Raw genomic sequence first — 70511 nt, forward strand, 5'->3', positions numbered from 1 at the left:
CCCAAAGCTTAGTGTGTTCTACTCTAGGGGAAGAATTTCGTTCGGATTAATCACCGTCGCCGACATCTAATGGATTCGAGAGAGCAGTAAAGTAGATCAATCGAACAGGCAAGCAAGGGTATCATCGGACGACTATTCCCAAGCTCACGATCTCTGGACGACATCAAGGAAGTAATTTCTTTCATAAATTTCGGACATCAGGGAAGTCAATCGGTACATCTCTACTATCTCTATTTTCATTCGATTTGTTCCTTGTTCCCATAGTTAATATCTGCCCTTATCTGAAATTATTGCTCATCTTCCATCTTGCATGGCTGTCTATATGAGGGAAACCCTAACCCTAAAGACTATAATCTCACTTTTGGTTAGTTAATTAGCTTATTGCATTTCTCTCCATGGATGCTGAATCTCTGATATAGATTCCTAGGTTGTTTGTATTTTGTTCATATAAAATTTAAAAATAAAAAAAAAAAAATAATAAAAAAAATAATAAAAAAAAAAATAAACAATAATAATATATATATATATATATAGGATTATAGTTTTAGGTTGGTTTTGTTCTCTTTGGTTTTTTTTCTCTCTTGATCTCTGTCTTTTGTTTTTCTATAATATTAAATATCAAGTAATATATATATATATATATATATATATATATATATATACACTTATGTAGTTAGTATCTTTCATCTTAGGTGGTTTTTATCTCTTCTGGTTTTCTTATATCTTAGGTTTATTATCTCCTTTAGATTCTCTTATCGATCTAAGAGCTTTATTGTAGCATCAGTATTGTATAGTCATTAGTTTAGCTAGTTACTTATTCACTTTGGTTTTTATTGCCTTTTCAGTAGGCTTTCCTCCTTTAATCTTATAGTGAGGACTTAAGTTGGATCATTTGTCACTAGTTTCTTAGAGGTAGGGGAGGGATTAGTTCGGGGACTGCCTACAAATATATAGCCTTTTTTATTCCTCGGGCCCTAATGCAGAGCCCACCAAATCAGAGCCCCACTATCCTTAGTTGGAATGTTAGAGGGATAGCCCAATTCCTAACCAAAAAGCATCTGTTGAATTTAATTAATAGATATAACCCGGACATAATTTTCCTAGCGGAAACTAAGAATAGAGCCAACTTAATTAATAAGAACATAAAGCTTCAAAAATGCTACAGCAGTCACTTTGTTGATCCCATCAATAAAGCGGGAGGACTTGTAATGTACTGGAAACACCATTTAAACACTACCATTTTATACTCTGATAATAATGTGATACATGCTAATATCGTCAACTCGAACAATAGTTTCAACACCTTCATTACGGGGTTTTACGGCTGCCCTTATCACAAGAATAAACTGAAACCTTGGAAAACTCTTACCAACCTTAAAGTAGACAAGAATATGCCTTGGACGGTCATAGGAGACTTTAATAGTGTCTTAGATAAAGAGGAGAAAAAAGGTGGCTCCTCAGCCACAAATTCTCACTTAGCTAGGATCCTTTCTATCATCAGTCAGCTGGAACTAACAGATATGGGATTCCAGGGGAGTCCGTACACATGGAGTAACAAGCAATTTGGTGAGAAATTGATCCAAGAAAGACTAGATAGAGCTCTCTCTAACTTTCATTGGCTTCAGACTTACCAATTAGCTAGTATTACTCATCTCGATTCTGTGGGATCGGATCACCTTCCCATCCTTCTGGCTGATAATAATAATATACATAGTAAGACTAAACCCTTTAAATTCATCCGTACTTGGATGAATCATCCAGATTGCCATGATTTTATTGCGGAGAAATGGAGTGTCAATCAGGATATTCAAGGGAAGCTGAAGAAGTTAAGTAAGCACTTAACAGTTTGGAATAAAAAGGTTTTCGGTAATATAGATAGTAATATTAAGAGTCTGACCGAAAGAATCAACAATTGTAGCAATAGAGAGGAGCTAACTAGGTTGAATGAGCAGCTGGAACAATTGTTCCTAAACCAAGAAAATATCTGGAAAGAAAAATCCAGAAATAACTTTATTACGGTGGGTGACAAGAATACCAAATTCTTTCATTCACAGGCCATTCAGCGAAATCGCCATAATAAGATTAGGGCTATTAAAGATAGCAATGGAGACTGGCAGGAGAATATGGATCATATTCAAGATATTTTTACCACACATCTTTTAGATATTAATACTTCTGATCACACTACTACCGCACCTAACATTCTCAATCTTTTTCACCCGACTATCTCCACACAACAAAATAACAAACTTAATGCCATACCTGATGAATATGAGATTAATAATGCTATTAAGGGTCTTAAGAGAGAAGCGGCTCCGGGACCCGATGGTTACCCTCCTTTTTTCTTTCAAACCAATTGGGATACTGTCAGCCCTGATATCCATCAACTGATTCACAATTTTTTCCTCTCCGCCTCTCTTCCTGGTGAAGCCAATCACACACACATCTGTCTTATCCCGAAAACGGCTACACCACAGATCCCGGCGGACTACAGGCCCATTAGTCTTCTGAATACTACTTATAAGATCATCACAAAAATTCTAGCTGATAGGTTCAAAGATACTCTTAACGACATTATTACTCCGGTTCAGGCGGCTTATCTACCGGGTAGACAAATTGCAGATAATATTATCATTGGACAGGAAATTATACATTCCATGAAAAAGATGAAAGGAGCGACAGGATACTTTGGTTTGAAACTAGATATGTCCAAAGCTTTCGATAGAATTGAGTGGAGTTTTCTAACAGACATTATGAGGAAGCTAGGATATTCGGAGCATTGGATTAGGATGATTAATACGTGCCTCACCACCTCCTCTATGGCAGTGCTGATAAATGGTCACCCCGGGGGCACCTTTTATCCGACCAGAGGTATTAGACAAGGTGACCCCCTTTCCCCTTTCCTCTTTATTTTAGCTATGGAAGGTCTGAGTAGACTGTTAGCAGCTAATCAGGACCTAGATACTTTTAAGGGGTTCCCTACTAATAATACTGACCTTACCATTTCACATCTTCTGTTCGCTGATGATTGCATTATCTTCGGTCGAAACTCCTTGGATAACATTCACATACTTAAAAGCATTCTTAAGACCTTCTGTGACTCTTCAGGTCAGATGATTAATTATAAGAAGTCCAATATTTTCTACTCTAAAAACTCTCATCCGAAGTTTAAGCGTATTATTATGCGCGCTCTTAAAGTTAAAAACGCGTCTCCCTCAGATAAATATTTAGGGGCGCAACTTTTTATCGGAGCTAACAAAAATAATGCTTTTAAGGATATCCTAAAGCAGATTAAGAATAAACTAGAGAAATGGAATTTTTCATTCCTTTCTCAAGCTGGGCGCACTATTGTTATATCGACAATAGCAGCCGCCGTACCCCGATACCAAATGCAATGCTTTGCCATTCCTAGAGGCATCAGCAAAAGCATTACGACTATTCAAAAGTCGTTCTGGTGGGGTAAGTCTAAGGGCATCTGTACGAAATCGTGGTTGTCCATTTGCCTTCCTAAAGCCTTGGGAGGATTGGGTATACATCGTACTGAGCTAGACAACTCAGCAATGCTCAGTAAATTAGCCTGGAGGCTTAAGGCGGAACCTAATGCTATGTGGGTTCGGTTTCTGAAAGCTAAGTATTTTCCTTGTACAGTGTCCCCAGGTCCTGTAAAACCCCATCACTCTTGGCTTTGGAAGACAATCAGTAAACAGCTATATCTGATAGAAGATTTAACAACTTGGGAGGTCCATAATGGTAATCAGATTAATATTTGGTCAGATAATTGGATCCCAGATAATATACCTACGCAAAACACAAATAGCGAAAGTCATATAACGAAGGTGGCACAGTTAATTAATAACAATAGATGGGATGACGAGACCCTCAATAATATCTTTGATCACCAGACACAAAACCTTATCAAATCAATCCCTATTTGTACGGTAGGAGAAGACCAGCGGATGTGGAAGCTAACAAAATCGGGTAAATTCACAGTTAAATCCATGTATAATTACCTTTGCACTAGTATGAATTCCCCCACAATTTTTAATCCTAATTGGAAATTTATTTGGAATCTCCCTAATGTTCCTAGAATTCAAGTCTTTATATGGAAGATATGTACTAAAGCCCTCCCAGTTAGGAAGAGAATTGGGAAATTTATTAATAATAATCTACTTTGCCCAAATTGTAATGAGATTAAATCTATAGAGCACGCACTCTTACATTGTCCTCTAGCAAAGAATATTTGGTTCTATTTTAATATTATCTCAGAAAATATTGTGAATTTGACAGAATGGATCTTTTCTTGGGAACACACCCCTCAATTTTGCGACGCAGCTTATCAAAACCTTCTATCCACTATTCTGTGGATAATATGGAAAACTAGATGTGATCATTGTTTTCAATACGGAATTAATGACCTCTCCCATATTATCAGAATGATTTATAACTTTCCAAAAAAGGTGTTATTAAATAATAACAAGAACAAACCCATACAAACTAAATGGAATCCTCCAGAATATTCATGGTTGAAAATTAATGTAGATGCATCTTTCATTAATGTGAATGAAATAACAGGTACTAGTTTAATTATTCATGACGCTGGAGCAAATTTCATAGAAGCGCATACGTCTATATCCAGGAACAGGAATAGTGAAGAAGGCGAGGCTGTCGCTATTCTAAATGGCCTTCTCTGGGCGGCGGAACATAACTATAAAGATATCATCATAGAAAGTGATAACATTAATATCATCAGACATATCCAGAATTCCAAGCATGAGGTTCAATGGCAATCACGAGTTCACATCAAGAAAATCCATGAAATCAAAAACCAGATAAATAGAGTGAAATTTAATTACATTAACAGGAAATTTAATATGCCAGCGGACAAGCTCGCGAAGCGAGCGAGGAAGAAGAATAAATCTGAATCTTGGAATAGAATTCCTTTCTTTTTAGTTCCTTTGTACTGTAATAACACTTTAATTTCTTAATATGATTTGAACCTCTTAACAAAAAAAAAAAAAAAAAAAGATGAATTGTCGGTTTAAGTCCGCCCAATAATTTTAGTGGACATAAAGTTTTTTTTGTTGAACACTGGACATAAAGTTTCATAGCCCATTCAGCGTAGTCCATACACCCGGCCTATCCTGATTTTTTTTTTGATGAGATGCCTATCCTGATTCCCTAGTCCCTGCTTCAAAGTGTGTGTATAACATTTTTTTTAGTGCATAACTTTTTTTTTTTTTTTGTTGAAATGCATAATTTTTTTCTTGAATCTTATCATTTTTTAACCCAAAATTCTTCTGAATCTTTATCGTTGTCAAGTTTTGGGTGGAAACGTGTTTGTATAACAACTGATTGAGATAGATAGATAAAGAGAGAGAGAGAGAGAGTCCGACGTTTAGCAACTCCGGAACATATTAAAGAAGAAGAAAACCAGCAAAGATGTGTTGTGATGGTGACTGCAGACCATTAGGATTCCTTCTAGGTCTTCCTTTTGCCTTTTTATCTCTTCTAATCTCCATTGTTGGTATTGTCATCTGGATTGTTGGGTAATTTACTAATTCCTCATCTTCCTCTCTCTAAATTAACTAATCCTATTCAGTTTTTCTGTTCCTTGGTAATTCTTGATCTGGGTTTTCTTTATCATCTACCAATTTGATTTTTTGCAGATTGTTGTTAACTTGCATATGCCCTTGTTGTTTATGTGTAACAATCATAGTTGAACTTGCACTTGAACTGATTAAAGCTCCAATTCATGTGATGGAATGGTTCACTTCTCAGATCCCATGTTGAAATTTCTATAATTGCAGTCATCTTAGTCACCTATTTTCTACTATTTTATTGTATAGATTCAAGTTTAGGTTTGTGGGTGTTCTTGTATTTTGTGTGAAAATGTAGATTTTGATCTAAGGTTACAAGTTGTGATTTTTGTTTGACATAATTTACAATTTCTAAGTGCATTTTCCTTTTAAAGTTCAATATCTATGGTTCTTTCTTTAGATTAGGGTATAAATTATAATGTTTATGTTCAAGAAATTTGCCTCTTGTCACTGCCCCAATCCGTGAGAAGGTGAAGATTTGTGATGATCCTAGGGTTTGATATGTAATCAGTCCCCGATCACAAGAATGTCGATTATCGAATTGAATTCTCAAAAACCACCCGTGCATGTTCGATAGAATGCCGCAACGAAATACTTACTTTTAAGTAACACTTCTTATATTCAAATTTATCCGATGTAAACAAACTTGCTTAAGACCGACTTCCCCAACGAAAAAAGAAAAGAAAAACAACAACAAGATGAAGAAGAAACTATAAGCATGAAACTCCATAGATCATCTCTCTAGTGCTGCTGCTGCTGCTGCTGAATATTCTCTTCCTGACCAACAACTACAACCCTTTCATGGCCAACAACTATATCTTTGGCATTCTGTGCTATTTCAACTAGAGTTTCTCCAACTGCTTCCAATATCCCTACACCTTTATTTTCTTCCTCCTCTTTCACTTCAACCTCATATTTCTTCTCTCCTTTCCCTTCTTCACTTTCTTCATATGTTTGCTCTGTTTCTTTCTGCATTAACACATATTTCATTCCATTTCAGGGTTAGATATAAAATCTCAAAATTCAAACCAGTGATGCATATGATACTCGAAATCCCCTCCACAATAAAGGTAATGCGAATTCGTGCCAGACCAACAAGATTTGGATTTTAAGGGTGAACTTGACTTCATTTAGGCCATGTTTGGTGCTTACTTGGTGTTGGTAGTTGGTACACAAGAATGTATCAGGGGAATCACATTGTCAAGATTCCGAAATCCTGAATCCGCGTGGGTCGGTGGGTGGGTTAGGTTTCTGATCCCCTTTCTCATTCCATCTTTATATATTTAGGAATCCCAAACCCAAGAGAATGGGTAGCCTGGGATACCCTTTCCTCTCTAATCTATAACCAAATAATCTAAGGACAAAATCCATCTATCTAACAGATTCCTGGCATTATAGTGCCTTATTAAGTTCAATTCTATTCTACAATGGGTTCAACTTGCTTGAACTTATTATCAAAGTAGTACAAAGAAATGAAATTGAAATGTAGTAATCAAAGTCTCACCCTGATACCAGATGATTTATTGGTTTCTTGTACTTTCTTGCTTGTATCTTTCATGGCAGATTTAGTTGCACCTACTTCTCCTTCTTTAACTTCAGATGGAGCCTGACCTGCAAAACCAAAACCCTTCTTACTTGCTTCAACAGTAGCATCTTTAGCTGCAACAACCTTCTCACCAGCATAATTTACAGCACTTTTTCCAACATTAATGGCTGAATCTTTAACACCTACAGCTTTCTCTCCTACATAATGAACTGCACTACCACCACTAGTCACTACTATATCCTTAGCTTCCACTGCTTTCTTACCAGTATAATCTAAAGCAGTTTTTCCAACATCTAAAGTGGTATCTTTTGTCACACTTAATCCTTGTTGAGCTTTTTCAATGGCAGTTTTTCCAACACCCAAAGTGGTATCCTTGGTCACACTTAACCCTTGTTGAGCCTTTTCCATGGCAGTTTTCCCAACACCCAGACTAGTATCTTTAGTCACAGATAATCCTTGTTGAGCTTTTTCAATGGCAGTTTTTCCAACACCCAAAGTGGTATCTTTGGTTACATTTAACCTTTGTTGAGCTTTTTCCATGGCAGTTTTTCCAACACCCAAAGTGGTATCTTTGGTCACACTTAACCCTTGTTGAGCTTTTTCCATGGCAGTTTTTCCAACACCCAAAGTTGTGTCTTTAGTCACAGATAACCCTTGTTGAGCTTTCTCTGCTGTGTAACCTAAAGCTTGACTACCCTTTTCAATGGTGGTATCTTTTGCTTTAGCACTTTTATCAGCAACATAAGTAGAAGCAGCACTTAACCCATGAACAACACATTCTTTTACATCATGTAAAGCTGCAGAACCAGCTTCTTTTGCCTTCTGATACCTCTCTTCTGCAGCTTTAATGGCTTCCATTGAGTTCTCTTGTGCTTGTTGTCTATGTTCTCCAATTTCCTCCAATGAAGGTGAGTTTTTCACATCATTTTGACCTCCTTTGGCCTTTTGATATCTCTCTTCTGCTGCATTAATGGCTTCCATGGAGTTCTGTTGTGCTTGTTGTCTAAATTTTCCAATTTCTTCCAATGAATTTGAACTTTCAACATCTTGATGATCCTGATTACCGCCTTGGGTAGTACTTTTTTGATGTTGACTGATATTTGAGTCCTTGAATTGATCTTGAGATTGAATATGCTTTTCATGAGTACTAACTTTCCTGTGAGTTCCTCTTTCTTTACCAGTATGGGGTTCTTTCATTTTCTCAGTATGGGTTTCTTTTTCTTCATCACTGACTTGAAGTCCTGAGTTTTTTGCTTTCTCAGCTAGAGATTCAAAATGGGTAGCTAGTTTTGACACTCTTGGCTGATCTTCATGAACTTCCTTTGCTTCTGTTTCAGATCTTGTTGTAGCTTTATCAGATGCCATTGTTTGAGAGAGAGAGAGAGAGAGAGTGTTAGTATTGGGTTGTTTCTGATATCTTTGAATATGGAATTGAGATGATGATGAAGAAGATAAGGGATGAGAAGATCTATAAACAGAGAAGTGGGAGTGAGAATGGCGGTTTTGAATAGTCAGCTTTGTAAAAGAGAAAATGGGACATGTGTTGAATGTTAGATTGCTACGTGTTCTAAGTTTATAAACTAGGTTGATGACTCACAATGTTAGAATTGGGAGTGAGTTTTTCGTTGTGTTTTAGAGCATCTCCAAGCAACACTCAATCTTAGAAACTCCGAGTGCCACCTAAGATTTTTTGAGTTTTTTATTAAAAATCCTCTCCAATGCAACACTAGATTTGACTCTCTAAGATGACGTGTCGAGGGTGGAATAAAGATATCTCAAGAGACTCTAAAAAGAGTGTCCTCTTTAGATATCTCGAATTGTCCAACTCATCAATATTTAATTTTCAATCAATAGAAATCGAGTCTTCTTTATTTTCTAAGGGAAATTTTATAGGCAATGGACAAACTTGTTAAAGGCAATGTATTTTTCACTAATGACTTGGTCAAAACAAATGGACCAAGTATTGTTAAAGGCAATGCCTAAACGTGAAGGTATTTATTACCCACCTCTATTTTTTTCTTTCTCCGGCAAAAAGTCACCGGCACGCGATCTCAGGCCGATGACCTTAAATCTTTTCTTCTCTCCTTCCTTTTCCTATTCTCTTCTTTCTCTCTCTACATTTTTCATATTTTTCATTCAAGTTGGATCAAATGATTAGAAAAAACCCTTAATTGTCACAATCATCCGCCACCAAAGAAGGAGGAGAAGCTCCACTTCCTCCTGATCATGTGCCATGGCCGGTAGTCGGAAACCTAATCGAGTTATGTGTAGCTTCTGAAGTTATTAACCCTTCCAGACTAAAATGTTTACTTGGGAAGAGAAATGAAGAAGCTAATGACCTTGTTTTCTATATGAATAACCTGTGCAAGAAAGGGTTTGAGCAAGATCATAAAACTCCATTAATGGAGATGTGGGTTGTGGTGCAGAGATTGATCTAAGACTTGTAGTGAGGCAATACAGTGGAAATGTCATTAGAAAGATTATGTTCAATAAGAGATTAAGAGGTATTTTGGGGAGGGAAGTAAAGATGGATGACCTAGTTTTCAAGAAGAAGAACATGTTGATGCACTTTTTAGGGTTTTATCTCATTTATATGCATTTTGTATATCAGATTATCTGCCTTGGTTAAGATGGTTTGATTTAGATGGTCACGAGAAGATCATGAAAGCTGCAACTAAAAGTTTTAATTAGTATCATGAACCTATTATTGAGGAAACAATTTGACAATGGAGATCTAAAGATGGGTTTAGTAGAGAGAGAGAGAGAGAGAGAGAGAGAGAGAGAGAGAGAGAGAGAGAGAGAGAGAGAGAGAGAGAGAGCAGAAAGAAGAAGAAGAAGAAGAAGGAAGACGAAGATTTATTTTTATTTTTTTACTATTATGGTCGACACGACCTAACGATCTAGGTCAAACATTAGTTACGGCATTGCCTCCTGTACGCGCATTGCCTTTAACCATTTCAGAGATTGCCTTTAGAAATGCTTGCCATTAACAAGTTTGGGCATTGCCTTTAAAATCTCCCATTTTCTAAAATAACTAATTATTTATTTACAAAAATAACTATGCCACATAGTAAATAAGATAATTTTAGAATTTTGTATTGGAGACATAAAAAAATTAAGAATCTCGATTAACGCCTCCTAGGAGTGAGAATGTCAATTGGAACTTAACACATAGGATGAATAGAGATTTTTTTGAGTTTTGCATTAGAGATGCTCTTAGGGGGTGGTAGTGGTTCAAGACATTGGTATCCCTGTTATTAGTTGGAGACATTTTAAATGTCTCTAAATATCTATGTTGGGGGTATTTTAAATGTCTCCAAATGTCTGTGATATTCTTTTGGAACAAATCAAATGTCTCTATATGTTTCTAAATGTCCGTGATATTGGTTGGAGACATTTCAAATGTCTCCAAATGTATGTGTTTTCGTTTGAGACATTTCAACTGTCTCGAAATGTCTTTGTTATTCGTTTGAGACACGAAATATGGACATTTCAAGACAAATTGGTTTTATGGACATTTGAAATCATTGTTGTTTAATCATATGAAATAATATATTTGTACTAATATTTCAAAAATATATTTTTCAATGTTTGTAGATATTCTTGGATATCTGTAGACATTAATAGACAATTGGTGGACATTTATTATTTTAATATTATCATTATTGTTTAATCATATGAAATAATATATTTGTACTAACATTTCAGATATATGTTTGTCGTACTTTCGTAGACAACCGTGAATATCCATTACTCATTTTGTCTATGGATTCAATATCTTAAAATGTCCCCAGAACATTTTGTCTTTGGACCAGACGTCTTGAAATGTCTATAAGACATTTTGTTTATGAACTAAATGTCTTGAAATGTCTCCAAGATATTTTGTCTATAAACTTAATGTCTTGCAATGTCTATAAAGACATTTTGTCTATGGATCGATAAACGTACCAACATGTCTTGAAATGTCTACGGAACATTTTGTCCATAAGTGTCTCCCATATCCTGAACCACTACCTTTACCTTAGAGTAGTAAATCTTTTTTTTTTTTGTTCAAAGTTTAGAGTTGTAAATCTAATAATTATAAACGAAATCAATGGTAAGCCATCTTATATTTTAACTAAAATTGATTAATATGAGATATACCATTACTGTTGCATATTATGATTTTTCGCTCGGTGACTGAAAGGAAGTGCTACCGTTACTCAACCGTTTACTCACCTCTTAACCAGTCGAGTCACCCATGTGAATTGAAAGTTTGAAAAATTGACTTAAATTTGGACGTTCAATATTGAACGGTCAAGATTTTAAAAACTAAAAACCCCTAAAAACTACTCAACAACCTTCTCTCTCCTGTAACTCACTCACTCTCTCTCTCCCTCTCTCTCTCTCCCTCTCTCTCTCTTTCTCGCTCTCGTATCTCCCTCTCTCTGTAAATCGACCACTTGTGTTGGAAAAAAAATTCAATCTTTCTCCCTTTATTTGTTTAGGCTTCTTTTTAGCCGAGCATATTCGTCCTGATCGATTTTAAAGAAGAACTCATTTTCTTTGTTCAACCATTTTCAAGAAATTTTTTTTTAATGATTTTGCATAGCCTTACTAAATTGTTTCCTTCTTTTTTCTTCTAAGAAACTCTAAACATCCTTTTTTGTAAAAGGACATTATCGTACCCACTAACGGGTCAATGGAAATTTTTGTTCACTGTGATACCTGCTTTATCACATAACTCGAGTTGTCTTTTCACAGTCTTACTAATAGTTCTGTTACATTTGAAGTACCGAGATGTTGTAGGACTAATGTCGTGGTTATGGCTTCAATGACTTGTTAGTCTTACAAATTTTATTGCCTTATCTAGAACACAAAAATGCTATATAACGTCATTCCCATCTAAATCTTTCACTCTTGATATCTTCCTAATATAAAATCCTTTTTTCTTAGCACATTTCTTGAAAACTAAATTACCCATCATCACTACTAAATCTCATTCCTATTTCGAGTGGAACCAATGGATCTTTGTTTGTGGCTTGTTGTTCAACATTTTGATCAGTGGGGACATATATATATATATATATATATATATATATATTATATATAGCGCAATGGCTTTTTGTAGATGGACCGTACGATTTATCTATGAGATATTCGTGTCCGTCAGATTTTTATAACAAATTTCGTAATTAGATATATGCTAAAGGCTATTTATGTCTTAAATAATAACAAAAAAACTGCCCACATCTTCTTCTCCCTAAAATCTCTTTTCCAATTCGATTCTAACTACCCAATCTCTCTACCAATTCGATTACCCACAATCAATAATCCCTTAACTTTCTCCCTAAAATCTCTCTCTATCAAATTCGGTTGAAACTACCTCAGCCAAAACTACTGCCCACAACCAGAACAATCTCCCATAACTACCTATTGTATATGAATATATATTTAAACCTATCTCTCTCTATCATATTTCCATTTTAAACATCTTTATCATTTTTACTATATATTTATTACTCTTCTATAATATAATTATTAGAAAATCCGTGCACAGGGCACGGGCTATACCCTAGTGTGTATATATATATATATATATAGCAAAAGTAAGGGATCAATAAGAAAAAGAAGGATGTTTTTCGAATTCAAAGGGATGTTTTGAGTTTCACCACCAAAATCCAAAAAATCTCTTTCAGATTCACCAGACCCATTTCAAAACATTTCACCGCCAATATTCGAGAAATAACTTGAGTTTCACCTCCAAATATTGAAAATTTACTTTGATTTTCAAGTTTAAATTCAAAAGTTGTCATCCAGAGTTTCTCTTTTTGAGTTAGATTTAAGGAATAAGAGAGTCAAATTTGTAGAGGAAAAGTAATAAAATTATAGGCATTGATCACAAAAAAATTTCTAACACCAGTAGGCATCAATAGATTTACGGAGAGAGATGGCACTTGGGTTATTGGACTGGTTAACGAGTAAAGAAACGGTTAAGTAACTATAGCATTTTCGGTGACTGAAAGCAATAAAATCATCAAATTAAGTAGATTCACCAAAGTTTTAAAAGTTTGGCAATCTTTCTTTACAAGTTATTTTAAGGACTTGGGTGATTAAATTTGATAGTATCATGTGTAATGTCCAACCATTTTTAGTATTAATAGTTGAGGCGATAACAAATTAGATAAATATTGGTAAGTGCAAAAAAAAAAGATGACCACAATTTCTAAATATCGGAAAAATACGTAAGAGATAAAATTATCAAAAGGGCTATGATAAATTAAAAAAGGCCGCGGCTTTGGGGAATAAAGAAAATTCTCCGGGGAATAAATTCTCGAGTGAATCCAGATTTTTTTGAAAATTCTCCGGAAAATAAATTTTTATAGGGAATACAGAATACATTTTTTTGAAAGTTCTCCTCCATCTCATCTGTTCTCTCTGCCACTTCATCTTCTCGACACCTCGTCATCTTCTCCGACGAAAGTCGCCGGCCGGTCAATTTTACGGCCGGCGACCTTCAAACATAATTTTTTTTTTTTTATAATCTTATTTGACTAGTTTTAAGAAAAGTCTTTATTCTCCGGAGAATTTTCTTTATTCCCCAAAGCCGCGGCCTTAAAAAAAGAACGCCTATTTCTTACTCTCGATTTTCCTCCTGAATTTTCTGATGTGTTTATTCCTTGGTTGTTTTTCAATGTTCTTCTCCAAACGTTTTTTTACCCTTATTTTTTTCCTAAACATCTTTTCATTTTTTACCATTATTTTGTTTTTGTATTTATGAAATATTTTGTTTAGGTTTTTCATGCTTCGTTTTTTTTTTGTTTTAGCTATTTTTAACAAATGTAAAAATTTTGTATTTTTTAGGTGTGCATTTTCATTTGTTAGCGTTGTTTTTGTTGTTGAAATGTTTTTCAAGGTTTTTTTTGTTGTTTCTTTCAGGGTTGTTCAAGGTTTTTTAGGTGTGCTGATTATTTTTTCAAACAAGCACCAGCTTGTATCGAACAAATGCACAATGTTTTGTATATGTTGGGTTTTTTAACGTAACCTAATGCTATCAACGGGATTTTAGATGTTTAACATCTAAAGTCTAACCTTAGGTTTTTAACAAAAAAAAGAAAACAAAGTCTAACCTTAGGTACTTAGGATCACAGGCACAAACTCATTGTGAATTAGCTTAGGTAAGAAAAGTATACCTTACTTTTGCTTCCATCAAACAAACTATAGGACTAAGCTCTTTCTTGTCGGAATATGACTTCTTACCCGGGACAGGTGGAGTTCCACCATGGAAGAAATTCGTTAGATTGATTTTCAGTGGGAGTTAGAGTTCTTTAAACGCATATGGAGGAATAAGTCATTAAATTCGGAGTATTTGTGATTTATTTTGCTTTCACTTTGAATTGTTATTTCTTTAGGGCCGGTCTTTTTACCTTGCTCACAATTTCAAAACTGAATATTCATATGGCTCCGACAAGGACTAGAACAATTTCCCCATTCTAAAACAAATTAAATTGCGGAACCCTTTAGAATAACTTTCAACAATAGGTACTTCCATAGATAAGAATTGGTACTCGCTTAAGTAGCATCACTTTGTTTTTAAAAAAGAGTCGTGATTCAATGAGCTCAAGCTCATATGGGAATTATGAGCTTGAGCTCATTGACCGTTGATCTTCTTAGATCAAGGGGGCAAAGAAAAAACCCAACTGTACTCTTTATTAACATTTAATTATAAGTCCGATTTTATATATTAATTACAGAACTGCTACCATCTTTTTCGTTCCATCTACCGGATCCCACACTCCATCTGTAAGAGGCATTTGAGGCAGTTTCCAAAAGAAGGCAGTATAGGATATTGGTATTGGCGGTTTAGTTTTGCAAAAGCCAATAGGCGGTTTCATGGCATCAATTGCATTGAGGTCGGTTTTCTTTGGTTTCTAAATTTTGGCTACAAGGCTACCAATTCCTATTATGGTCGGTGGATAAAAAGCTATATATATAGGGGTTTGTGTATTGGTAATAGACATCAACAAACACATCAACAACAACTCTTCTTTAGAGAGCTAAAGAGAGAGAGAGCAAGAGTGAGAGAAATTTTTCATAGTTTTTGAGCGGTGTTAAATTTCTCGGTCGTCGAAGATTTAGTATAGAAGGTTAATTTCTATACGGTACCATCTTGGGACGAACTTGCGGGTTGTGTGAGTCGTCTTCATCTATCCTTCAATAAAGATTTCTTGTTCGCCCGAGGACGTAGGCTTTAAAGCCGAACCTCGTTAAATTCTGTTCGCATATTTGATTTTGACATAGCTTTTCGATTAATCTTCATAATCGGATCAATTTCTAAGATAGGTTCGATAGCTTCCGCGACTTTTAGTTTTAACAATTGGTACCAGAGCCTTGTTTGAGATTGAACGAAGAAGAAGATGAGATCGAGAAATGGTACGGTCAAAGCAGGGAAATATGAGATAGAGAAGTTCAATGGGAAAAACGATTTTTCTTATTGGCGAATGCAGATGAAGAATCTGCTAATCTCGCAGAAATTACACAAGACGTTGACGGAAAAGAAACCAGGAGATATGTCAGATGAGGATTGGGAAGAGTTAGATCTCGAAGCACGGGCAACCATTATGTTGTGTCTTGAGAGGGACGTGGCGTTCCTAGTAGACGAAGAAACAACGGCGGCGAGTGTGTGGTTAAAGCTAGAAAACAATTTCATGACGAAAACTTTAACAAATCGGGTCTACTTAAAATCCAAATTATTCACATGTAGAATGGAAGAGGTCAGGAATATGTGAATAGGTTTGACAGGATTATCTCAGATTTGAAGGATATTGATGTTAAGGTTGAGGATGAGGACCAAGCCCTCATATTGTTACTTTCATTGCCTAAATCCTATGAGAACCTTGTTCAAACTTTGATGCTTGTTGGTGATAGTCTAAGCATGGAAGAGACGAGAAATTCGCTATTAGCGGATGACCTTCGTAAGGTTGCTACTAGCAGTATGGCATCGGGTGGAGTAGACAAGGAACAAGCACAAGGGTTGTTTGTAACGAGGGGGAGGAGTAATGAAAGGGGAAAGGGAAAGGGCGGGAAATCTAGATCCAAATCTAGAGGCTCTTTCAAGAAAACGTGCTTTAGTTGTGGTGAGCTTGGCCACTATAAAGCGGCTTGTCCAAAGAGAAAATTGAAGCAAAAGAACGAAGGCTACAAGGGGAACCAAGAGATGCAAGAGGCGGGATATGTGTCAGAAGACCCTGACGAATGTTTCTCGGTGACAGAGGTGTCTGAGAAGATCTCCGATAAGTGGATGCTTGATTCAGGGGCGTCACACCATATGTGTCCAAATAGGGAGTGGTTTACTACCTATAGGAGTATAGATGGTGGTATAGTTATACTGGGTGATGATAGTATATGTAAAACTGTGGGACTCGGAACAATACGTATCAAGATGCACGATGGAGTGGTGAGAACATTGACGGACGTAAGACACATACCCGATTTGCGGAAAAATCTAATTTTCCTTGGTGTGTTGGAGCGGAACGGCTGTAAGATAATTATAGAGAATGGCTCCATAAAAGTCGTTAAGGGTTCTTTGGTGGTAATGAGAGGTACTCGTTACGGTAATTTATACAAACTTTTGAGGACAACAGTTACTGGAGATGTAGTAGTAGGAATCAGTGGAAGGGATCCAACGGCTAGTACGAGGCTTTGGCATATGCGCCTTGGGCATATGTCAGAAAAGGGTCTATCTTTGATGTGCGGGAAAGGCTTGTTGAAGGACATGAAGAAGCCTTGCATGGAGTTTTGTGAGCATTGTGTGTTCGGGAAGGCACACAGGGTGACGTTCTCTACAAGCAAGCACAAGAGCAAAGAGGTATTAGACTACGTACATACCGATGTCTGGGGACCGGCAAAGTTACCTTCCAAAGGTGGTTCCAGGTATTTTGTTACATTCGTTGATAATCATTCGAGATTTGTCTGGCTTTATTTTCTGAAGCATAAGAATGAGGTATTCAACACATGCCTGATGTGGAAAGCAATGGTTGAGAACAAAACTGGTCGAAAGCTGAAGCACGTTAAGATCGGATAATGGGACTGAGTACACGGATGGGGCATTCAAGGAGTTTTGTAATCAGGAAGGCATTGTGAGGCACTGGACAGTAGTAAACACACCTCAACAGAATGGAGTCGCAGAGAGATTGAACCGTACACTACTTGAGAAGGCTAGATGTATGCGCTCCAATTCGGGATTAGGCGTAGAATGGTGGGCAGAATCTGTTGCTACAGCTTGTTATATTGTGAACAGGTCTCCACATTCTTCTTTAGATGGCTGCATACCTTACGAGGTGTGGTCAGGTGAACATGCAGATTACGGGAGACTTAAGGTTTTCGGTTGTACGGCCTATTACCATGTTAAAGGTAACAAACTTGACAATAGAGCAAAGAAGGCAATTTTCTTAGGATATGCTACAAGAGTCAAGGGTTATCGGTTATGGTGTACGGAAGACAAGAAGTTTGTAATCAGCAGAGATGTGGTGTTTGATGAGTCATCTATTGTAGCTATGGCGAAAGCTACGGTGCCTAGTTGTGGTGATGTTGGGTCTACTAAAGCTCAAGTAGTGGAAGTAGAAGCCGAAGACCAACGGGTTTCTAGGAATCATGATCAGGTGGAGCATCAGGATAAAACTCAGGATGAGGAAATTGATGAACCCGATCATGAGGAGGTTCAAGGGGAAGGTACACAAGTTTTACAACAACAGCAGCAGGATGTTTCAGTACACACTAGGCCGAAACGGTTATATAAGCCGGTACAGAGGTTAGGGTCAGACAAACCTCTTAGGCATTACGGGCAGGAAAATGTGGTTGAATATGCACTCTCGGTGGAAGACGACGAGCCGTTCACCTTCAAACAAGCTATTACCGCGGAGGAAAGAGAGAGTTGGTTGGTTGCTATGCAAGAAGAGATGGAGTCTCTTCACAAGAACAAGACATGGGAGGTTGTCCCATTGCCCGAAGGAAAGTCTGTTATTGGTTGTAAATGGGTGTACAAGAAGAAAGAGGATTCTTCCGAGATCAAGGGTACAAGGTATAAGGCAAGACTAGTGGCCAAGGGTTATGCACAGAAAGAAGGGGTCGACTACAATGAGATTTTCTCACCAGTCGTGAAACATACTTCTATTCGGGTGCTATTGAGTACTGTTGCTCACAGTGATCTTGAGCTGGAACAACTCGATGATAAAACCGCCTTCTTGCACGGAGATTTGGAAGAAGAAATTTATATGGCTCAACCTGAGGGATACAAGGTTGAGGGTAAAGAAAATCAAGTATGTCGTTTGAGAAAGTCTCTTTACGGATTGAAACAATCCCCTCGCCAATGGTACAAACGATTTGATTTTTTCATGCTAAAGCATGGTTTTCGCAGAAGTGACTATGATTGTTGTGTATACATCAAAAAGCTTCGCGAAGGTGACTTTATTTATCTCCTTTTGTATGTGGATGACATGCTTATTGCTTCTCGAAGCATGGTGGAGATAAATAAGTTGAAATCTCAACTCAGTCAAGAGTTTGAGATGAAAGACATGGGCGCTGCAAAGAAGATACTAGGAATGGAGATTAAAAGAGAGCGGTCAAGTAAGAAACTGTACTTGAATCAGAAAGGTTACATCGAACGAGTAGTTTCTCGATTTGGGATGCAGAATGCGAAGGCGGTGTCAACACCTTTGGCACCACACTTCAGGCTCTCGGAAAGACAATCTCCCACTACTACGGCGGAGAAGGATCATATGGATCGTGTACCGTATGCTAGTGCAGTTGGCAGTTTGATGTACGCTATGGTGTGTACTCGTCCGGACATTTCACAGGCGGTCAGTGTGGTTAGTAGGTTTATGGCAAACTCGGGGAAGACACATTGGGAAGCTATGAAGTGGATCTTGAGGTACTTAAAGGGTACCGTTGATACGGGTTTGTGCTTTGGTGGAGACACATGTCCAGTAAGCGGTTATGTTGACTCAGATTATGCTGGCGATCTAGATAGAAGACGATCTACTACTGGTTATGTATTTAGGGTACATGGTGCTCCAGTTAGTTGGCGATCGATGTTACAATCTACAGTTGCATTATCTACTACGGAGGCCGAGTATATGGCTATGGCCGAGGGTGTGAAGGAAGCATTGTGGTTGTGGGGTCTTCTGGATGATCTAGGGATTAAGCAGGAGTGCGTAGATGTATGGTGTGATAGTCAAAGTGCGATCCACTTGGCGAAGAATCAGGTCCATCATGCTCGTACTAAGCATATCGATGTCAGGTATCACTTCGTACGAGATGTCATAGAGGAAGGTGATGTTTCTCTCATGAAGGTACACACGGATGAGAATCCCGCGGACATGTTGACTAAAGTGGTGACATGTAGCAAGTTTCAGCATTGTCTGGAATTGCTACAAATCGGCTCGTGTTAAGTTGCCCGAAAGGGCGTAATGGCGACAAGGTTTTCTTTATGTGAAGGGTTGGTAGAACTACGGTAGGCTTGATCCTGTAAAAGGGTACGTAGGCAGCCATGGTCATATGGCGCAGTCGGATGAAGTTACAAGAAGCAAATATATCTTACAAGGAGTATCCTGGTGTTCGTCCAAAATTTGAAGAGTATCAAATTGTGTACGAGGTGGAGAATTGTAAGAGGCATTTGAGGCAGTTTCCAAAAGAAGGCAGTATAGGATATTGGTATTGGCGGTTTAGTTTTGCAAAAGCCAATAGGCGGTTTCATGGCATCAATTGCATTGAGGTCGGTTTTCTTTGGTTTCTAAATTTTGGCTACAAGGCTACCAATTCCTATTATGGTCGGTGGATAAAAAGCTATATATATATATAGGGGTTTGTGTATTGGTAATAGACATCAACAAACACATCAACAACAACTCTTCTTTAGAGAGCTAGAGAGAGAGAAAGCAAGAGTGAGAGAAATTTTTCATAGTTTTTGAGCGGTGTTAAATTTCTCGGTCGTCGAAGATTTAGTATAGAAGGTTAATTTCTATACGGTACCATCTTGTGACGAACTTGCGGGTTGTGTGAGTCGTCTTCATCTATCCTTCAATAAAGATTTCTTGTTCGCCCGAGGACGTAGGCTTTAAAGCCGAACCTCGTTAAATTCTGTTCGCATATTTGATTTTGACTTAGCTTTTCGATTAATCTTCATAATCGGATCAATTTCTAAGATAGGTTCGATAGCTTCCGCGACTTTTAGTTCTAACACCATCCCTCATTTCTCCGAAGAAAAAGAAGACCCAAACCCAAATCAGAATCATATTATTAAATCCAAATCTGATTTAAATCTTGCAAATGCTTATGGTGTTTGTTGAATGGATTTGAAGTGTTAATGCCTTTTCTCCTCTAACTATTGTTATATCTATTAATTACCTCAATAGATTATTCCTCTCAGATCCTCTTTTTAACAAAGATAAGCCATGGTTGATTCAATAGTTGCTTATCCATCTACGGTTGTTAGATTTGACTAAAACCCATGTTCTCCTTCTTTTAGAACAACAACTGGAAGAAACCAAATATGTATTGCAGCTAAAACAATTTTAAACAATGGAGCTTTAGGTTTTCCACTCTTCAATTTTGATCATTCGAAATTTGGATCCTGTAACCCCCACTTTCATTCATTGGTCATATCACGATATGACTTGGTTTGAATGATCATCAAGATCATACCAAGTTGAACCCAATAATCCAACAAAATTTCAGAACCATCTCATAGATATACTTAAAAAAACAAGAAAATAGTGGATGAATGTTATCAACTTCTTCTGAAATTAACTCCTGAGTTCAAACCCAAACCTTAAAAATTAGGTAAGACTCCATTCCTGGAAATTAACTTCTTTTAAAAATAATTGATGTATTTCTAGTTCATAATCTTCGGATTGTTCAAACTATTCAACGGAGTTTATGAGAGATCATCAGATACGGGCAGACTGGATTATGTTCTTCTTCACAAGTGGAGATTGAAAAGGAAAATAAGGTTGAGAGACGAAAGGAGGAGAGATGAATTGAGAAGATGGTGGTAATTCTGTAATTATATATATAAAGTGTGACTTGTAGTTATTTGTTAATAAGGAGTACAACTGTATTTTTTGGCCCTCGTTGATCTTCTTAGATCTACGGTGAATGAGCTCAAGCTCATAATTTTCATATGAGCTTGAGCTCATTAAATCACGGCTCTTTAAAAAATTCGTAGAATTCTACCTTATATGTTTTTATAATGATATGATATTCTTTAAGGAGACTTGTTGTTTGGACCCCCTTTCATATAATTGACTTGCCGTTTGGACCCCCTTTCTTCAGAGTTGCACCTCGGACTCTCCTTTGACGGAATCACGCGAGAATATTCCGTCCCTAAAGTTATATTTTAAAAAATTTCAACTCTACCCTTACATAATCAATATTGTAATTTGGACTCCCTAATTTATTTAACTAAAGTAGTTTGGACTCATTTTCTTCCTCTATTTAACAACACACCTCACAAACAACAACCCAAATTATCCTATTAATAATAAATTAACCACTATTATAAATAAGGAACTTCAAAAAAACAACATCATATTTGAAATTGTAATGAAAGATCATAATTTATAATTTGGGATTCTTTTGTTGATGGGGATGTTAAGGATACAATTTAGGGGTTTTCATGATAAACCCAGAACCTATTAACAGGGGAACTCTTAAATTGTAGGAAACCAATGATGTAGATGTACCCATGGTCGTACATTCATCCCTGCAATTACCTAAGCAAATTCACCTAATTTAGAGAGAGAGAAAAGAGAGAGAGACGTGTAGTTATAATAATCAAACTCAACATGAGAACAAAAACCTACCACCACCTACAACACAACAGTTTTAAAACGTGAACCACAAATCCAATTACAGATGCAAAAATGCTTCTCCAATTAAACCCTTGGTTGCCCAAAACCCAAACTCAAAGTAATTCTTACTTGCTAAACTTTAACATTACTACTGAACCAATCAACATGGGTACGTAAAATTCATCTTGGGAATAAGTTAAGAACCAAATTTAAGTAAGAAACATAGGTGTTTGTGAATATGGTTTTGATATTTGGAGTTGTTGATTAAGAAGATTGAAGATAAAACGATAACGGAGAAACCTAAGAGAAGAAACAAAACTAATGATTTTGTTCCCATTGATTCAACTGCTCTAGAATAATAGTATTTGCCCACTCCCCAAGAGATGAAGAACAGAAAAAACAGATCTCTACTATAAAGTTGGGAAGAAGAAGAAGGTTAACTCAGTGTGGTTAACTATTTAGGTAACGTTAAGTTAAGTAGAGGGTAAGATAGTATTTTCCCCTTTAAAATGTTTTAGAAATATTATATTTAACATTTTATTTGAAAAAGGGGGTCAAAAGTGCAACACTGAAAAAAGGGAGTCCAAACAACAAGTTAATTATACGAAAGGGTGTTTAAATAGCAAATCTCCCCATTCTTTAAGAATCACCTCTTAAGAAAAATATCTTTATCATACATATGAGAAATAGGATTTTTTTCCACTTTATGCAATAGTGCTTAACAACATATAATGACGTATTTCAAACGACACAATTTATTTGTGAGACATGACTCATTTGAAAAATTAGACATGTCGACCTGCAACGACCAATATCCCTAATTTGATTTAATTCTTTTTAACAAATATAGAAATACATTAAAGGAATAAATAAATAAATAGGAAAAAAGAACTAAAATCACAAAGGTAAATAACAAATTGATGGCTGAAATGGACACCCGGATAAGAGGATCAAATTTGACATGTGAAAGCATATGATGTATCATGTATGGGGCCAGATTCAACCGTTTGTCACAAATTGGGGCTAAAATTGAATTAACGATAATAATTTTTTAGTCCTACCAAACCATTTCCATCTTTTTTTTTTGAGAAATCGATATCTATTTTAGTATTGATACATCATGAAGATGTGATAATGATCCAGGAGCACCCGGGTCGGGCCCGTTTTCCATAGGCCTCTCGCCCATATAGGCCAGTCGGCCATAACATTAGGTTTTAGGAAGAGTCTCAGTTTAGTAAGATTCGTATTGAATCTAGGTTTAGGAAGTTTCATTATTTCAGCATTTCTATTATTTAGGAAAGTTTAGTTTTAGTTCATCTAGGAAAGTCTAATATCCTATAAAAGAAAGTCCACTCTGTCTTTATTTTTCATGTTGAAGAGAAAAACCAATCAAACTTAATAAAGCTTTCAGTTATTTAGAGTTATTTTATCGTTCTTCCTTTACTTTTATCGTCTTCTTTTAATTCCGCTGCGACTACATTAAGTGGTATTCAGAGCCATCAAAAGTCTGGAAATTTTTTTCGTGAAGGTTAGTTTTTGTATATCAATGGATTGTTCGTCTTATAGCGATGAAAGTTTTTTTGACGAAAGATCGAATTGCGAGGAAGATGATTTATCTTACAAAAATATTTATTTCAATGATCGACAAGAAGATAACTTCTCTTACTATGAGGCCGAAAATTTCGATGAGTCGACTATGGATGATTTTGGATACGAATGGGACTATTCAAAATATAACTATGAAGACAAAATTCAAATTGAAGAAAATCTTCATAACAAAGAGAAGAATTCGACATGTTCGTGTGAGTGGGAACTCGGAAACGAACCAAGTAAGTCATACATATGTTTTCCCTCTCAAACTGCTTATTATTCTTTAGAACAACCAAACTATTCCTTTCCGAACCCCTTGCCTCCAACACCATATCCACCATCACCACCTCCGTATTACCCTTATGATTTGACACCAAGCCATAACCCTACATCTCCACTAAACCCTAGTTCACTATACCACCCATAAAACCCTATCCATGATTGTTATACCTCAGATTCTATAGGCACCCCGTGTTTCCCGACACTTAATATTCCAATCCCAACTATAGGCAACACCCAACTAACCTTCTCCCAATTCCACAAACAGATTCATGCTTCCCTCCCAGCTTTATGGTGTCAAACACCACCACCTCATCAAAACCCGACTTCAAATTTCAATAAGTTTACCCCCCTTACAACCATCCACAAGTCCATAATGACGAACAACTACAAGCACCTCCACATCATCTTTACCCTCATTCTCTTATAACCATCTCTAAACCTTCTTACGTTTCAGCAGTTTCCGTTTCTTCTACATATAATGGAGATGTAGTTGATGCTGACTTATCTTACTAGTGTTCAGACTACGATTTGCCTTCTCTTCCGTCGAATAAAATAGTGGGTTCACATGTAATGGAGAGGAGCAGCTAATTGAGTAACAATGGTGGTACTGTTTACCAATCATGTAGTGTTGAGGGAACCTAATGCTAGGACCAGGGCTCAACTGGGTATTCTCAATCTCTACCCGTTTATGTTGGTGAGTGGATGTTTGCGAATCAATCTGGGCAGATGTGTGGTCCGTATATTCAAGAAATATTATTCGAGAGTTTGTCTACTGGATTTTTGCCCGAAGAACTTCCTGTCTATCCTGTCATTCATGAGAGTCTAATCAACTCTGTGCCATTGAAGTATTTTAAGCAATATCCTGAGTATGTTTCCACGGGTTTTGCTTATCTGAGTTCGAACTTGCCAATTACGTCAACATGTCAAGCAACTAGTGGAGTTATTACTTCCTTCGGACCAACGACGTTACGAATTACGCTCAGGTAGTACTCCAGCCCCAAGTGCATAATAGTAGTATTGGTATTGAACCAACAAGTTCGAATAGTGAAGCTGCCAATTGGACTTCATATGATACTCGAAAACAGTACAAGACTCGTTCCGTAACAGGAAGAGAGGCTGAGAATGTTCAGGAGAGAAAAGTCGAAGTTGCTTCCACTGATGTTGAAACTCAAAATGCTTCTTTGGGGAATATTAACATACAGGTTATGCGCAATAATCAAGATGTCCAATCTGTTCCTAGTTCACCTATGATGAGTGCTAGTTCTTCTTTTGGATATACTTCTTCTTCACCCGCAATGTCTAATTTGCCTCCAACACAAGTTTACTATCAAGAACAAGTAGTTCACCAAGTCTCATCTAGAGTTAACAGAGTTGCGGGAATTCCCATTGATCCGATTAGAGTTGTTTCTGATCCGAATTATCGAATTCAGTTCCAACAACAACAACAGCAGAAACATAGGGAGGTTGTTAGTCCATTGGAATATGAGAAGAAGAGAGGAGCCACAATAAAGAAGTCCATAAAATATGGTAATGGTGATTATGTAACAAGAATGAAAGAAGGTCAGGAAGACATATTAGGTGATAAAGTGGAGAAAGAGGTGGTTTCAAACAAGTTTGTTGATTCTTCATGTTGTTTAGTAACAGGTGAGTTTAGATGGACAACTAAGATGAAGAGGATAATGAAAGCTCAAGCATTAAGAGAAAGTAGTATGACCTCTTACATGTCAAGTAAGAATACAATGGAGATAAATCCGGTTCCAGAATTAATGGAGGATTTAAAGAAAAGAGCTGAAATTGTTGATCTGGACAAGGTCGCAAAAGAAATTTATTACCAAAACCCCATCAAGGTCAAAATTTTCACAGAGAAGAATATAATCATTGTAACCTTCTTCATCAAACTACAAGACGATGGAAGATGTAGAAATTTATTGGACGTTTACTCACTACTATCGATTTTGCATACTTCGCATCATGGGTTTCAGTTTCTTGTTGGTAATTTGGTCCATATTTGTCTTCTACGGATTTTCAGCAAATTTCGTGAAAAGTTGGAATTAAGGATCGGTATGCCAAAATTCATCGTATGCAGGTGCATCAAATTATTTTCTTCACCAAAAAGGTTTGGGACGAACCTCGAGAGAGAAGGGGAGGCTGATGCAGGAGTACCTGGGCCGGACCCGTTTTCCATGGGCCTCTCGGCCATGTAGGCCACTCAGCCATAACATTAGGTTTTAGGAAGAGTCCTAGTTTAGTAAGATTCGTATTGAATCTAAGTTTAGAAAGTTGCATTATTTCAGTAATTCTATTATTTAGGAAAGTCTAGTTTAAGTCTATCTAGGAAAGTCTAATATCTTAAAAAGGAAGTCCAGTCTGTCTTTATATTTCATGTTAAAGAGAAAAACCAATCAAACTTAATAAAGTTTTCAGTTATTTAGAGTTATTTGATCGTTATTTTATCGTTATTTTATCGTTCTTCGTTTACTTTTATCGTCTTCTTTTAATTCCGCTACGACTACATCAGATAAGCATGATAACCGCCTAAGTTAAACCAATAATGAAAGAAGCCTGAAACCCAACAACATGAAAGTGCCCTGAACCTACATGAAAGAAGTCTAAAGCCCAACAATATGAAAGTGGCCTATAACGTGACAAACTTAGTAATACATTATTTGTACTTTTAGTAATGCAAGATCAATAAACCATACAAGCTTTTGGAGTTAAGTCAACAATTTTGTTTTGACCACTTGGCCATCCAAATAATTCCCATCTTAACCATACACACGGCACTTCAAAGAAAAAAACCATACACACGGACTGACTGAAGTAAAGAAGAGAAAGGAGAGGCGAAATGAAATGAAAGCCTACTCAATCTATCACTCGTCCTTCATTTCTTCTCTTTCTTCTTCCTCTGATTTTCGTATCTCTAATTACTGTAAAAATCAATCGATCTCAAACCCAGTTAGATTTACACTCACCCCATTTTCTCTCTCTAAAATCCAAACTATTATTCCACCATCCCCTCGATTTTCATCGTCTACTAGAGCCACTACTACTGAATCATCAATGGAAGGGGAACAAAGTTCAACTTTTGATCAGTCAATGAAGAATCTCTTGTTTGTTGAGATGGGTGTTGGCTACGATCAACATGGGTATATTTTCTCTCTCTACTTTATTCTTCTAGGGCATCCCTCTTACTGTCTGATTCATTTTTCTAAATTCATAGCCAAGATATTACAGCTGCGGCAATGAGAGCTTGTAGAGATGCGATTTCTTCTAATTCAATTCCAGCATTCCGAAGAGGTATTCTTATTTAGGATTTCCTAATCTGAGTTTCTGGGAAAAAAGAAAAACCCTTTCCTCCTTTCCTGTTCTTGATTTCATATTTGTGAAGTTCATTAGAATCTTGACCGAGTTTTAGACGTTTCTTCATGAATTTAATCTCAATTCTAGGTTTTCTCAACTCATTGCATTTTGAGTTGGATGACCACAAACTTAACATGGTATCAGAGTTAGGCGCACTCATGATAAGTTTATAAGTCACACGTGCTCCATGAAACCTGAAAAGAAAAACGCCACACGCGAGGGGGCGTGTGAGAATAGTCCCACATGCGAGAAGGGCGATCTAGCAACCAAGAATGTTTCTAGGTTTCTCTCCGCTCATTCCCAATTGGTTTTGAGTTAGATGACCACAAACTAACACCTATAATTGTTGTTCTTCTGTGAGTTGGTTCTGAAAGAACCAATTATTCTATTGGGGTTTGAATTTGTCACAGGGTCAATACCTGGTGTTGGTTTTGAGCAGATGAAGCTTCAGATCAAACTTGGAGTCCCTCAGTCTCTACAACAATCTTTGGACATTGAGAAAGTTAAATCAGTTTTTCCTTAGTGAGTATTATCTATAACTCTACTTGCTCCAAGTTAGCTCATTCTTATTCAAATTTACATTTTTCTGACCTTATCTATCATTGTTTGAGATTATTGATTAATACATATTTTTGGCATTTGAATATCTCCCTAATTACTCCCTTACGATGAAAACATGAACCAATGGTCCTCGATTGGAGATAAACGCTACACAAGCCCCCCAAAGTGCTTCAAAGCTTATGCTTGAGCTTGCACCTATAGTCCACGCCCATGTAGCTCCCCCAAACGTTGTGGCATTATTACATCCGCCACCACGACCAGCCTTTGAGATTTCAGTGGCCCAAAACGAACTTAAAGTTTGAGGCTCCTCTTGAAAGATGTGCATAATTTACACGTATTGTTTATATCAGTAGATGTATTCATTTGACTCGTAATTTTCATGACTCGTGTGGTTAGAGAAATAATTTTTTATATTGTGATCATGCATGTGTATATGTATGAGAGTAACAGTAATATGATTCACGATTTATAATTATTACGATGATAACATAAAATGATACAGACAAATCAAATAATATGTATGAAACTATATTTTGCCGAAAACTGGGTCGACACCTGACTGGACCGTTGATGTGCCTCAATCTTGGGAGTAATACACATGAAGTAGGACTTGCATGTTTCAAAATATTTTAAGGTGGTCACTGGAGAGTTATGCAGATTTTCAGGACACACTTAAGATAATAATCTAATGTGCATGGTATTGAGCTTACGCAGTAATGCAAATTAGACCAGCATCGAGTAAAAAAGACTCCCTCATCTTATTTCTTGATCTTGTTTCTTCGATTTTTATTTTGGGTTGCATAGAAATTGTACGATGGACCAAGAATTGTGCAGTACCCATTTAGAATTAATTCTAACATGAATGTAAAAATGAGTGTTCAATGTCGAAAATTAGAGTTCTAAAGAGTTTAATCTTCAAATGGGATTTTTTTGTGATTGAACATGTTCTATGTTTTGTTTCTCCAGATACTTTAAAACATACAACATTGAATGTTTGAGTTGTATGTTGTCGTTTGAGTAATCAATTAATGGTAGTTTTGCTTTAGTTTTTTCGGTTTACTTGTTTGTTTCGATATTTTTTTTATAACTCTCTTAATATATTTGTGTTGGAAGGTTTATTTTGTTGAATGATTTCATGGTTTCTGTTTTGGTAATACCGGAGAAATATGAAAGTGTGGGAGAAATAAGAAAATTTGAATGTGTGTTTAAATAAGTTGGGTTCGCTGGTGGTGCCTAATAGAAATTTACAAATGTTGGGGCCCTCAATTCTGGTGTCCCACAGCGACAGGCCATGGCTGGCCCTGCCCCCACCCTCATAGACAAGTCGTCTTCGGCTCTGATACTACTTGTAGTGATCCAATCTCGATTCTCGAGTAGTTACTGACTTACCGTTATCTCTCCACTTATGCGTACATGGATTTGTTCATGGCGAAAGCTCGACAAACATTAATTTGGCTTTCCGTAACATCATTCTGTTATATCTTTCCTAATTCACTTCTACAATTGTAACTTGCCTTCAATGTAATCAAAATTAAACAATTCCGGTAGAAAAAGTCTGACATATAATATTTATTGTTATTCAGTGGCAAAATCCTGAATGTTGATGTTGTAGACGGCGGACTTATTTGTTCAAGTGGTGTACATGTGGAGGAAATGGGAGATAAAAATGATGACTGCTATATAGTCAATGCTGCTGTTTATGTTGGTTATTAGCCTTCTCTTCATTCTTTTCTCTAATCTTCTTAGTTTATTTCGTTAAGCTTTTCATTTAACTTTTGACTACTGTGTTTAGGAATTTTTGTTCTCGGGTATCAATAGTACATCATAATCTTTATGTCAAGTTCTCTATTTCTTCTCATGATTTAGGTTACCCTTTACTGCTCTTCTCATCTCTAGGCAGCAAAACTCTAGAAACTAGGAAAAACGTTCCAACTGTATTAATTCCTATTGACTCAACGGAAAGTGCTACTAGGAGCTGACTGTGTTATACACAAGGTCCTACCCCGGCCCAGTAGCTTACTTGCACATGCTACCAAGTATTTCTTTAGAACGGCCGTGCCCTAGACTGTCTCATGCTTCTTCTACAAGTGACGGATTTAGGTTACAAACAGCAAATGCACCTAAAAGGCGTAGGCAGCAGGGAAGACAAAGTGTTATCATTTTAACATGGATATGAATGATCCTCCTATGCAATATGGGATTTAGTGCCTTGCACATAAAACTTCTGTTTCACATCAGTAACTCTGCTAGGAAGAAGTGAACATTTAGTTAATAACCAATAAAATTAGAATCGGACTTGAAAATTTCATAAAACCTTATTTGTATGTCGTATCATTATTCGTTCTTTCCTTTAAAATTAGGAAACCATTAAACAGCAAGAATTATTCTTGCTCTACAATTTTATGCTCATTCCGGAATAAAAAAGGGACTTGAGAACTTTCTCTAATTCCCTTCAAGCTGAAACAATGATATTGCTGTCTTTCCCGATCGTCAGAGAACGAGAGCTGCATATAGAAGCTGATTCCAAGTATCTGGTAGTCCAGGAAGACACCAATGACTACAGTCGATACCTTTGTGTTTGCCGCTATATGCAGATGGATGTGCATCTTTCCTCAACTGTGATAGTACGGTAACGTCGAGTAGGTAAACTGGTTTCTTTATCCTACTTAGTACTTTCTTCTCAACAATTGATGCAGCAGGCAAACCAGTAGGATACCTTGAACCAAATACTGGTAGTGTCTCATATCTGCAATCTTTCCATGGTTTATTCCATTCCCTTCCCCTGTACTTGCAAAACAAAAAGGAAAGAAATTATAAATTTGTCTGGTGTTGTTGTTTAGCAATGAAGATGGACTCCAGATCCAAAGTGATTTGAGTCAGATTTTGGGAGAATAGTCGCCATTGAAGAATAGCGACCTAGCAACCAAGATTATAATGTTAATGTCTAGGTCGTTTCCATTCATTTCCAATTGGTTTTGAGTTGGATGATCACGAACTTCACAGATTCCAAAACTTTCTTTTTTATCTAATTCGCGAGTCAGACTCGTTTGGATGGATGACTTAAGTTGATTCTGGGTTCATTTGCGTCTAATAGAAAATAAACCAGGATTAATATCCTACTGCCTAAAACAACTTGAAGTAACTATTGGTTCATAACCGAAAACAAGTCAGAGTCGAACGACTCAGATAAGTCACAACAAGGCAAGTTCGACTATAAGAACAGAAAAACAGATACCACCTTATACTGTTAGACTATTTTGAGTAAACTCATAATAGTCTATGAGAATTATATTTGAGTTGAGAGCTTACTCATAATGGGTAGGAGAAATCCCTTGCAAGAAGACTTTAGTTTTGGAAGGATCAATATTGCGGTCAACCCATCTACCCCAAGTTGTCATCCCTTTGTAAAATGCAATCAAAGGGTTCATGTCTTTGTATAATTTGTTCCCATCTTGTATGTAATTCCATCTGTCGACACAACGAAAACTGTTAGATTTGAATAGACGGCGAAGATTAAAGCAACGGTCGAGTAAAAGGTAAGGATCTTACGGTTGATTTCTACCGCGGTGAGTCCACCAATGCCAAGAATTAAAGATAAGCATATCCATGCCTTTCCATGTCTTCTTACCCCTCCTAATCGAATCAAGCTTCAATACTAGGCCAACTTCCTCTCTAACCAGATCTACTATAAATGGTGTGTGATATAGCATAACCTTCACTCCATATTCCTGCATCCAACACTCATAACCTATAATCTCCTTTTGAAAATTTGGAAAAGTGCTCAGTCTTTTTTATTCTTTTTACCTTTTTTTGTTGAAACTCTTTTTCCTTTTTAAATCCCTTTTAATGTAGGAATGGGGAACGGATCTGTATAGGTATCGATGAGTACTATGTTTATCGAGCGGATTGGGTTGGGTGGAATATAGAAAGTCTCATTACATATCAGAACTATCGAGAGGCTGAGGCGGGGAATTAACAAAATCCTTTGGCAAAGCCCGAAATAATCATGGACCGGTGAGTTACAGCGGTATCATGTTCATTACATGCTAAAGACCTAAATCCCTATTTTTACATCAATGGTTAATATCATATAGATCAACCTACTATGTATCTATCGAAAATACTATAAGGTGGGTATTTCTTAAGACGGGCATGTCTTTGGCGTGGAGCCACCTCGAGTATACAGTCGGTGGGCCTCAGGTACCACCGAGCAGCACAGATCGCCAGATCGGAGCATTTTGGTACAGGACCAATGGGTCTCTTTCGACTAGTAGAGAGAGAGAGAGGGAGAGCAAGAGAGAGAGAGAGAGAGAGAGAGAGATTACCTCAAATGTGACTGAAGATAAAACTTTAGTCCTGATAACAGTGGTCTTAGATTTGGGACTTGAAGCATGAATCAAACAAATTAAAGATTCCCATTGATTTAAACTCAATGAGTCACCCACAAACATGATTTTCTTTCCTCTCCATCTCATTAAGAAATCTAACCCATTAAACCTTCAAAACAACAACATATTGACACAACCCTTTTATCAAAAAGTACTAAAGCTATCCCTTTAAACCTCAACAAAAAAGCAAAATCATAAAAAAGTTAGCTCCAGTTCACACTTTGGTACTTTACCTTGGCAAATTGCAAGTATTGGGTTGCCATCTATACTTGAGGTATTGTTTATCAGGTCTACCATAAGATTGACAATCGAACTGTGGATCAATGAAGGGACAACTCGATGAATCGTAAAGCGGATATGATGGGTCGTAAATCCAACTTCCTTGAAAGATATTACATCGACTACTCGCCCCTTGTTTTTTCTCTCTAAAACTACTAACATTGTATAATGTTTCCTCTGTTTTTGCTTCTTCTAAGAACAAAATCAATGAGAAGAATAAAAAGAAGAGTTTGGTTTGAAATCCCATTTTGGATTTTGAGACAAATAAGTGTTTTGAGATAATAAATCTTGTCACCAAGATTCTATCCTTTATATTGAAAGAAAGAAGAGAGAGATTACTTGTTAGGTGTTAGAAATGATTTTTTTTTTCTGTTTTTACTTTTTCATTTGAGCAAGGAGTTCTACAAAAAGGTTAAAGTTAAAACCCAAAAAAGGAGGGGTTATACTTTTGAGTTAGTACCCGCCAAATATTTTTTTGATTTGTTCAAATAAAGTAATTATTAGATGTTCAACAAAAAAAAAAAATTATTAGATGTTTAGTGCTTATGCTATCTTGTAATGACTAATTAAACTGATAGGACAGCTCCCTTATTCGGACCCTGTTCATAGTCTGGTTGGTGTCAAGAATAATATGAACAGATTACTAATGGAATTTGTAGAAGGGTAAACGAGTTAGTTCCATTTCGTCCCCCTAAAGATGACTAACTCACTAAATCAACCCGTGAAGCTGAAGATGACTAGCTTCCGACATAGCCTTTTTTGCACTTTTCTGATAGTTAATTTTAACCGTCCATATTGTCATTCCCTGTTTACCTTTTCATTAAAAAAATTACAGTTCCTATCTTTTTCAAATTTTCTCGCTCGAGGGGACGAAGGTCTTCGACGACGAACGATTGACAACTCGTCGGCAACCCCATAACCAGAAACGAATAAAAGGAAAACAAAGTTTTCTTCTTCTTCCATCACCCCTCCACAAACCATCATCTCTTTCATCAAATTTTTAATTTTGCAACTTTTTTAATTTTTAAATTTTTTCCCATTAAGGCCAGAAGTTTTGAAAAGGATAGAGATGAATTTATTTTGTAGTGAAAGGGTAAAGATGGAAAAAATGCGGAAGATTAAAGATAACTGAAAGAATAATGGAAAAGGAGGTTATTACGATGGAAGTGGGTCATTTCAAGGAGGTCATTTTAGTGAGATTGTCATCTTAAAGGGGCCAAAAGGAATTAACCCAACAAGTTATTCATCACCAACAGGTCATGTCATGGGATGTGACTTGTTTTATTCTTAATTCAACTACTTATTTCCATCCTTGCAACAATAGCTTAAAAAACCTATTTTGATTATGAGATATGATTTTATTGTTCATTCAGCTGCTTATTTCCAATAACTTTTAATACATTAGAAGTTAACAAATGTACCCATTGAGATTTAGAAAAAAATGTATCTTTTTACCACTCAGTTTTTTTGTTTACCAAATTATTCTTCTCATTACAGCGAAATTTATGGCATGAGAAATGGCAGCTGAGCAATGGACCCCTCTTCCCATAAATGCATATGCCAAATTTGTCTTCCATCTAGGTCCCATTCTCACTAGAACCAGAAGAATTTATCCTTCCTAACAGAGCGAAGTTTATGGCATGATGAGGGAGAATGCTTGTCATTGAAAATAGAAGTTGATTTTTGTCCATAATCATGATATATGTTTGCGAGTACACATAACTTAGAGAATCTCCAATGCAAAACTCAATCTTAGAAACTCGGAGTGTCACATAGGATTTTCTGAGTTTTTCTTAAAAAATCATCTCCAATGCAAAACTCAACTAAGATCTCAAAAATGATGTGTCGAGAGTGGAATAGAGATATCTCGAGAGGACACTCTATTTTCAGAGTGTCCTCTTGAGATATCTCTAATTGTCCAACTCATCAATATTTAAATTTCAACCAATAGAAATCAAGTCTTCGTATATTTCCAAAATAACTAATTACTTTTTTACAAAAATAACCATGACACGTAAGTAAAATAAAAGAGTTTAGAGTGTTGCATTGGAGACATACAAGAATTGAGGATCTGTATTTTCGACATCTATGAGTGAGAATCTCAATTGGAACTCGACAAATAGGACGAATAGAGATTTTTTTGAGTTTTGCATTGGAGATGCTCTTAGTCTGAATGGCTTTGTACTTTTAAACGGAAAAGAACCTAAAAAGAAGTTATAAAATGATAGTTCAAATCTCAATTGGAACCCTAATCCCTTACTTACTTAGGTTCTCGGTTGTGTTTATTCCGGACCGGAACAATCCCGATCTTGTGTGTGCTTGAGAGAAGTCGACTTAGATGGCTATCTTATAGAACCGATACAAATTCACACACATATAGGATATCCGTAATAAGGTATCCTGCTATACCTCACATTAGAATGAAGTTCGAAGCTTTTGGATGTATTACAAGCTTTATGCTTAACCTCTCAATACAGACAACATTTTCATCCTAGGAATGGGTAAGAGAGAAAATCTCTTACAATATTACTTTAGAGTCAGTAAACAGCTTCAGTTTCCGCTTGAACTTAGGTCGTGAGACCTTCAGTCATTTAGGTAGGATTTCACCATGTAGTTACTCATTTCTTTTAAGCGTTAGCCCCATACCTTTTGATGATGCAACTATGAATTCTCTAGATAAACTTTTTGTAAATGGATCCGATAGGTCATCTTTAGATCTTATGTAACCTGTAGTTATGACCCCTTTAATGAAGAGTTACTTAACGGTATTATATCTTCGACGAATATGTCGAGATTTGTCGTTGTACATCTTTCTATGTGCTTGGGCAATTGTTGCTTCGTTATCTCAATGAATATTGATTGCAGACACTGGCTTCGACCATATTGGAATATCTTGAAGGAATTGTCGCAACCATTCTGCCTCTTCCCCTACTTTATCTAGAGCAATGAATTCTGAATGCATTGTCGATCGAGTAATGCACGTTTGCTTTGAAAACTTCCAAGATATGGCAGCCCCTCCCAGTGTAAATACATATCCATTGGTAGACTTGGCGTCATTGGTATCAGATATCCAATTTGCATCTGCATATTCCTCTAGCACCGTGGGATATGTGGTACAGTGGAGTCTGTACTCCTTCGTCTTCCTTAGATGGAACACTCTTATTATGGCGTTCCAATGTGTGTTATTCCAGTTACTCGTAAATCTAGTTAGCTCATTAACTGAGTAGGCTATGTCTGGTCAAGTACACTTCATTAGGTACATCAAACTTCCGATAATTCGGGAATACTCTAATCATGTCTTACTCCTTTGCCTGTATTCTTCATTACGTGGGTACTTGGATCTATCAGGGTATTCGCCAATTTTAGGTCATCATTACTGAATTTTTCGAAGTGTGTTTGAGATAAACTTATCCCTTCAACTATTTTAGAAACCTTAATTCCAAGAATGATTTCTACTTCCCCTAAATCTTTCATGTCGAAAGTTTTTGAAATCATCCTTTTTAGCTATATTAATGACATCTAAGTTATTCCTGTAGTTAGCATGTCATCTACATACAAACATAAAATAACATATCCTTTAACAGTGGTATTTGTGTAGACACATTTGTCGCATTTGTTAATCTTAAATCTATTTGATATTAATGTGTTATCAAACTTAAAGTGGCACTGCTTTGGAGCTTGCTTTAGCCCGTATAGTGATTTCACTAATCTACGCACTTTTTTTTCTTGAACCGGAGCTATAAACCCTTTTGGTTGGTTTATGTAAATTTCTTCAGATTATATAATGACTTATTATTCACATATCATAGCCTTTCGTGCCAAATATTGGAGGACTCAACGACCTATCCCTGTGGATCAATCTCGGTCTTGTCGAGTATTACTTGACTTACCTCCGCTTGGATTTGCAACCCTTCGGGTGCATCAGTGAAGGAGGCCCATCAAAGCAAGTTTATGAAAGAGATACGTGGTTAGGTCTCGCATGCTGCATTAGACCTTATAGCGGATGAGATACATCGTGCAAATGAGATTGCCATTAACGTTCAAGTTATGCATCCATTCTAGAATGCGTTTGTAAATGTGTCAGGCGATGGTCAATGTGGGTTTCATATCGTTGCTAAAGGACTTGGGTTTTCCATAGAAGATGGTTGGAAAGAAGTTCGTACATATGTCATAGAAGAACTTCAGCTACGTTTCACACTCTACAAGGACTTTTTTGGATCATTTGATTATAATCGGACGATAAGTGTCGCGAACAACTTCAATTTTACATGTCCAGAGGATTGGTTCTACAGTTACTTGTATACTAGTATTGTTGTTGCGATGCACTACAACTGCATATTGATTCGTTGTCTCACGAATACTTTCTTACCCTTAGTTAGTGTCCATGCTCAGAGTATAATAAATTGATATGCAATAGATATGTAGGTGGTCACTTTATGTGCATTAACTTGCAAGGAAAGCTATATACCCTCCAATTCATTGCAATGGTCTATGTATGCATCGCCAGAGGCAATTTGACTTGAAATTGGTAGAGATAAAATCGATAATGAAGACAGGTTTTACCCAAAGGTTTCGAATGAGCCAAGTAGTGCAATAAATTTAAATGATGATTAAGGTGTTTAGAAATTTTGGGTTATAAAAATTTTAGTTTAATATATGAATAAAATTTAATTTTGGTATGTGTAAGTTTTGTCTTTAATCCTTAACTTTTGTCGCATAATAATTTTCTAAAATAATTTAAAAACGTATTATTTAGGACTTGTAGACACAAACGGACTAGTAGATCCGTAACTTTGTACTAGGTCACAGATCCAAGGATCCATTTCGTGATGCTTGGATCCAAACATCTGTTGCTTCTAACAGAGGTTCTGTTATAAACTCACAGTTCCCAGGATCCGTAAATCTTCAGAAGGCCACAGATCGTTAGATCCATTTCCTCATAAAGACCTTTGAATCTAGAGATCTGTGGGTTTCTAACACAACCTTTATTAGAATCCACGGATCTCTAGATCTAAGGGTGTTCATCGGAGAAAAGATCTCTGGGTCCGTGACCTTACACACAAAAACGGATCTGTCGATCCGTTTGTGTTTGCGAGTACCAAATATTTTTTGTGATTTTATTTTCTTAAATTGAAATAAAAAAAGGTACGCTTTGAAGTCCAAATAAAAAAAGGCCAGCGCTTTGGGGAAAGCAAAATAGTTTCCGGGGTGTGAAGACTTTGTCAAAAATTGGTCAATTTTGTTTGACAATTTTATTTAGGGGAAAGCAAAATAACTTCTCCACCTCAGCTCTCTCTCTCTCCACCTCACTTCTCTCTCTCTGCCACCTCATCGTCTTCACCGGTGAAGGTCACCGGCCGGCGACCTTCAACCATAAATTTTTTTTTCCTTCTCTCTCTAGATCTGATCTAGAGAGAGGAGACTTCCATTGGAGGTCCGAACAGACCTTCAATGGGTCTGTTCGGACCTTCAAAAGGTCTGTTCGCAGACCTTCAATGGGTCTGTTCGGACCTCCAAATGGAGGTCTCCTCTCTCTAGATCAGATCTAGAGAGAGAAGGAATTTTTTTTTTTTTTTTTTTTTTTTTTTTTTTTTTTTTTATGGTTGAAGGTCGCCGGCCCGAAATTGGCCGGCCGACGACCTTCACCGGTGAAGACGATGAGGAGGCGAATACATGAGGTGTTAGAAAATATTCCCCATAAAATATATTTCCCCGGAAAATTTTCAAAATTCTACATATTCCCTTTAAAATTTCACACCTCGGAAACTATTTAGCTTTCCCCAAAGCGCTGGCCTAAAAAAAACTTCTAATTTATATATTTAAACATAAAAAAGGTTAAATTATCATATGCAAACATCGACTGAGATGTACTTCAAAAGATTCAAACATCCAAAAATATAAATTCAACCAGTTTAGCAATTAAGATTAATAGTTCAACTTCATTACCTTTGCGACCTCCTTGTTTTCTTCACTGTAACTTTTCTTTTCGATCCTCGTGTATCGGGCTCCGATTGAGACGTATGAGGACATTCTAGAAGCGGCTTTTGAGCCTTTGTCTTATGAAGAATTTCAAGCCCTAACGCCACGTCCGACGCTTGAATTGAAACAATGACACTATCAATTTCATCTCTCTAAAAAGAACAAAAATGAATTAAGATCAACTTGTGTAAAAAATTTCCACAAATTCAAAAGAAAATAAAAAGAATGACATGTCAAATACTCACGTAGTAGTTCATTGAACCTAAGTATTGGTACGGTCTGTTGGCTTGTATAAATCTAGGTTTTGTACTATCAAATGAGAAACTTTCTTGAACCAATCCATGTAATAATATGTAGACTCACACTGAGGTAAAAATACCTCCCTCGGTCTATCATTGACATGGAGTAGGTGATCCTCCCAACGCTGCCAATAACAAGCTACATCACCGAAGTTTTTTTAATCTCCGTCAATCGAGACCTTCTTTGGTATGATGGGTTCTTTATGGATGAGTTCGATCAACCCAAGCTGCCTTAACACCCTATCAGGGTGATAGGGCTCGACAATATCATTTACCACGATGCATCCGGTGTAGAACGAGTATTCTGAAAGTGAAAGTACAAAGTCAGAAAATAAGGGACGATAGGGGTTCCAAATGACATACATGATATAGACGTTAAAAATAAACAAGATAACACTCACAAATATATTAAAGAACACACGAAAAATAGGTACTTACGTCTCTCTCGGTTAGACCGTCTAATTGTTCACGCGGGCTTCCAAGAGCAGATGGTTTGTCGCCTTTCCTGATGTGTCCCTCCCATTTGTACATCTGAGGGATGTTAGATTCTAAGAAATTCAAGGGTTACTAGTAAAAGATAATGAAAATTAGAGCAAGTGGGTGGAGAAGACACCTTTAATGGTGTCTTGGGATCCCTCCCAAAAAAAGAAAAAAGATAACAGATCACAGTCATTGTGTCACGACATGTGTAATCTGTGACGAAATGCAAAGTCACGGATAGGCCTATCCATGACCTAGAAGTATCTGGTGGGCTGATCTAGTCCGTCACATCTGTTTTAGGGCAGGGTTGTTCAATATGAAATCATCGCAAACAATACTCTACATGTGTTCGTAATTACCGAAAACAACATTCTAAACATATTATAAGGTGGTATTGACGTCCACAATCATTCAAACAACAAATTAAGCAAAAAATGTCATATAAATTTGTGTTTTTTAAACCAACCTTAAAGAAGCAAATGTAGCTTGATTTCCACTTTGTATTGAACAATTGATTGTTCATGCAGTGTCTGAGAGTAATATGACTAATTGAGAGAGTATCAAAGCAAGACTTGAGAAAGATGAGTGAGAGATTTGTTTAGTCAATGATGCGTTTTTGCTTGTATGATTGAGAAACATAGAGAGAGAAACTTAACTTCAGATGAGTGAGAGACTTGGAACGTTAGGTTGGGTTAGGTGACGGGCGTTAGAGGGAGGGCGGGTGCTTACAGACATCCAGGCGCCAATAGATTTTATGGTGGTTGGGCCGCTTGCTTATAGGGTCGGCTGCTAACGACAGTTTGGGCTGGTGCTTTTAGCAGTGCCCGTCAATATTTTGGTTGCAGCAAGCAACCAATTCGTTTAAATAGGAATCTCTAGCTTATACATAAGAAAACAAAAAGAAAAAGAAACGTGTGAAGCACATTTATCCAAGGGAAGGTCCTTATTCATTTTATTTTTTTCAAAAGGGAAGAAAAATATATACATTTCTAATGGCAAAATCTAACACACAGAGAGACAGGAAGACAAAATAGAAACCAGAAAGAAGTAGAAATTGTTATAAATATAGTACTAAAAACCCAAATAATAAAAGGAGAATTTAATTGAGCAATAAACAGTAAGTTTAAGTAAAATCACTTATCTTTTTCCAGAGCTTAATTAAGTAGTAATCGAACCAATCAGAGAGAATGAACCTGCAAATAGATAGTAGAATAGTAATGGTGGAACAGAGGCACAAGTTTTACTCGCTTTCCTGAAGACTTTAAATGGCTCTGCTACCGTCGATTCTGGTATTGCTTTTGCAGTTTAAGAACGTAGTCCCCTAGGATTCAACTATTCCTAATCAGAAATTGAAGAAGGAAACTTCAATTCTGATCTCCTAATCTTGACAGAACTTAAAGGCAGAGAGAAGAGTAAAAGCTGAGAGAAGAACACGAATTGTTTTTCTGTGTATTTTTCTTCTGAGAGTTTATCCCTATTTATAGAGTACGAAACCAGAGCAGATGACGTTAGGTTGTTTTGATCTAATGGTAGAGATTAGGTAGCCAGTACACACGTACTTGTACTGATTCCACTAGCCAGTAGTGGAAGAAGAAGTCAGAGAAAAATAAGGTACTAGACTCTTTCCACTAGCCAGTAGTGGGAGGAAAATGTCAGAGAAAAATAAGGCATTTCTCTGGTAGACCAAGACCAAGACCGAGATCGAGACCGAGACCTAGACCTAGTCGTAGTCATAGACCTCGTCCGGGTCAGGGTTCCGGGTCGGTGACCAGACCCGCGAGGGTGTAAGAGAGATAAATGTTGGTGTGCCTAAGGTAAGGGTGCCTCTAAAAAGTGATGGGTCTCTCCTCCGGAAAGCACTATTGTAACCCCAAGGGCCACACCCCTTACACCCAATTTTCTCCTTATAAACACAAGTTTATTTTTCTCTTTGAAAGATGTGGGACAAAACTTTTAGTTTGAAAGTTTCCATTTCCCTATTAGTAAAGATGATAAAAGTGTTCTCTACTTTATTCTACAAGTGTTGTGAGTACAATGGGTATTTTGTTTGTTTGTGGGTGAAAGTAGTTTATCCAAAAGCATGCTCACTTTTTCTCAAATAAAAGTAGTTGTTATATTTTATTCAAACACTACTACTAACAATCCCCCACATTAATAAAATTAGAAGAGTTGAATAAAAGAGAAGAGTGCGAGGCTTTGTGTATCAGCGAAGGTGTCGTTATGACTTGAACCTCTGCTTTGTGATGGTTGGTTGGGACTACTAGTCGTTCAGTGAACATGATGTTCTTGAACTGAACTTCTGTTTTGTAGACTCAGTCAACAAACCTCACACACAAGTCCTCTGAGTTCTGTCAAGATCATTCGGCTGTGCTCGTTATCGGCCATGAGCATATCCTAGTATTCATGAGTGCTCTAGAGAATAGCCCAGTTCTTATAGGAAGCGGCCCCACTTCCACACTGATATAGGTGAGTCCATCAAGGGTGTCCTGTTCCACCCCACTTGGTATACCCAAGCTATAGATCTCATCCCCCACATTGAACAGGTACACTCTCTTTGCCATAGGGATGGGTAGGATTTTTCTTCCTTGAGTGTTTACAAGCTATCATCTACAACTTAGTTGTCCCATTGAACCACGGTCATGCGATCTCCAATTCCATAGTTGGGTGTTCGTCATAGAAGATTTACTCTGATATGGGCTTTAGCCCCATCCCCCTCGACGTTTCATTTACAACATCTCACAAAATCTATATATGGAAATTACTCCATTAGCCAATAATTGCTTAATCGAGTTATGCCTTCGGGGAATATGTCTAGACCATCTGTTGTAGATGTTGTTTTTAGCTTTAGCTATTAAAGCTGTGGAGTCACAGTGAATCAGAATTTAGGGCATTGGTTTAGGCCAAATTGGAATATCATCCAAGAAGCTTCGTATCCATTCAGCTTCTTCAGCGGCTTTATCAAGTGCGATGAATTCTGATTCCATAGTCGATCTTGCTATGCAGGTTTGCTTGGATGATTTCCAAGCAACTGCAGCTCCTGCTAGTGTAAAAACAAACCCACTCGTGGATTTGGATTCTTCTAAGTCTGAAATTCAGTTTGCATCTATGTATCCTTCTAGAACCGCAGGATAGCGAGAGTAATGTAAACTGTGTGTTAATGTGTATTTAAGGTATCTCAGTACCTTAATTAGTGCATCCCAATGGGTGTTTCTAGGATTACATGTGTACCTGCTCAGTCTGCTTATCGCTTAAGCAATGTCTGGTCTCGTGCAGTTTATTATGTACATAAGACTCCCTATCACCCTAGAGTACTCTAGTTGGGGTACTGCCTCACCCTTGTTCTTCTTTAAGACTAAGGAATGGTCAAAGGGTACTCTTGCAGATGAGGAGTTAAATTGATTAAACTTCCTGAGTACAGACTCGATATAGTGTGTTTGGCTCAAGGTAATCCCTTCAGGTTTTCTGATTACTTTTATCCCTAGGATGACATCTGCTTGTCCTAGGTCTTTCATTTCAAAGTTTTTAATTAGGAGTTCCTTGGTTTGGTTTATAATTTCTAAGGAAGTGCATAGAATTAACATGTCATCTACATATAGACATATAATAACATAACACCCATTTACACATTTTGTGTACACACATTTATCTGACTCGTTAATCTTGAACCCATTATCTAATATTATTTGATCAAATTTTTCATGCCATTGTTTCGGTGCTTGTTTGAGACCATAGAGGGATTTTATGAGTTTGCAGACTTTGTTCTCTAGCCCCTTGACCACAAACCCCTCAGGTTGGTCCATGTAGATTTCTTCTTCTAATTCACCGTTTAGAAAAGCAGTTTTTACATCCATTTGATGTATCTCTAGGTTGTAGATTGCTGAGATTGCTATTAGAATTCTAATCGAAGTGATCCTTGTGACAGGAGAGTAAAGGTCAGAAAAGTCACGTCCTTCTTTCTGTCTGAACCCTTTGGCTACTAACCTAGCTTTGTACTTTTCTACTGTGCCATCTGGTTTTCGTTTCCTTTTAAAAATCCATTTACTTCCTATGGTTTTAGAAGCTGGAGGTAAATCAACGAGTTTCCCGGTGTTGTTTTGCATTATGGAGTCCATCTCACTTACTACCGCTTCTTTCCAGAATGGTGCATCTGGAGAAGTCATTGTCTGACTGTATGTTAGGGGTTCATCTTCAGTCAGGTAAGTGAGGAAGTCAGGACCGAAACTGTGTTCTGTCCTAGCTCTCTTACTCCTTCTAGGTTCATCATTTGAGTGTGGAGTTTCAGAGCTAGTGGAAGGTCGACTAGACTCAGGGTCTTTTTTTTCGGAATCTCTCTCACACTTTCTAGGGAAAGTGTTTTCAAAAAACTCAGCATCTCTTGATTCTAGAATCGTGTTTGAGTATGCTATCAACAGGAGAGTTTATTACTAGAAAGCGATAGGCACTACTGTTCTGTGCATACCCTATGAATACATAATCTATAGTTTTAGGTCCTATCTTAGATCTTTTGTGTAAAGGTACTGCAACCTTTGTCAGACACCCCCACACTTTTAAGTGTTTAAAGCTAGGTTTCTACCCTTCCATAGTTCATATGGAGTTTTATCTTGTGTTTTAGATGGTACTCTGTTAAGAACATAACAAGCAGACAAAATACCCCCCCCCCCCCCCCCACAAGTTAAAAGGTAATCCTGAGCTTACTAGCATAGAGTTCATCATTTTTTTTTAACGTTCTGTTTTTCCTTTTTGCTACCCCATTGGATTGAGGAGAGTAAGGCGCAGTTGTTTGATATATTATGCTGTGATTCCTACAGAATTGAGTGAAGAGATCTCCAACGTATTCTCCGCCTCTATCTGATCTAAGGATTTTTATCTTTTTATTTAGTTGATTTTCTAATTCTAGTTTGTAGGTTTTAAAACTTTCTGATACTTCATCTTTGCTATTTAGAAGGTAGATGTTACAAAATCTAGAGTGATCGTCAATAAAAGTTATGTAGAAGCGTTTAACTCCTCTCGAAGGAGTTGCTTTTAGGTCTCCTAGATCAGAGAGAACTAGTTCTAACGGTTCATTAGTTGTTCTTTCTACCGTTTTGAAAGGTTTCTTTTTAAGTTTTGTCTCTACACAAATTTCACATTTGTCTTCTTTTTCTTGTTTGGTGGTTGGAATGTAACCTTGTTTCATAAAGCGCTCTATAGTGGAAGAACTGAGGTGTCCTAACCTACCATGCCAAACATTTAGATTGCTAGAAGTATTATGCATAACTGAGTAAGCAGAAGAAAGTTCTTTATTCAATTCAGAATCAGAAACAACATTTAACTTAAATAGGCTCTCAATACAATACCCTTTCCCCACATAGACCCCCTCCTTTTGGACAGAATAACTTCGTCACTTTCAATTACTATCTTGAACCCTTTCTTGTTCAGTACCGAAACAGAGATTAAATTTTTCCTTATGAAGTACATCATTCAGTGTCATGGTCTTTCCAGAAGTCATATTCAGCACAATCTTTCCTTTTCCTACAATTGTGGATGAATAGTTGTTACCCATATACAGTTGTTCTCCTGTTTTTACTGGGTTATATGAAGAAAATTGTGACTTCTCTGAGCATATGTGTTTAGTGGCTCATGTATCGAACCACCAATCCTTAGTGTTGGTTACTAAGTTAGTCTCAGTGACCATTGCACAAAAGTTCTCTGTTTCGACCACGTGAGCAAGATTGGGTGGGTCTAAGATGTTTAGTCAGGGGGTTAGGGTTAGGGGGTGCTTTCCTATGTCTGCAGTCCTTAGCTAGGTGACCAGATTTACCACATACATAACATGGTTTGTTGGGCTTAGAGCCAACCCTTTTGAATTTGGAATTACCTTTCTTCCGCTGGTTAGAAGGTTTGGATTTGATAAAAAATTTCTTCTTTACCTCTTCCGCCATGTGTGCTTTAGATACAAGCGAAGCAGCCACCTCATTTTTCTCCTATTTCAGATGTTCTTCTTTAACCCTAATTTGAAGGATCAAGTATTGCATGTCAATGTCCTTCCTTTTGTGTCTGAGTTTCTTCTTGTACTCATTCCAACTGGGAGGTAACTTTTCAATAACTGCAGCAACCTGGAAAGCCTCATCTATAACCATTCCCTCAGTTTTGATTTCATTTAGAATGAGCCTTAGTTCCTGAAATTGGCTTACTACAGATTTTTCATCTTCCACTTGTAATCCAGAAATCGTCTTACTACGAATTTCTTAATACCTGCATCTTTAGAGTATTTGATTAAATATAACATTGGTAGAAGTGTAGAACCAATTAAAACCTTTTATTGGTTTTAAAATTAAAGGGTAGTTTTGGAAGTGTCATCATTTTAATATTTGAATGAGTGTTATAAAAGGAAAGTGACCAAACATTTTGGGACATCCATAAAAGGAATAACAACCAAACAAAATGGGACGGAGGGAGTAGTTGATATTCAAAGTGGTCAGAAAAAATTACATTTTTTGTTACCATCTTTTGAAATTTTGGCCATCGAATTTCTCTGGTTTTTCATTGCTCATCTTAAATTCCATTTTCAGTAAAACAGTATATCTTTTTTGTCGATTTTGAAAAGAGAATTTTTAAAGTCTTCAGATTGTTATAAATATAGTATTAAAAACCCAAATAATAAAAGGAGAATTTAGTTGAGCAATAAACAGTAAGTTTAAGTAAAATCACTTATCTTTCTCCAGAGCTTAATTAAGTAGTAATCGAACCAATCAGAGAGAATGAACCTGCAAATAGACAGTAGAATAGTAATGGTGGAACAGAAGCACAAGTTTTACTCGCTTTCCTGAAGACTTTAAACGACCCTGCTATCGTCGATTCTGGTATTGCTTTTGCAGTTTAAGAACGTAGTCCCCTAGGATTCAACTATTCCTAATCAGAAATTGAAGAAGGAAACTTCAGGTCTGATCTCCTGATCTTGACAGAACTTAAAGGCTGAGAGAAGAGTAAAGGCTGAGAGAGAGACAGAACACGAACTTGGACTGATTCCACTAGCCAGTAGTGGAAGAAGAAGTCAGAGAAAAATAAGGTACTGGACTCTTTCCACGAGCCAGTAGTGGGAGGAAAACGTTAGAGAAAAATAAGGCATTTCTCTGGTAGACCAAGACCGAGACCGGGACCGAGACCTACTCCGAGTTCGCGTCCGGGTTCCGGGTCAGTGACCCGACCCGCGAGGGTGTGAAAGAGATAAATGTTGGTGTGTCTAAGGTAAGGGTGCCTCTAAAAAGTGATGGGTCTCTCCTCCGGAGAGCACTATTGTAACCCCAAGGGCCACACTCCTTACACCTAATTTTCTCCTTATAAACACAAGCTTATTTTTCTCTTCGAAAGATGTGGGACAAAACTTTTAGTTTGAACGTTTTCATTTCCCTATTAGTAAGGATGATAAAAGTGTTCTCTACTTTATTCTACAAGTGTTGTGAATACAATGGGTATTTTGTTTATTTGTGGGTGAAAGTAGTTTATCCAAAAGCAAGCTCACTTTTGCTCAAATAAAAGTAGTTGTTATATTTTATTCAAACACTACTACTAGCAGAAATAACAAATGAAGATTATATATTTACATCAATGAGAAAGAATTAGAGAGCAACGAATATAGGATTTTGAAAAATTGAGTATTTGGGTGTTCAACCATGTCAGTAAATGGTAGGTAATTTTGAAAAAAATTTGTCCTTCGTATGGATGGACAATTTAAGCCATCTATCTTGGGTGTCAGCTAAATTGATATTTTATTTTTTATGAGCCCAGTATATCTCCCCAGCTTAGTAAATTTGTGGCTAATTAGTGGTTGTTTTTATTTTCACTGTCAAAATTAACTATATCTTAAATTGAATTATCTGACTCAAATAGATCTAAAATAGCATAATCAACTCAAATGATTTATTCAAATGCCTCCAAAAAAAACTACCATAAGTCAAACAATTGGTTTAAAGTGTTCACATAAACTCCAAAACTCCCTGTAGGTCCCGTGTTCGATCCCGAGAGGATGTAAAATTCTTGGATTATTGAATTTGGGTTATTAGAGTGTAAATAATGTAGTTGGGTTTTAGGCCATAGTTTGTTGGGCTTTAGACCATAATTTAGTTGGACTTTAGGCTTGTTCTTGTTAAAATTTGATAGTTATTAGGCTTATCACATCTTTGATGTATGACGCCATTGTAATGACTATCGTACTTCGTAGTCAATTTCCAAAAAAAAAACTACCAGAGTGGAGATGGAGCAGTTTTAAGCTGATTTGTTGCCAGGAAGCCCAACCCAGCAGCCCATCCAGTCCACTAACTGGCTAAACCCATACATAGCCCTCCCTTCCTACCAACCGTTAGTTACATGGTCCACTTCACCAAAAAAACTTAAATGTGAAGTCACTCATAAAAACAGCAAAAATGAAGAACCTTATAACTAATAAAAATAAAAGCTCATCTTCATTCAGCAACCAAACTTAGGATGACGAAACCGGCATCAAAGGTACTCTCGTCGGATCGCCGAATTCTTTCCTTCCTTCCCTTTGTTTTAGCTTCTTTTCTTTTCGTTGGAACTGCCCGTCTTGTTCTAGAAACTTTACGTACGAAAAATAACCGATCTGTCTCACATTTTGAAAGAGGAGAACTGTATCCGAAATTGTCATCCACTGATTACTATTCTGGCCTTGGCACATTAGTGGATCAATGTGATGTTTTTGATGGGAAATGGGTGTTGGATAATGCATCATCATACCCTCTGTATAGTGAACAGAGTTGCTCTTACTTAACCAAACAAGTCACTTGCCAAAAAAATGGAAGACTTGATTCTTTATATCAAAATTGGAAATGGAAGCCTAATTCTTGCCAATTACCAAGGTCAAGCACATTCTCTTCTTTGTCTATGTAAATTTTGGTAGTTATATTATCTAGTCTACTATATCATTCATCACACTATATAGACAAATTAGCCTCAAATTGAACGATTTTTTGTGAAGTCACGCATATACGTGTGCGTGTGTGCATATTATACGTGTGTGTGTGTGTGTGTGTGTATAATTACATGGTATCTATGCAGGTTTGATGCAATGAAGCTATTGGGAGTTTTAAGGAACAAAAGACTTATGTTCATAGGAGATTCGATACAAAGAAGTCAATGGGAATCAATGGTGTGTTTAGTACAAACTGTAATTCCTGAGGGGAAGAAATCCATTCAAAAAATTCCTCCCATGAAGATTTTCAAAGCTGAGGTACTCAGGTGATAATTGTTCGTTTTTCATTGTATCTGAACCGTCTGACTCAACCGTGGACCCAAAATCAATCATTCAAACGAGTCAGACAAAAGAAAATCTTTTGGGACTTCACTCGAGTTAATTCAGAGCCATAGGCCACAAACTTAAATTTGACATGAGATTAAATTTAACGTCGGTTGTTCTGTGTTTTGATGTTTACAGGATTTTAATGCCACCATAGAGTTTTATTGGGCTCCATTTATAGTAGAGTCAAATTCAGATCATGCAGTAAAACACACTGTGCAGAAGAGACTTGTAAAACTCGATTCAATTGCCAAACATAGTCAACATTGGGAAGGAATTGATTTTCTAGTCTTCGAAAGCTACGTTTGGTGGATGTACAAGCCTTTGATCAATGCGACGTAAGAACTCTTTTACTCATTAGCTTCTCGAATTCGAAACCATCAATGGTACCACAAAAACTGTCATAGAATATACAAAAGACCACGATAACATTTCAAACCATTGCTATTTCCACTTCAATCCATCGCGAAAACCAACTCTGTTATAGAACTCGTGTTATTTCAAATGACATTTTTTTTCTTTTATCAGAAATGGATCTCCAGAGACTATCAAGGAATATAATGTAACTACAGCATACAAATTAGCCTTAAAAACATGGGCAAATTGGATCGAAACGAGCATAAATCCATCAACTCAACACGTATTTTTCATGAGTTCATCACCCACACATCTATGGTGAGTTTTTCATTAAATTGGCAAATCAAAAAGGGAAAAAGACTTGCAGAATTTTATCTTATTAGTTCTTCATTTATAGGAGTTGGGAATGGAGGAGTGGAACGGACGAAAATTGCTTTAATGAGTCATATCCGATTGAAAGTCCTTACTGGGGAACTGGTTCGAATCGAGAAATCATGAGAGAATTGAAAGATATCTTGAAAGAACTGAAGGTAAAAGTAACTTTAATGAACATTACTCAACTTTCTGAATACCGAAAAGATGGACATACATCGGTATATACAGAACGAAAAGGAAAGCTTTTAACAAGTGAAGAGAAATCTGATCCAAAGAAGTTTGCTGATTGTATACATTGGTGTTTACCTGGAGTTCCTGATACATGGAATGAAATACTTTATGCACATTTGTTAAGTTGATGAATTTTGTACATTTTTGTAAATCATTTAAAGAACAAACTGAGAAACATATGTGAAATTTGTTTTTGATCTTGCAAGGTTTTCATTGTCGAATGAATTGGATTTAAATTTTAGACATCCCCTTTCAACAGAGCTAAAATTTACAATTAGTTTAATGATTTATGTATGGGACGTGATTTGAGTTTTTTTTTTCTGGGGCGATAGGCCATAAAACGCGTTACCATATAGTTAAGTGGTGTTGGTTTATGTTGCCCAAATCTGTCTTGCCTGAGTTTGACTTGTCAGAATATGAACTATTTGTTGGAAATATAGGGTTGGATCAATGAAAGTATTATCACTCGGAAAAACCAAAAACGGAGTTTGATGTGTCATGGTATGGAGGCCACACTGCCTTGAAAGTGATTTCGGTACAACCTCGGTGCAAATTGTATGATTCCGAACACTTCCCAAGGATTTACCACATCTATCACCTTCCACTGCACTGAAGAAGATGATATTGGAGAAGCAGAAAATCGGCTTCAATATTTAGTAGAAGATGAACCCTCTTAGTAGTTGTACGTTTCTCTATTCTGGTTTAGGTCTTATTTATAGACCAAGTAAACCCTATTAGGGTTTCCCAGGAAACGTGGAGAAGAATAAGGAAGTTGTGGGGTTTGAGGATATCTGTTACTTGTTCTTTAAGGAAACAAATAATAGAGTTTCAGAAATAATAAATACCAAAAAGTATTTATTTTATTCTAAAGTCCCCCAAACTCCAGAACTCCCAAACCCGACCCGACCCGACTTGGTCAGACCGACTATTCTCCTCAAGTGGGACTATCGGACATAACGGCTTTGGAAGCCATTTATCCAACACTATTCGAGTCTTATTCTTCTGGTTAAGAGCGCAGTAGTAACATAGTTTTTGCTTGTTCTCTTAATCTAACTCGTCTAAATTTCATTTCTCTAAATGTAAATCATCTGAATCTAACATGTTCTGCTCAGGATCGACTTCTTGTTGTTGGGGGTGGAAAATTGTTATTGATTTGACTATTGTTAGGGCTAAGAAGAAAGTTTGAAAACTCAAACAGTCATTGACGCCCGAGTCCGTTATAGTCCTTAAACAGACGAAACCCGAAGACGGATTCAACCTGACAGAATTGATGAAATAAACAGATTAGATTTTTTTTTTTGTTGAAGGGAACATATTAGACGGGTTTTGAAATGGTACCCAACACCTGCCTGATCGTGACATGTTAGTATTTGCAGAAGGAATCTGATTGCTAGTCAGAAAAACTATATTACATAGTAATGCAATTAACGAGAAGAATTAGATTCTACGTTAAAAGTGAGATAAAAATTTCTTCACTTTTGAAATAAAATTAAGTTTGAAGTGTAAGAAATCCTAAATAAAACCTGGTTGAAGAGATGTCATTTTGACCCAAAATTCGTCAAAATAGTTTACGAACAAGTGTGATCTAAATAAAACATTCCATAATAAAGGAGTCAGAGTCCGGATTTTACCTTACGGTGTCACTGTACCAAAGAAAAATGACTTCTTTTTAAGTGTTGAGTGATTACCATTGATTTCTTTATAAATCTTGCTTACAACTCGTCTGCCTTATTGGACTTGGAAGCACCAACTTGGGTGATATAAGAGTGCACTGCCGGTGCATCTTGAGTTTTGTACGAGGGTAACGAGACCAGATTATCCGAAAAACTCGAAAGAGTAGGCGGACATGGACGGTATTTAGATACCAATTCTTAATAAAGGCCACTGTTTTGGGGAAAACATTAAAGTTTCCGGGGAAGACGGTGGAAAACAAAAAAAAGTTAAACCAAACACCCCTTTAATGTCGCTGGAAAAAAGTTGCCGGCCTTTAATGTCGCCTGAAAAAAGTCGCCGGCAACATCCGGCCGGCGACTTCATCATCTTCTCTCTCTTCTCTTTCTCTTTCTTCTCTTTCTCTTTCTCTTTCTTCTCAATGTCTCCGGCGAAGGGGAGGAGCCCCTTCGCCGGAGATGGAGAAAAAAAAAAAAGTTCGCCGGAAATGGTGTAGTCGTTGGAGATGCCGGAGAAAGGAAGAAGAAGCTGAAAAGGATTTGGTTGTTTGGGGAAATAAAAAAATATATTTTTTTTTTTTCCACCCAAAACTTCACACCCCGGAAACTATTTAGCTTTCCCCAAAGCGCTGGCCCTTAATAAATTCCAAAGCCCCACACATCGAGCGAGTAAGCCCGCAGTCACCGGACCCATACCCATTCCCACCCTAACCATGGGCAAAGGCCCTTCCTGGGCGGCGGCCTCTAGAATTTCACTTCAAGGATGGGTAATGGGTCTAGCATTAACGGCTGAGATCATCTGATCCTGTAACTTCAAAATGGACCGGAATCGTATCCATTAAGTAGAGCTCTTCGTTTCTCTGTGGATAACGAAGGATAAACAAAAGAAAGAGTGAGAAAGAAGAGAGAGAAAGAGTTATGGTGATATCACTGGTTTCCATGTCCAGCCCAGGCATTAGCTTTCAAGCTCCTTCAGCTTCACTAACTTCTCTTACTGGCAGCACAAGTAGAACAAGAACTTCATCTCTCAATCTCACCAGCTCCACTACTCGTTCTGGGCTTCTTCATTGTTCCTTTGTTGTTTCTTCTCCAACTTCTTCTCTCTCTTTCCCCTCTTCTTTCTCAGGTAATACAATAATCTTTCTCTTATCCTTTTTTTACTATAATCTCCAAGAATATCAAATTCATATGTTTTTTGAATCATGGGTTGTTCTTAAATCTTCATATCCTTATCTTGTTTATGAATTGTGCTTTCCATGGTTAATTATGATTATGGGCATCTTTCCTTTCCTCTTAGAATGAATTGAAATTGGTATCATTTCAGTTTTATTGTTTTGATTGGGTAAATCTTAGTTAGGGTTCCTCTTTTTAGCTTTGGAATTGGGGTACCCATCCTCTATTTAGGACAATTTTTGTTTAAAGTCTCTTCTTTTTCTCTTTTATGGTAATTGAGCTTGAAGGGTGGGTTTACATTATACAAAAATGGCATCCACACTTCCCTTTGCTGGATTTCCTTGGGGTCAGTGTGTTAGTTAATAGTGTTTGAATGTGGGGAGAATTTTGAAGTAGAAAGGGTATACCTAAAAAAAACTCAATTTTTTCTATGTTATCTTAATGGCAGGCTTATCTTTGGGGGTAAGCTTGAATTTCAACAAGGGGGTAATAAGCGATAAGCGTCGTGGCCTTGTGGTTAGGGCTGGGAAGGCTGCTCTTTGTCTAACTAAGAGAAGTAGGTCACGGAAGTCTCTTGCAAGGACTCATGGTTTTCGCTTACGTATGAGAACTACCAATGGTAGAGCAGTATTGAAGAGAAGACGTGCAAAGGGACGCAAAATTCTTTGCACAAAAACCAACCCCAACAGTGGAAAGCGATGAGCTTTCATCTTTTATCGAAGATTCTTCTGTTAGCAGGTAATTCGTATATAGAATGATGTTCCGTATCTTCTTACCTTGCAGCTTTTGTCTATTAAAAGAGTGTTGTTACTAACATTTGCATTATTTTGTTAATGGATTTTGTTGCTTTAGCAAATTTTTCGTTCTTTGGTTCCTATTGTTATATTGTTGTGTTAGCTACCTACCTTTCGATTATATGGCTAAGAAATAGAGTCAGTAAAAGAAGTAATTTTACCAGAAGAAACCATCTTCCCAATGTCATAGTTCAATATAGGAGGTATGCTTTTAGATTTTCGAGTTGCCTCATTCCTTATAGGAGTTTATTACCCAGTAGTACTTAGAGATACTTATATATAGCTTAGTTTGCGCTGTTCATTCAACTAGGCTAATACACGTCCGGGTTACCGTACCTAATGGTGGTGGTACTGAACTTAGTGTTGACCAAATTTGAGGTTATCATGAGAACTCTCAGTTGCTTTTGATGAGTTGAAACAGGCTTTTAACGATTTACCAAATAGATAACAGAAGGGCGAATGTGTTGAAGCCCATTATATCATGATTGGCATTGTTGATTCAAGTTAGTATATCTTGTTGCGTGGTCTTGGGCCTTCTTGCCCCAAAACCTAGCTCAAGAGATAAGGTTTTTCCCCTCATTTATGAACACATCTCTTGCAGTACGTCTGACTTAGGGTACTGCATTTGCTTCTATTGGCGAATTACCAACCTTATGGAATAAATGTTCTCTTGTTCGGCACTTCTCTAGCTTGTGGAGGTCAATTTAGATTTGGTCCCAGTCAGGGGAGGAAATCGGTTCGGGCGCGCAGCCTGCAGGCAGAACAGGAGTTGGGGCGGGCGGCTACGGGCAACTTAGCACGATAACCATTACGGTATTTGGACGGGCCGGATGGGTAAAACGTCCCTCTTTTTATGTCTTTGCCCGTTTGAGCTCGCTTATTTAGGAGTCGGGTGGGCGGCCATGGCCAACTTAGTATGATAATCATTAGGTGTACTCAAACGAGCGAGCTAGAACGCCCCTCTTTCTATGCCCTTGCCCATTTGAGCTCGCTTATTACCTGGCTGGTTTGGCTCTGGCAAAACGTATATAAAGTAAGAGTGTCAAAATGTTGAACTTGTTATTTGAATACAAAAATAGAGTACAAGACTACACAAGTTATGGATCTTATCAATTTCTTATGGACAAAACAGAACCTTAACAAAAATAAGAGTGTCAAAATGTTAAGCATGAGCACAAAAATGACAAAATTATGCCACTAACTCAAAAACTACGAAATATAGTTCCAAAGTTATCGCCTCAAATCTTTTTCATTTTTTTTTGTCTCTTTTACAAAGTAGTCTGGGGCAATAGCAAAGCAGGTAATCGTTTAATTAGAGTTCTGACATTGATCGACAGTAATTCTCGAATGGTCTATTAAAAAGAAGATTGTTTACCTTCACATTGAAAGTGACAACCTAAATATAGTTCAAAAATTGAACAAGGAGCAAACAGACATAACGTGGCAGACTGATAAGCTTATAGATAAAGTGCACCAGTTGGAGGCCAATTTTACCAAGGTGATATATACTCATATCCACAGAGAAGGCAACTACAAAGCGGACCAGTTGGCAAAATGGAGTCGAATGAATAAGGGAACATGGTTGTGGCTTTCTTTGTTAGATCTCCCGCAAGAGTTGTATAATTGGTTTAGTTAGTTCCGTTGTACCTCAACAAAAAAAAAAGTCTCAAATTGTCCTGGTCACGAATACAAAAAAGAAAGGGTTAATTCCGTTTTAGCTCCTGATTTGTGACCAACTCGCTGTTTTGACCCCAATAAGTGTCCGGCAGTTCGTTTTGGCCTCAAAATCGATTTTTCGGGCAGTGCTGACATCATCAGGTCAAACCTAATACTTTTCAATACCTAAAATACCCCTCTGACCATATCTTCCTTTCCCATGCCAAATCTCAAGCCCTCACCAACCCATCTTCACCTTCCCAAGGCAGTTACTCAGAAACCCACTTTCTTCTTCTCTTTCAGACCAACTCGCTGTTTTGGCCCCAATAAGTGTTCGACAGTTCGTTTTGGCCCCAAAATCGATTTTTCGGGCAGTGCTGACATCATCAGGTCAAACCTAATACTTTTCAATACCTAAAATACCCCTCTGACCATATCTTCCTTCCCCATGCCAAATCTCGAGCCCTCACCAACCCATCTTCACCTTCCCAAGGCAGTTACTCAGAAACCCACTTTCTTCTTCTCTTTCATTATTCTCCTTCTCTCTATAGATCAGGTTCATGGTGAACCACCTCTCGCCGTTCACCATTATCAGGTGCGCCTCCTGTCACTCTACACCTACTACCACCGCCACCACTAACAACAAAAAAATCGAACCCAAACAATCAGATCATCAAACACCAAAACAGCTAGAACCCTAGCTCAGCTCAGCTCTCTCTAAAATCTCTTCTTCTTCTTCTTCTTCTTCTTCTTCTTCTTCTTCTTCTGCTTCTTCTTCTTCTTCTTCTTCTTCTTCTTCTTCTTCTTCTTCTTCTTCTTCTGCTTCTTCTTCTCCTCCTCCTCCTCCTCCTCCTACTCCTCTCTCTAAAACAACTGCCCTTCAATCTCTCTCTAATTAGAACTCCAGCTAAAGCTCTTAAATTCTTCTTCTTCTTCTTCTTCTTATTCTCTCTCTTCTTCTTCTTCTTCTTCTTCTTCTTCTTCTTCTTCTTCTTCTTCTTCTTATTCTTCTTATTCTTATTCTCTCTCTAAAGCAAGTGCCCTTCAATCTCTCTCTAATTAGAACTCCAGCTAAAACTCTTAAATTCTTCAAATCGTATGAAACTAATGGTTTCACCCACAATGATCAAACTTACTACGAATTAATTGAAACCCTAGGTCGAAATCAGAATCTAAATGCAACTCAAAATATTCTCTTCTGAATTGAGAAAAAAATTGGTGGAAAAATCAAACTTAAAGCTAAATTTTTTAATAGTTTGATTAGAAGTAATGGTCAAGCTGGGTTATTTCAAGAATCCATTAAACTATTTAATTTAATGAAAACTTCTAGGGTTTCTCCTTTTGTGTCTCCTTTTGTGTTTTACTTTCAATTGTCTCTTATTAATTTTACTTAAGCATGGAATAACTACTATGGCTAAGAAATTGTATGATGAACGGCTAACAATTAGGGTTTTGCCTGATTTATATACTTGTAATATTTTGATTAGAGGGTTATGTTTGAATTCACTAGTGGATGAAGGGGTTAGGTCTTTTAAAGAAATGTCAAAGTTTTGGAATTAATCCAGATTTGATTACTTATAATACTCTTATTGATGGATTGATTAGGGCTGGAAAAGTTAAAATTGCTCATAATCTTTTGAAGGGTATGATGAAAAAGGTTTCTGATTTGAGCCCTAATATTATTAGTTACACTACTTTGATCATAAAGTATTGTGAAAACAAAAAATTTCTGAAGCTTAAGAGGTTTTTGATGAGATGAAGGAGATTGAGAAAAAAATTTCACCATGAACCAGATTTAGAGAAAGATAAAGGAAAGAGGAAAAAAATTTGTTTTTTAGAGAGACGATTTTTTTTAAATAGCAGAAGGGATGTGATAAAGGATGTGAACGGGCTCGAGATTTGGCGTGGGGAAGGAAGATATGGTCATAGGGGTATTTTGGGTACTGAAAAGTATTAGGTTTGATCTGATGATGTTACCACTGCCAGAAAATTGATTTTGGGGCCAAAACGAACTGCCGGACACTTATTGGGGCCAAAACGGCGAGTTGGTCACAAATCGTAGGCCAAAACGGATTTAACCCAAAAAGAAAGTAGTCATTTAGTCCAAAATAATTTGAATGACTAAAAAGACACACTAGAATATCATTATATCCATTTCCGCCTAATTATTATGTAGTAAGTAGGGTTTTATGCGAGAGTCAATACATTTCAAATGACATTGATGCATCATGAATACAGAATTATGAATTTGCACATGCACTATAATCACCAATTAAGATATCTTGGACCCTAAAGGTCATATAAAGATCTTTAGGTCCATTCTAGGGGCCTAAAAGCCAATCTACTCTTAGATCTACTTTATTTAGTGCCTAAATTAGATAAATTTTGATAGCAAACTGCTTCCGTCGGGATTCGATCTCACGACCCAGGGGCTTAAGGTGTGTCCAACCCACCAAAGGATGGTGGGCTCCATTCTATCTCTTTTCATCCAGAAAGATGATCATTGAAAGGAAGATCGATCTATATCTTCTGTATTTTGTTAAATAAATTGATGAAGGACACAACAATTTCACAAATGGCTCCATCAATTTTTCTGGAAGTTAAAAGAAGAATAATGGATTTATTATTTTTTTTTGGAAGAATAATGGATTCATTAATTCGTGAAGTTTTACATTTTCATGAAAAGTTACGGGGCGAATAGTTATAAAGTACATATACATACTGCTTTCAACACGAAATCAATGACCTTAATAAAATCATCATTATGATTGAAAACTTTTCGAGAATCAACAAAAAACCGGAGAAAAACAAACACAAAACGAATGATAAATGGCAACCCCCTTCAAATAATTTTATCAAAATTAATGTAGATGCATCATTTATGAATATAACATCCAATATGGGAATTAGCTTAATTTCTCATAATGCAGAGTCTAAATTTATCGAAGCTCAGGTGAAATCAGCTAGAGCAAGAAATAGTGAAGAAAGCGAGGCGATGGCAATCCTACTCGGAATAGAATGGGCGAAAGAAAGGAATCTTACGTCTATCATAATAGAAAGGGACAACATTAATCTCATCAAACACCTTCATAACAATCAGCACGCAGTGCAATGACAATCACTCATCCACATCAATAAAATTCAGAAATGCAAGAAAGAATTTCAGACGATTACATTCAATTACACCAGGAGAGAACTTAACTCGAATGCAGACAAATTAGCAAAATGGGCGAGGAAAAAGAATGTAAGCAAGAGGTGGAAGAATGTCCCTTGTATTTTAGTCGATAAATATTGTAATAGCGTTTTTAATAATTAATGAATGTCTAGTTCAACAAAAAAAATATACATACTGCTTTTGATAATAAATAATGGATTCTTTAACTATGGAGGTGATCTACAGAACCGTGATAAACAATGTACCACGAATGGATGAACTATGAAGATTCAACACAGTAGGTCGTCATATCTGAAAAACCATAATAGAACACAAAATTCATTGGACACCATTATTTTTCACCATTGAATCTTTTTTTTTTGATCCATTGGATCTTGTGTTTGTTAACACATTTTCAGGATATTCTACTGGTTATATTCAACCAAGTAGGTCGCCACATATGAAAAACCATGAATCAAACAAAAAATTGAATCGACTCGGTTATTTTTCATCCACTGAATCTTCTTTTTGATCCATGGAATCTTGTATTTGATCAACACATTTTCAGGGTATTCTACTGGTTATATTCTTACACACCTTCAACCATTTCTCATGGATATATATTTTTGTGATCAATTATTGTGTTCTTAGACAATTTTTCGTTCTGAAACTTGTTTCTTAAATTTGTTTGCTCGATTTTTAGATTTGTTTGAACGGTTTGAAAGTTTGGTTGATTTATAAATATGGTTGACAAATTTCATAACAGATATTATAGTTGACTTTTGGGTATTGAATAATTTATTTCTTCATCAATATTGGATGTATTTTGGGCCAAATTTGAGTTTTTGAAAAGTTCGTTTCTTGATGGAGATGTATGTTTCGAATTTTTCAGACTTTTGTTCAAATGAAAAATGTTTCGTTGATATCTATTTTCTGGATCGAACATGGATTTCGGAACTTAGCTGCTACTAGCCACTTGTTTGTAATACAAACAACTGTTTGTTTTCTGCAAATAAGCATTTATTTTTGCAAACAATTGTTTTTTTTTTTCTGCAAACAACTGTTTGTAGAACTTGATTAATTGTTCTTGAAAAGCAGATTTATTCTGATGATGAAGTTTCTATTTGTTTTGAATTTTGATTAAGCCTTATTATTTTTATGAGAGATGTTACACTTACAACTAAAAGTCTGTAAAAATCATCCAGATCCTACGTGGTAATCTTGGAAACTAAATTTCATTTAATACCACATTCTCACTTCCTGAAATACCCTCTTTGTTATCTTGTTTCTCTCTCTAAACCTTTCCCTCCTTTTCTTTTAATAATTTATTATTTCTGTAACTTCTTTTATCTTCAACCTTCAATCCAGCAGAGAGAAGGAACCATTTGTTGGTGAAGAACATTAGAGTTGTGCACCATCAAAATTTTCTTTTCATTATCAAGTTTTTGGTTTATAATACTCAGTTTTTTTAAATAAAACTTAACCAATCTGTCATTCTTAACTTTTCTCTATCCTAAATCCCCCTTTAATCAAATCTCACCATCAATCACAGAAATTTCACAACCAATCACGGAAATCTCTCGAACGATTACTGGAATCTCTTCTATCCCACCTTAGATTTCTGTTCATATACCTAAATCAACAAATAAAACAGGCAAGATGTATAGATGATGATCACAACAAATCATCACTTTGGTTGGATTCATTTTTCATGGTGTCTAAAATAAATGAAAAAGACTAAGAAAAACAAGAGGAAGGAGAAGTTAGTGACATTCACAGCAAATAAGAGAAAAGTTTAGAGAGAGAAACGTTGGGAACGAGAAAGGTTAGGGCAAGTCCAATGTGGGGCTCGGGCTCCCAATTTTGGGAGCCCTTGATTTTTAGGAGCCCCGGGGCTTTTTTCAATTCCAACGTCGGGCAGAGCCCCGGGGCTTTTTTCAACTATAAATTATTAATTTCAAATATAAAATTAAAATTTAATATTATGTGAGAGAGAGAAGGAATTTTGAAAAGATGAAAAAAATTAAAAAAAGAAAAAATTAGAGAAATGATTGGAAAAACAAATTTAAAACAATTTATATTTTTTGAAAAAAAAATTAGTTTAAAAGAAAAATTAAAAAAATTAAAAGAAGTGGGGTGGACCCAAATATGGCCGTTGGGAGACCCCCAACGGCCATATTTGGGGCTGGGAGCCCAGCCCCGGGGCTCCCGGGTTGGACTCCGTGGGCTGGGGCTCCCAAATTTTGAATTTGGGAGCCCCAGCCCCCCCACATTGGAGTTGCTCTTAGTGAGAGAAAGAAGAGGGAGAAGAGGGTACATTCGGAATAGAGGGTCCCGTCTGTCGTGATAAATGCTATTAACTCTCGGCCACGTAGATCTGGACATCTTTTCTAGATTTTTAGTTGTAGGACTAGCATTTCTCTATTTTTATATCTGTTTTGATATATGCTTGATTATGTTTTTTTATCTGTTTTAATATACGTTTGATCTTTTTGATATGTTTATGATGTTATGTAAATCAAATCTGCTTTGTAAATATTTGTTTGTTTGATACAAGCTATCATTTGCTCGATATAAATCATTGCTTACTCGATACAAATTGTTGGGCATATGGGAAAAACATGTTTCAATAAAAAGGGAAAATGAGATGAACAGTGTACATTTTGTTCAAGACAAATATCAATTTGTTCAAGACAAATGTCAGTTTGATTAAAACAAAAATTAGTTTATTCAAGACAAACAATAGGTTGTTCAAGTCAATTAGTCAAATCCTAGTTTGGTAAACAAACAAGTGTTTCTGTAAGCCCTTCAGATAGAAAACAATCAATTGTTCCTTATAAAAAACGAAAAATAACAATGAACAAAGCGGTTAAAAGTAAAGGAAGGTTAAAAGTAAAGGACGGTAAAAATTTGGAGGGAACTAAAGACTAAAATATAAAAGTTTTTCACTGATAACCAAGAAACCCAAGCAATGCTAGATGATTCAATGATGCTGACTCGCAGTCTGGAGATTAGAATTCCAAGGGATGAAGGGGAGGTCCACACTTCACCAGCTCAGACTACATAGTTCTTTGTCGTGTTAGTTCGTAGGTTATGTTTCTTTACTTTCAGTTAATGTCAGTGCTATTTAGTTGGTAGTTTGTTGGTGTTGTGGTGTTTGTTTAGTTGTTCTCTTTGGTGGCTTCTGGTACAACAGCCAGAGATCAGTCCTCTCCGACCTTCTGGTAGAGAGTTGATAAGCTCCTTCTTAATTTGTGGTTCAGCCACAAGTTATGTGGTAATCTTTTGGGTTCTCTTGTCAGTTGTACCAGGCTTTTGTTCTTGTTTTTTGGTGTTGTTTTTAATCTATTTCTATCTTATTGTATGTTATTGGGACTGCTTCTGTTACTTGTTTATTAGTATTTCTTAGTATTGGTTTTAGTTTTTTATCTTATCTCCCCATCCTCTATCTTCTTTGCGGTTTTTTTCAGTTACAGTCAGTTGGTGGCGCGAAGATTTGACTGTTCTTGCTTGTTACTCTATTGTCTTGTAGTTGGGGGTTGCCTCTAGACCCCCCTGATCTTGTGTCTTGTAGTTGGGGTGGCCTTTAGACCCTCTTATTTTGTGCCTTGTAGTTGGGGGTTGCCTCTAGACCCTACTGATCTTGTGTCTTGTAGTCGGGGTGGCCTTGTTGTTGGGGGTTGCCTTTAGACCCCTTGATCCTTTGCCGCTTCTGGGCACCCCTCCTCCTGACCTTACCTTGTTAGCCTGGAACATTATTGGCTGTGGCCGAGTTCTTAACCGTAAGTATCTTTGCCGATTAATTCGAACTCATAGACTAGACATTATCTTCCTGTCGGAAACCAAAAGTACCAAAGAGCAACTTCACAAACTTCTCAACATCTAGACTCAAACAACAAGGCAGGAGTCCTGGCCCTGTATTGGTCCACGGAGTTTCTGGTGGACATTATTTATGCTGATGACCATCTTATTCATGTTAAGAGCACACACATTGGTAGTGATAAAAATTTCGGGCTCACGGGCTTTTACGGGAGCCCATACAGTAATAATAAAATGACTCCTTGGGCGACCCTTAGTAGCCTGAATCATAACACTAATAACCCATGGGTTTTAATGGGTGATCTCAACACCATTCTCCATCCTTCTGAGAAGGTCAGCGGTAACCACGAATTCCCTAATCATGCCAAAAAAAATAAAAGATGAGATCAATAATATGGGCCTCAGAGATGTTGGTTTTAGAGGCACCCCCTTCACTTGGACTAACAGAAATTTTAAGGGCGCCCTCATCCAAGAACGATTAGACCGTGCTCTTGCTAATTATAATTGGTTAATGGATTTCCCCTCTACTCTTCTCACTCACCTGCATGGTGTGGGATCGGATCACCTCCCCATCTTGCTAACCACTTCGCCGACTTCTGATCTCGGAAAAAAACCCTTCAAATTTATTCGTACCTGGATGTCGCATCCCGATTGTGGAGAGTTAATTTATAATCACTGGCCCTCTATTCCTACCAAATCCAACCTAAGCTCAATCACCTAGCTATTCAGCTCTGGCGATGGAATAAACCGGTTGTCGGGCACCTGGAGACTAAGATCAATCAGTTAACTGAGGCTCTTCAAGGGGCTAATGATCATGATTTATGTCACATGTTGAATAAGAACCTTGAGAATGCCTATATTCAGCTTGAGAGTCTGTGGAAAGAAAAATCTCGTAATGATAATATTCAACTGGGAGATCATAACACCAAATTTTTCCATGCGAAGGCTATTAATCGCAATAGGAAAAACTGGATTTCTGCGATCAAGCGGAATGATGGATCATGGAGTTACGAGGCCTCTGATATTGCTACTACTTTCTCCTACAACCTTCAGAACATCTCTACCTCTACTGGTTCTACCATCTCCTCTGACTTACTCAATCTCTTTCCTGCCCAAATTACTCCTACTCAGAATGACAGTCTGACTAGCACCCCTACGGAAACAAATATCTATAAGGTGGTTACCTCTCTCAAATCGGATTCTGCTCCAGGACCAGATGGCTACCCCCCTCTCTTCTATAAGGCAAATTGGAATACTATTAAAGGAGATGTCACTAAGCTGGTAGTTGATTTCTTTCATAATGGAACATTGCATAACCAATTGAACCATACTCATATTTACCTTATTCCTAAAACCAAATCCCCTCAAACCACCTCCGACTATAGACCGATCAGTCTTATGAATACCACTTATAAGATCATCACCAAACTGCTTGCTAACCGCCTCAAGGTGCTTCTCCCGGATATTATTTCTCCCTTTCAGGCGGCCTATGTCCCGGATCGACAAATCACTGATAATATCATTATCAGTCAAGAACTGACTCACTCTTTTAAATACTTAAAACGTTCCAAAAGCTATTTTGCTCTTAAACTAGATATGTCTAAAGCTTTTGACCGTATTGAGTGGGAATTCTTAGAGACAGTGATGAGTCATATGGGGTTTTCGGATAAATGGATTAAGCTGATTCACGAGTGTCTCTCGACTTCTACCACGGCTGTCCTTATTAATGGTAGGTCGGGTCCCACCTTCAATGTTAGTAGGGGCATTAGGCAGGGAGATCCGCTCTCCCCTTTCCTGGTCACTATTGCGATGGAAGGCCTTAGCAGACTGCTTGAAACCAACTGTTGTGACACCCCTTTCCAGGGATTCAAAATTCCCCGATCCAGTATACAAATCAAACACTTACTTTTTGCTGATGACTGTATTATTTTCGGTCAGAATTCTTTGGCTAATCTCTCCGTGCTTCAGCATATTCTGGATACCTTCTGCAAGGCCTCTGGCCAGTTGATCAATTTCGAAAAATCTTCTATTTTCTTTTCGAAAAACACTCATCCTAAGTTCAAGCTTCTCATCATCAGAAACCTTAAAGTTCATCAATCATCGGCTCTTGATAAATATCTAGGTACCCATCTTTTCATTGGAGCAAATAAAACTAGACTGTTCTCTTCTCTTACTAACCAGATCCAGTAGAAGCTCTCTAAATGGAAAGCCTCTCTTCTCTCTCAAGCTTGCCGATCTATTGTGGTCTCCACAATAGCTGCGGCTGTTCCCTGATACATACCATTCACTGGTCCGCCATTTGTCTTCCCAAAAATCTCGGCGGTCTTGGCTTTCGCCTTCCTGACCTTGACAATCAAGCTTTTCTCAGCAAATTAGTTTGGCGCCTCATTAAAAATCCAGCTTCCCCTTGGGCCGAAATTCTTAAGGCTAAATACTTTAACAAAGAGCAATTCCTTAAAGAGGCAAAAAATCACCACTCTTGGCTTTGGAAATCCATATCCAAACATATTAGTAAAGTGTCCAAACTAGTCTTCTGGGATGTTAATAAAGGTACTAATATTAACATTTGACATGACTACTGGATTCCTAATCATCCCCCTCCGCTGAACAACGATAATAATAGCCAACTCACTGTTATGGCCCAACTTATTACTAATAACCATTGGAATACGAAATTTTATCTCAATACTTTAATGATAACGTATGTAATGCAATTTTGAGTATTAATCTGCAGGTACATCAGATGGATATAGCTAGATGGTCACTTACCAAATCGGGCAACTTCACTATCAAATCCATGTATAACTATTTACGTTCTAAGAGAAACCCGTATGAAACTAAGGAATGGAAATTTATATAGGAATTGCCTGCCATTCCCAGAATCAAACTATTTGTGTGGAAATGTTGTACCAATAGTTTACCAGTCCGGGACAAAATAGGAAAGTTTATTGGTGGCTTATACGACTGTGAATTTTGTAATGATAGGGAAACTATGAACCATGTTCTTCTTCATTATGGTTTTGCTAAATCAGTGTGGTTTTTGTTTAATATTATTTGAGAAAATATACATAGCCTGCAGGAATGGATTATTACTTGGACGGACATAGACGAAGATTCAAAGACTCTTTTTGCTACCATTCTTTGGAATATATAGAAGGCCAGGTGTGATAAATGCTTCTCGCATACCAATACTACACATGAGATGATGGTAAACAGAATTAGGGGTACCCCAACATCCATTAAAATACATCAAAACAACGAGGAGTTGAATGTAACCAGTCAATCGCTTCAGTCTTTGACACCTTTTGTCAAGATCAATGTTGATGCTTCTTTCATAGTCGTTACCGAAATGGCTGGTGTAGGGTGTTTCATGCAAGACGATCATTCAGTGTTTGTAGCAGCTGCAACATATAATATTAGGGGGCAGAATGCGTAAGAATGTGAATGTTGGGCTATAATTAAGGCGTTGCAGTAGGCAAACATCAATCAGATTCCATGCATTCGGATAGAGAGTGATAATCTCAACATTATTCGGAGATTACGTCAGAAGAATCGTCAATCAGAAAACCTTATGCAGATCATTTATCAGATTGCGAACGAATTAGTAGAAGTGGACTTCTCATTTATCCCGAGGGAGAATAAAATCATGGCAGATCAGTTAGCTAAATGGGGACGAACACATGAAGGAAACTGGATGTGGACCTCGGAGCAGGCTTTTCTATCTTTATGTTCTTAGTCCTTTCTTGTACTCTCAACAAAAAAAAAATATATAAAAGTTTTTTTTTGAAATTTGTTAATGTCTTTCACATGTCCTGGGCCTATTAAGAAAAGTTCTTTTTTGTACCACTACCAATCTTTTTTGATAGTTCAACAACAAAAAAAAAAGAAAAATCGTTTTTGGTCAAACAACCATGGCTTCTTAAAATGTATGGCTGATGTCCGATTCACCTGGAACATGTCCACCCTCGTGAACAAAACTCATAGGCCATGTTAAAACTGTTGAAATATATTTCTATAGTTTGGGATATCCCATATAATATTCTCATATAATATTCCCATCTATATTGAGATATTAGGAACTAGCAAATATTAGAAACTAGTAAATATATTAGAAGCTAGTAAATATATATTGTAAAATTAGAAACTACTAAACTAGTAGTATTCCAACTCTATAAATAGAGTCTTGTATTTCTTTTGTAAACCATCAAGGAATAAAACAACTTCTTTGATCAATTTTAACTTGGTATTAGAGCCAACGATCTTAAACTTTTTTTTCTTTTTTCTGAATTTCTTTGAACAAGATTTATCTTCATATTCTCAGAGATACAGTTTTTTTTTCTGATACAATCTCTTCCTTATAACTAATATAATGGAAAAGATGGATCAGATAATTGGTACGATTTTTCAGGCAGAGGGATCCTTTAATTCAAGGATTATATTGAATGAAAAAAATTACGATATGTGGTCTCAAATCATGGAGATGCATATTGCTGTAAAAGAAAAACTTTCGTTTATTTGTGGTAATACATTACCACCTACTGAAGATGACATTAAATATGAGAAGTGGTACGTAGAAAATAAAAAAGTCAAGAGATGGCTGTTGATGTCTATGACTCCAGAAATTATGAAGAGATACATTCGTTTACCTACAACTCGTGATATTCTGAAAGCTTTATCTAAAGCTTTTTATGATGGATTCGATGAGTTGCAAGTTTTCTCATTGAATCAAAGAGCTTTTTCTGCCAAACAAAATGGGAAGATACTCTCGGTGTATTATGGTAAATTGGTTGAGATCTTTAGTGGGTTAGATCACCGTGATAAAGTGATTATGGAAAACGAAAAAGATATTGTATCTTATTGTAAATCAGACCAACGACAACGTGTGCATTCTTGCTGGGTTAGATGGTGAATTTGAACAAATTCGTGGTGAAATTTCGAGAAAAGATTCAATTCCTGATTTGGAAGAGTGTTATGCTTTGGTCCGTCGTGAGCTTGTTCGACGCACAACGACGAACGGAGAATCTGAAACAACTGATGCTTCCGCAATGATGACTCGCAACAAGACAAAGCCAAATCTTGTTAAACCTATTGGTCAATCCGACAAATCAACTTATAAGTGTACCAACTGCAACAAAATTGGTCATACCAAAAGTCATTGTTATGAACTAGTAGGCTATCCAGAATGGTGGGATCATAATCGAAAGAAAAACTCCAAGAAGACCCATGTAGTTGCACTTGTTGAGACGGAGGAAGAAAATCCAACTATTGAGCAAGCTTCAACAATGGTAGCCACTATAGGTAACGTAGGTAAGGTTTCAAATATTTCTACATATTTTTGAATAATACTTGGATAATTGATTCTGGAGCTATAGATCATATGACTTTTGATTCTAGAAAAATTTCGACCATTAATCAATCCTTACATAAATGTGTCTCTATTGCCAATGGTACTTTAACCTCTGTTGTAGGGGAAAGACCTATATCTCTTACTGACACCCTGAATTTAGACTCTATTTTGGTTGTCCCATCTTTAGATCATAATTTATTATCAGTGTCTCAAATAACAACAACTTTATTTTATGATAGGTAATGGCAATGTCCCATATGAGTCGCTTAATTTAGGCAAGTTAGTTTGTTTCGAGTCTTTATTATAATAAAATGGTCGGTTTTCTTGATTAGGTGTCTTTTGCAGAGTTAGGTGTAAAAACGGTTAAAAATGAGAAAAAGATACATGAAGGGTATTTTGGTCATTTGGATTCGAGAATATTTTGGTAATTTGTCCAAGGTCAGTGCATGAGTGAAAAGTAGAGTCCAAGGCGAGGCCATAGGAGAAAACAGAGGTCAATTCGGAGTCTGGACAAGGGAATTATGTGAAGTCAAAGTTGGGGTTGGCATTCGGTACACTCTCCGGGTATGGTTGTGGCATGCGGTATATTCCTAAACACGTGGCGCACCCTGGGAAGCATTATATCGTAGTTTTATATACTCGCTGAGCGTCGAAATGAACCCTTTAGGCATGATCTGGTATAGCGCGACTTATCCTGCTTCCATGGTCTCACTCCCACCTTCTAATCCTATCCGTCAACTTCAGCGTTTCAGATCGTACGACTTGAGAGCCTCTTTCCCATGTTATGTTCCCGTGTCACGCGAAGCAACTTAGATTCCGTGTTTCAGGCCACGACTTCTTCCCGAGCCATCCAGATCCGTGCAAGCCTAATCCAATGACTGCTGAACCTCTTGCAACTTAATAACTTGAGCCATTTCACATGCTAGCATCCGAATTAAGAAAGCCTTTCATCCCCCTCTTTCAAACAGAAACGTGTCCCCTCTTTGTTGTTATCCAAACCCCTAGCCGCCAGACTTATCATTATTAGGGTTTTTACAAATCCAAGAATTCCAAAAATAACCTCTCATTTTTCACCTACTACCATTTTAACCCTAATAAACCCTAGCCATCAACCCATCTATAAATAAATCTCTTTCTCCTTCATTAAGAGGGAGACTTGAAAACCCTCTCAATCCATCTTTCTCTACTTTTCTTTCTATAACCTAAAATCATCTTCTTCTCCTTTCTCTAGCCTCCATCACTTCTTGTCAATTTCTTTCTCTTCTAATTTCTAGATCTACTTTCTAATTCTATCCCATTTTCTTCCTTCATTTCTTTTCTACAACTAATTCCTTTCTAATTTCTTTTCTAAACTTTTCTACTTCTACCTACTCTCAAAGTGCTACTAATTAGATTTGGAGCATAATTTGGATCATACTTGGGAATCATTGGAGCAAGGAATTGGGTGATTTCTTTTCTTTGTCTTATTTATTTCCACGTATCTTGTTTTATAATGTATATGTCTTTAAATTTAATGAGTAGCTAATCTTGTATCTTGGGTTGTAGAGGAAACCCATACTTGGGCTTATTTTGAGATATGTTATTAATTAATAAATCCTTCTATTGAGCATTCCATGTCTATTAATTGTCATTTCATATATATTTTGTAATCTTGTCATTGTTCATGCTTCGTAATTAGGTATTTCATACTTTTGTTAAGTTATTAGATGGGATATGCTTTTTAGATGATGAATGGTTGTTAAGGAATATAATCTTTATATGATAATCAATTAGAACTACTTGATTTTGAAATGTGTAATTAAATAATATCTTCCGAAATCTAAATAGTTTATTATATAAGATTTTGAGTTATATATGAGAAAAGGAATTTGTTAATTGAATGCATGTTTTAGATAGTCGATTTATGTGGTGGAATCTAAAACCCTAGATTTCTTTCCCATCTTGATTTCATTCTTCTTTAGTCTATTATCCTTTTCTTTTTAAAATAGTTTTCAAAAACCAACCAAAATCAATGAATGGGGTTTTAATTTAAGATTTAGGTGAAATTCCTTGTCCCTTGGAACAATTCTCAGACTTATTAGAAGTACTATAACTTGATCCCTACACTTGGGGAATAAACCCCTTTTTAGGCCTATCAAGTTTTTGGCGCCGCTGTCGGGGATAGGCTTAATTTTATTTTCAATCTTGAATTGTTTTTTTTTGTCTCTTTTGATTACTTTGACTTGTTTTTCTTCTTTTTGTGTAGATTCACAAAGGAGCTAAAGGGAAAAAGCATCAAGGAGGAGGACATCAAAGAAGACCTTTTTAGATTTTATTTATTTTAGTATTTTATTTTATTTTGGTGAGAGAGTGTTATAACTTTTTGTATTTCTTTATTTTTTTTGTTTTGTTATAAGGACATTATTGTTTTGACCATAAATTGGAAGACATTTAATTTTGTAACCGAAACTAAGAAGCCTCGGGTTCACACACTTGCGGAAGAGTGGCTCGGGTCGTCTACAAAGGTCGTCGCCCGTCTTGAACGAGAGGTAACTTCTAGATCACCCACGAATCTCCTGTTAGTGGGTACTTGTGATGTTTTTTCTTGCCTAATTGATTGTCGAACTGTTAGTTTAGCTATCATATTAGTAAGGGCATTAACCCCATTACAAGATAGGAGTCGGATTTCATCACCGGTCTCTTGCCCATTTAGGTAACAACATTGCACAATCCCAAGCCTCACTTAAACTTAAAAATTGATTTAGACATTGGCCAACGGGTAACGAGCTTATAGGAACTTCTTGACAAGTCTAGAACTCGATTAGTATTTGGAGTATTCCCAGGAAGAGAGAACGATCCAAGCACATAATTCTTTTCCACGACCGCCTCGAGAAGAGGAAACATTGCCAAGGGTACACTTATTTTCAACTGTCATAGTTGGCTGTCTCCTAGAGAATTGCTTGATCGTTGTACTGTGACGGAGTAACTCCCTATAAGAATCATAGTTCGAGCATTGGAAAGAAATAGAAGCTGTTTAGATCTATTTTTAAGTGAAAAAGACCACCCAATGGTCTAGATTGTGTCTAGGTTGCTTGGTTGAGTCAGCTTGCTTGCGTGTGTGTTTTCCTTAGGATCTTCGTAGTTTCGTTACTCTTTAAAATTTTTTTATTTCAAAACAAGTTTTTTAAAATAGTCTTGTCTTGTCATTTGGTTTTGGGTCCCTAAGTTACATGATGAGAGGGCTCATTTTGTTAAGAGTTTGATTTGAGTGTTTTACTTGAAAACCTTTCTTTAAGCGAGACTATGGAGGATCACATTGATCAAGCTAGGGCCGAGAATCAACCTATGACTCTCAAAGATAACATGCATACAACTATGGTTTGTCAGCCATCATGCATTAGGTTACCCTCAACTAACACTTATTTCCAGATAAAGTCGGGTATTATCAACATACTTCTGGTGTTTCATGGTCTAG

The 70511-nt window shown here is 36.9% G+C and overlaps 7 protein-coding genes across 8 annotated transcripts; 5 read left to right on the forward strand and 2 right to left on the reverse strand.

The window, feature by feature from the left end:
- Positions 1 to 5270: 5270 nt before the first annotated feature.
- LOC147557111 (signaling peptide TAXIMIN 1) lies at positions 5271 to 8739 on the forward strand. Of its 2 annotated transcripts, none has more exons than XM_086658114.1 (2): positions 5271 to 5546; positions 5667 to 5976. In XM_086658114.1, the coding sequence occupies exons 1-2, from the start codon at positions 5440 to 5442 to the stop codon at positions 5788 to 5790; spliced, it is 231 nt and encodes a 76-aa protein (XP_086514240.1). In that variant the 5' UTR covers positions 5271 to 5439; the 3' UTR covers positions 5791 to 5976. The 2 variants fall into 2 exon arrangements, 1 of the variants encoding a protein (XP_086514240.1); XR_015233859.1 differs by lacking the exon at positions 5667 to 5976 and adding an exon at positions 6598 to 8739 and having other exon boundaries at positions 5448 to 5546.
- On the reverse strand, positions 6193 to 8508 carry LOC147557112 (late embryogenesis abundant domain-containing protein / LEA domain-containing protein). Its single transcript, XM_086658113.1, has 2 exons — positions 7102 to 8508; positions 6193 to 6566 (listed from the first exon to the last, which is right to left on the reverse strand). Exons 1-2 carry the CDS (start codon positions 8506 to 8508, stop codon positions 6339 to 6341), a joined length of 1635 nt encoding a protein of 544 aa, XP_086514239.1. The 3' UTR covers positions 6193 to 6338.
- Positions 8740 to 26563: 17824 nt separating the features above from the next.
- LOC147557113 (50S ribosomal protein L34) lies at positions 26564 to 29622 on the forward strand. Its single transcript, XM_086658116.1, has 4 exons — positions 26564 to 26989; positions 27064 to 27140; positions 27614 to 27725; positions 29348 to 29622. The coding sequence occupies exons 1-4, from the start codon at positions 26694 to 26696 to the stop codon at positions 29475 to 29477; spliced, it is 615 nt and encodes a 204-aa protein (XP_086514242.1). The 5' UTR covers positions 26564 to 26693; the 3' UTR covers positions 29478 to 29622.
- A 410-nt stretch (positions 29623 to 30032) lies between these two features.
- Positions 30033 to 32826, reverse strand: LOC147557114 (protein trichome birefringence-like 39). The gene is made up of 5 exons (XM_086658115.1): positions 32386 to 32826; positions 32090 to 32261; positions 31314 to 31492; positions 31074 to 31232; positions 30033 to 30546 (listed from the first exon to the last, which is right to left on the reverse strand). The coding sequence occupies exons 1-5, from the start codon at positions 32676 to 32678 to the stop codon at positions 30255 to 30257; spliced, it is 1095 nt and encodes a 364-aa protein (XP_086514241.1). The 5' UTR covers positions 32679 to 32826; the 3' UTR covers positions 30033 to 30254.
- A 14823-nt stretch (positions 32827 to 47649) lies between these two features.
- On the forward strand, positions 47650 to 49644 carry TBL31 (trichome birefringence-like protein (DUF828)). Its single transcript, XM_086658118.1, has 5 exons — positions 47650 to 48044; positions 48244 to 48415; positions 48620 to 48819; positions 49010 to 49156; positions 49236 to 49644. Exons 1-5 carry the CDS (start codon positions 47653 to 47655, stop codon positions 49570 to 49572), a joined length of 1248 nt encoding a protein of 415 aa, XP_086514244.1. The 5' UTR covers positions 47650 to 47652; the 3' UTR covers positions 49573 to 49644.
- Positions 49645 to 51967: 2323 nt separating this feature from the next.
- Positions 51968 to 53143, forward strand: LOC147557116 (Ribosomal protein L34). The gene is made up of 2 exons (XM_086658119.1): positions 51968 to 52240; positions 52736 to 53143. Exons 1-2 carry the CDS (start codon positions 52033 to 52035, stop codon positions 52987 to 52989), a joined length of 462 nt encoding a protein of 153 aa, XP_086514245.1. The 5' UTR covers positions 51968 to 52032; the 3' UTR covers positions 52990 to 53143.
- Positions 53144 to 66079: 12936 nt separating this feature from the next.
- On the forward strand, positions 66080 to 69365 carry LOC147557117 (uncharacterized). The gene is made up of 3 exons (XM_086658755.1): positions 66080 to 66532; positions 66579 to 66788; positions 69303 to 69365. The coding sequence occupies exons 1-3, from the start codon at positions 66080 to 66082 to the stop codon at positions 69363 to 69365; spliced, it is 726 nt and encodes a 241-aa protein (XP_086514881.1).
- Positions 69366 to 70511: the final 1146 nt, after the last annotated feature.

The sequence above is a fragment of the Eschscholzia californica genome, unplaced genomic scaffold (genome assembly GCF_041429995.1).
Source record: "Eschscholzia californica isolate CP2 unplaced genomic scaffold, dmEscCali1.0.p SCAF_2, whole genome shotgun sequence".
NCBI classification, from domain to species: domain Eukaryota; kingdom Viridiplantae; phylum Streptophyta; class Magnoliopsida; order Ranunculales; family Papaveraceae; genus Eschscholzia; species Eschscholzia californica.

What these genes read in the sequence shown, in the direction of transcription:
- LOC147557111 (XM_086658114.1), top strand. Translation starts at nt 5,440, where the DNA reads ATGTGTTGTGATGGTGACTGCAGACCATTAGGATTCCTTCTAGGTCTT. An exon ending in ATTGTCATCTGGATTGTTGG is followed by an intron (nt 5,547 to 5,666) that starts GTAATTTACTAA and finishes GATTTTTTGCAG; the next exon opens with ATTGTTGTTAACTTGCATAT.
- LOC147557112 (XM_086658113.1), bottom strand. Translation starts at nt 8,508, where the DNA reads ATGGCATCTGATAAAGCTACAACAAGATCTGAAACAGAAGCAAAGGAA. An exon ending in ATAAATCATCTGGTATCAGG is followed by an intron (nt 6,567 to 7,101) that starts GTGAGACTTTGA and finishes GTGTTAATGCAG; the next exon opens with AAAGAAACAGAGCAAACATA.
- LOC147557113 (XM_086658116.1), top strand. Translation starts at nt 26,694, where the DNA reads ATGAAAGCCTACTCAATCTATCACTCGTCCTTCATTTCTTCTCTTTCT. An exon ending in AATTCCAGCATTCCGAAGAG is followed by an intron (nt 27,141 to 27,613) that starts GTATTCTTATTT and finishes AATTTGTCACAG; the next exon opens with GGTCAATACCTGGTGTTGGT. An exon ending in GTTAAATCAGTTTTTCCTTA is followed by an intron (nt 27,726 to 29,347) that starts GTGAGTATTATC and finishes ATTGTTATTCAG; the next exon opens with TGGCAAAATCCTGAATGTTG.
- LOC147557114 (XM_086658115.1), bottom strand. Translation starts at nt 32,678, where the DNA reads ATGGGATTTCAAACCAAACTCTTCTTTTTATTCTTCTCATTGATTTTG. An exon ending in CACCGCGGTAGAAATCAACC is followed by an intron (nt 31,233 to 31,313) that starts GTAAGATCCTTA and finishes TTGTGTCGACAG; the next exon opens with ATGGAATTACATACAAGATG. An exon ending in ATTTCTCCTACCCATTATGA is followed by an intron (nt 30,547 to 31,073) that starts GTAAGCTCTCAA and finishes TTGCAAGTACAG; the next exon opens with GGGAAGGGAATGGAATAAAC.
- TBL31 (XM_086658118.1), top strand. Translation starts at nt 47,653, where the DNA reads ATGACGAAACCGGCATCAAAGGTACTCTCGTCGGATCGCCGAATTCTT. An exon ending in AATTCTTGCCAATTACCAAG is followed by an intron (nt 48,045 to 48,243) that starts GTCAAGCACATT and finishes GTATCTATGCAG; the next exon opens with GTTTGATGCAATGAAGCTAT. An exon ending in TGAAGATTTTCAAAGCTGAG is followed by an intron (nt 48,416 to 48,619) that starts GTACTCAGGTGA and finishes TGATGTTTACAG; the next exon opens with GATTTTAATGCCACCATAGA.
- LOC147557116 (XM_086658119.1), top strand. Translation starts at nt 52,033, where the DNA reads ATGGTGATATCACTGGTTTCCATGTCCAGCCCAGGCATTAGCTTTCAA. An exon ending in TTTCCCCTCTTCTTTCTCAG is followed by an intron (nt 52,241 to 52,735) that starts GTAATACAATAA and finishes TCTTAATGGCAG; the next exon opens with GCTTATCTTTGGGGGTAAGC.
- LOC147557117 (XM_086658755.1), top strand. Translation starts at nt 66,080, where the DNA reads ATGGAAAAGATGGATCAGATAATTGGTACGATTTTTCAGGCAGAGGGA. An exon ending in GGTTAGATCACCGTGATAAA is followed by an intron (nt 66,533 to 66,578) that starts GTGATTATGGAA and finishes ATTGTAAATCAG; the next exon opens with ACCAACGACAACGTGTGCAT. An exon ending in ACAAGACAAAGCCAAATCTT is followed by an intron (nt 66,789 to 69,302) that starts GTTAAACCTATT and finishes CTTTTTGTGTAG; the next exon opens with ATTCACAAAGGAGCTAAAGG.